At 44.5% G+C, this 72089-nt stretch overlaps 1 protein-coding gene and 1 long non-coding RNA gene across 2 annotated transcripts; both read left to right on the top strand.

The window, feature by feature from the left end:
• The first annotated feature begins 25290 nt into the window (after nt 1-25290).
• LOC120390817 (maestro heat-like repeat-containing protein family member 1) lies at nt 25291-27985 on the top strand. Its single transcript, XM_039513712.1, has 5 exons — nt 25291-25323; nt 26015-26098; nt 26761-26905; nt 27357-27397; nt 27721-27985. Exons 2-5 carry the CDS (start codon nt 26090-26092, stop codon nt 27901-27903), a joined length of 378 nt encoding a protein of 125 aa, XP_039369646.1. The 5' UTR covers nt 25291-25323; nt 26015-26089; the 3' UTR covers nt 27904-27985.
• Nucleotides 27986-36313: 8328 nt separating this feature from the next.
• LOC120390928 lies at nt 36314-37590 on the top strand. Its single transcript, XR_005591179.1, has 3 exons — nt 36314-36373; nt 36542-36637; nt 37532-37590. It is a non-coding gene; the product is annotated as an uncharacterized LOC120390928 (long non-coding RNA).
• Nucleotides 37591-72089: the final 34499 nt, after the last annotated feature.

The following is a 72089-nucleotide window of genomic DNA, read 5'->3' on the forward strand; positions in this document are numbered from 1 at the left end:
TTTCTCAGGGTTGGTGTGGAACTGAGGAACTGGAGTTGTGTTTGCATGGTTCGTTTTAACCAGAGTCTTTTGTTTTGTCCTTGGGTTTGACACATATGAGGTTTGGACTGCCCTGATGCTTCATCTGCACTCTTGTGCTGTTTTGCGTTGTTAAAGGTCTCAACGCAGATTTCTGTTTGGCGGTTCTGGTGGAGGTGTCCCTGTAGCTCTGACTACAGCATTGTCAGGAGAGCTGCACATGCCTGACTAGGGGGGAGGAACATATTCCAAAACTTAACTTTACCATCTTTCTCACCCACACCTATGTATTTACTTAAAATACAAAACCTCATACATTAACCAAACTCATAAACACAATATATTTACTGGGCTTCATCCATCCATTAGTCACTGATACTGGTGAAATTTTCTTTTCAGCTGTCTCTTTTCTTTTTCTTTTAACCTTGTTTACCCTCTGGTCTAAGAGTCTCTCATGTTTTGACTGTACTGTGGAGCAGACAATATTATTATTATTATTATTAATCACACATCACATGACTGTCTTGTAAACTTAAAAATAAAATATTCATTAGGGTGTTTTTCTATTTAAAAAGTCCTAGCTTTAAAATAAAATAATCCATTTCAGGCTGTACAACAAATAGGAGTTTGGAGTTTATTTCTACCACTTTAAAACAAAAAACAACAAACCCACAAACAGTTTTTTTAATACACCTCATTTTGCAAAATAAAAACCAAACTGCTTTTAAAATGAACTTTTAAAATCCAGTTTAAAACACATTTTTCACAGAAAAAAACCCCACTCTTAGTTTGAAATACACCATTACCATCAGTTTGCAGCCATATATTTAAAAAAAACCCGCCTGTTTCTCACTCTCTCTCTCTCTCTCTCTCACACTCACACACACACACAGAATCATAGAATCATAGAATTCAAGATCAGAAGGGACCATTATGATCATATATATACATACAGTTTTAAAATGGAGTTTGCAACAAAATACTTTTCAATAAACCCACATGCATTTAAAAGCCACTTGCAGAAAGTTACATTCTACTAGAGGATAAAGTGTTGCAGGCACATGCTTGTTCTGTTTCCCTCATGTGTGTTTGGGGCTTTGGATTAAAGAACAAGCAAAGATGTTAGTTAGTATTACCCCCAAATCCCTGTACAACCTGTGTAATACCTGAAGTTATTAAGCAAAACTACAGTTAAAATTGTTTTTACCTTGGCCTGGTGATGAAATACAGTTTAAAGTTACTAGTTCCATGCTAAACAGATCACACTGCAATAAACATAGGCACCATTATTTACTAAGATAGCATGGCCAACGAGTGATATTATATAATATATATTTTCAGAGTTAAAAACTGGGAGCATACCTCCTCTTGCAGCCCAGCAGCCATTCAAGAGAGTTTCCGTTGAAAAAGACAGTCTTCAAAATACCTGAAGTTTTTATAGCATCCTAACCCTTTGTTTCAAACAGACTTCCAAATAGTAGCTAGCAGGTTGATTTGATCGCTACAACTCTGAAATAATAGAGACTTAAGGACTTTAGGCCCTCTCCCTAGCATTCCCTTTTGTGAGCTGGGGTGGGGGAATTAAGCTGTCTGCACAACTGAGCTGCTTTTGCTACATTTTTTTTCTTTTAGTTAAAATAGGTTTTTCTGTCAGGCCTTCTTACAGTATTAAACAGTAAATCCCCAATCCTTAATGTAACTGCCCCATTCCCAAGTGGGGACCCTTTGCAGATATCAATAAATGTCTTTGAAGCTTGTTTTTTAAAACATGTTTCTTTCATGGTTAAAGTGTGGGGTGGGGGTTGAAATAAAATGGTTGCATCAGAACCATAATAAGCACCCAGAGCTTTTAAATGTTTGATTGTCTTTAGAGCAAATGCTTGTTCTAAAAGCATGGTGAAGGTTTGTGACCCCTTGAAACATTTCAGTTTTGGGTTAGACTCTTGCGTGTGGGTTTTTTTTTTCAGGTAAATATATTATTTTAAACTTTTAATGGCTTTGAATTGCTCGAAAGAGTGACCCAGAGAATTCAAACAACTCCTGGGGTATATTTGAACTGTCCAATAGAGTTCTTCCAACTCCTGGGTCCTTTAAACTGTCCACTCGAGTTCTGCCAATTCCTGGACATTTTAATTGTCCATTAGCGCTCTACCAACTCCAGGGGTTATATCTGAACTGTCCAATAACATCTGCGAATTCCTGAGGTTCTGTTTAATTTCATATTAATCAGAACTCACCCACCCACCTCCCTTACCATGGGTGCACACCAATCAAATTTATTCCTATGGCAACAAAGGTAAGTAATCACAGTTACCTTTGCTATTCAGTGGGGGTGTGGTTAAAACCATTCAGTTCAACAGGATGAGTCAACTCTGTTGTACTCAAACACATGTCTGAAGGATCCCTATTTGTTTTACTGCTGTAAGCAGAGTCAGGATGAGCTCTGCCCTGACAGCTGGTGGTGAGTTGTGGAAAAGAACTTCAGGGACTGATCTCGTTTACACAGGCACACCCACCCCACCTAGCATGAGCACACAGTAGCCCAAATGGTCACTTTGGCTGCTGCGGGATCCCCACTTTCTCTGTTATTGGGGCAGGAAGAATAAAGTGTTGTTATCCTGATTATGTGAATCAAGGACAGTGGAACTGTACTTGGCCTTTTATGATGGAAGGACTCACCATCAAATAAGTAGCACTCACTAGGCAAGGGACATGGGTTCCAAAACCCAGTGAACTGAGAGAGGTGGGGGGGAGGTATTTGTACCTGGTGGGGGTGGGCCTGCTTCTAAAGGCCTCAAACCCCAATTGCACTCCTGTCTTTCTCCATTGTCTAACATCAGAGGTAGTTTTGATTCTCTTAGGAGTCTAGTTACAGACTGTAGAGCTGAATTTACTTTGTGCCAGTGATGAACCAGCACTGAGGCCCCCCTACTACTTAACACAATAATCAGTGATTTTAGCTTGTAGTAGGAGGGGGCTTGAGCTGGTTTTGCATTGTGTTATTGGAATGGATCCTCTAGACACTGAGCCTGGCCCTTGTTGCTGCCAACTCTGATGGGCAGAAGGGTTACACTGTAAACACATGTTTAGGATTTTTTTCCCCTCCCACAACATACATTTCAGCTTTTTCCTGTAAATGAGTCTCTTTTACACAAAGACAAGAGCTAGGTTCTCACAAACCATTTTTTTTAATGTAAAAGACATACAGCTCCTTGAAAACAAACCAAGACGCTTCGTTAAAACTCTTAGCTCACTTAAGGGCCAGTGACCTTCTAATAGAAACACAGAAAGTCACAAACCCCTTTTCAATAGATTTTTTTTTAATTTACAGCTACCAACTTTTATATTGCCTGTTTCTCCCCCTCATCATTCTCTAACTTAATCCTTTTTGATTTCTTACAAATAGTCTTTTTCTTAAGCAGGGTTCTGTCACTTTTTGTGTGGACCAGATGGTCAATATAACCCTGTAATAGCATCTTCCAGTTTGGTCATTTTCTTTACAACATGGTCAGGGTCTCCACTGAATTGCATAACATTTATCAAGGTCACCCCTTGCGCTAAATGTTCTTGGGTTAGGCACAGACATTGCATAGCATCCCCTATGGCAATAATAGTGTTCAATAAGCTTTCCAAACACAGCTCAGCACACAGGCCCTGGAGCTTGCAGTTTATATTCATTGAAGTCCAAGTCACACAGTCATGGTGCCCTTGGGCTGGCGCATCTATGACACAGTCCTCATAATCGTCAAAAAGCTTTTCCCTAAGACAGTGATTAAGAACAGCATAAAGAGCAATACGTACAATAGTCCGCATAACTTTTTTACACTTATGACGTGGCACTTGCTCAGTGAGTTCCATCCCAAGCCTCCTCCTAAACTCCTCATAGCCAGCATCCTCAGAGACCTCTTCAACAATTTGTAGTGGTGTTGAGCAAAACCAAGGTGGGCCTGGTTCATATTTCCTGCATGATGCAATGCTGTCCAGGGCCTCTGGGTCCTCTAGAAAGGCATCGTCGAGCTGTTGAGAGATTTTCAGACAAGAAACAAGTGTAAGTTTCCACTGCTTGCTTTTAGATTTACACAACCCCAGGTTCCTAACCCTATTACACCCCATCATCGACCGTCACTTCTTAATCATTCATTTACCTGAGCGATATCTTTTCCATTCACCTTGTCCGCCGGTGACTCCCCAAAGCCATGATCGCCTTCCTCCTCCATGGTAGTGGACAGCGAGAGGCCACCATGCTCATCAGGGTGTCTCATGAGCGGTTGGGCTTCAGGTTTGGGTTTTGGCATATCCATCAATGGCTGGGTCAAAGGAATCCCCTTGGCTGCTCCCTCATTCTCTTAGGAATTGTTGCTGCTGTAGTGTATTCTCCACACAAGTCTAAAGGTCCTCGGTGCTAAAACAAAGTCCGAAGTTCTTACGGGGGTGGTAAAGGAATCCATGTTTCCTCTCAGCCTTTCCACAATTTCTAGAACACATCTTCTTGGTAAGAGATGTCCTCCTCTGCCCAGCACTGAGACTTGTGGGGTGATGGTGCTGCACTCTGATTGGCAGAGGGCATTGGGAGGAGTTCTTAGAGGGGTCACACGGCCTTCTTCTGGGTGGTTCACCTTGTCCCAGAACCTGTCCTGTTTTGGTCAAATCTCCTTTTGGGGAAGTCCTCTGCAGCTGAAACCCATTGCGACTGGCAGAGGGTGGTAGGAGGAGTTCTTAGAGTGGTCACACAAACCACTTCCGGACGGGTCACCCCACCCCAGAATTCCCCCCAGTTGGTCAAATCTCCTCTCGAGGTGGTCCCCAATAGCTGAAACCCCTCCTGATTGGTAGAAGGTGGTGGGAGGAGTTCTTAGAGGGGTCACACAAACCACTTCTGGACGGGTCACCTCGCCCCAGAATTCCCCCCAGTTGGTCAAATCTCCTCTCGGGGTGGTCCCCAGTGGCTTAAACCCATCCTGATTGGTAGAGGACAGTGGGAGGAGTTCTTAGAGGGGTCACATGATACACTTTGCTTCCAGTCATGTGTCTGCCTTGACTGTGGAAGTAATACCCCCATGGGGTGGGACTTCCAATGACAGGTGGGCAGGGTTTAGAGGGTCAAGGGGTGGGGTTAATCTTGGATTGACGGCAGGGCCCTTAGACTTCTCGCTCCAGCTATCCTGGTTGTGTTGTAATTAATAGAATTACAGACCTCCCCCCTCCCCGAAAAGTAACCCTAATCAATGATCCTACCCCAAAGTAATGGGCACATTTGGTAACAGCATACAAAAGGCCCTTTTCCTTCCTCATGAAAGTTTGTTCCCAGACATGTTGGTTAATGCTGCTGGGAGATTGCTTTAGGTGAAAAATTGCTGTAATAATTGATTTTAGTCCGTTCATGTAAAATTTAGAAGCATGTTATGTTGTGTTATGTTAAGCATCTAAGAAGCATGTTATGATGTTCATTTTATATGTTACCAGTTCTGTTTCTGTTATCCATTGCTTTAGGTGAAAAACTTCTGTAATAATTGATTTTAGTCTGTTAATGTAAAATTTAGAAGCATGTTATGTTATGTTAAGCATCTAAGAAGCATGTTAGGATTTTCATTTTATATATTACCAGTTCTGTTTCCATTCTCCATTGCTTTAGGTGAAAAACTGCTGTAATAATTGATTTTAGTTTGTTAATGTAAAATTTAGACTGTAAGAAGCATGTTATGATTTTCATTTTATATGTAACCAGTTCTGTTTCCATTATCCTGACTCAGTACCTCTTAAATCTTAATCTTTGATAATAAATTTAGGATTATTCCCCTATACATATGTCTCAGTGCTGTGAGGTTATAAAAGAGCTGATCCTGAGCTGTACCAATCAAGCTGTTTAGATTCTGTTACCCGGTAATTTCTGTGAGTGTCCTGTGACAGTAACCTGATGCTACTGGGGGACACTTTCAGAGGGGTTTGGGGGCTGTGGTGCAACTACTGTTACCGTGCAAGGCAGAGCAAGGGCTGGCAGAGCCCTGTGGAGATTGGTAGGCTGGCTAACAGACTGGTGGTGTTATGCTTGACTAGATATCAGCTCCCTGAGAAAATCTTCCTCTTGCCGGATGGGTAACAAAGTGACTCAGAGCCTGGGCACCCCAAGAAAGCTGCACACATACCCCTATAACCTGCTTTCTCTTCTCCAGGGGCCTCTTTATCTTAGCCAACCCTCAAATATGTTCAAACCATGTTCAAATATGTTAAGGACTGTTATAAAGAGGACCCTGATCAACTGTTCTCCATGTGCACTGGACGTAGGAGAAGTAGGAATCAGCTAAATCTGCAGCAAGGGAGATTCAGGTTAGATATTAGGAAAAACTTTCTAACTATAAAGATAGTTCAGTTCTAGAATAGGCTTCAAGGGGAGGTTGTGGAATCCCCATCATTGGAGGTTTTAAAGAATCCATTGGACAAAGCTGTTGGGGACGGTCTAAGTATAGTGCTGGACGGGATGATATTGCTAGGACCCTTCCAGCCCTTCATTTCTAGGATTCTCTGAACTGTGGAGTTTAACTGGTGAGCCCCTCGGTGAACTGCCCCATCAGCCTTCACCCAGCTCTAGTCCAATGTGAATTATTAACAAAATGAGCTGGTCCCTGATATGGAGAAGTCACAAGACCAGTGAGCACAGCAGGACATACCCTATCAGAGATACCCAATGACAGTTGTTCCCTTGTAGTGCAGTGGGGGAAGCTAGGGAATCCAATGGTTCCTCTTGGATAAAGTCTTGCAGTACACAAACAGGGCCTTGGCTTAGAAAAGCAGAGATGACTTCCCTCACACACTATTACAGGCACCTATCCTAAGTGTGTAAGTAAACAGACACAGTTCACAGATGCAGAAATAAGCTAGACAGGAGGGAGGATAACTCACCAGAACACAGTCCATTCCACTAACAACCCAGAATTCATCAGCAACACTGAATTCTCAGAAAAACAAAGAAGAGAATATGATTAAGAACCAGACCCCAGATCACTAACTACAGGGATAAGAGTATCAGAGGGGAAGCCGTGTTAATCTGGATCTGTAAAAGCAGCAAAGAGTCTTGTAGCACCTTATAGACTAACAGATGTTTTGGAGCATGAGCTTTCGTGGGTGAATACATGCATCTGACGAAGTGGGTATTCAAAAGCTCATGCTCCAAAAGCTCATGCTCCAAAACATCTGTTAGTCTATAAGGTGCCACAGGACTCTTTGCTGCTTTTACAGGGAATAGAGCTACCTCTGTGGGGATCCCAGAAATGTGGTTAGAAACCCCAGAGAGGCGTTGAGCTGAGCTCTTCTTCCATCTCTGCAGAGAAAGGGCAAGAGAGGAAGCCCCCACATCATGGTTACAGTGGACATGCAGGAAGCCCCAATTTCTCTGAAAGAAGAAATCAGGCCTCTGAGCAATTGAAACAGATACTTCAAACAGTTTAGCAGGAAATTCTTGCACAGTAAATACAAAATCTGGGGCTGGGTTATTTACATATGTGAGATACATGGCCAGCACCTGAAAAAGAAATGTGAGAAGTAATCAGTATTTGTCCAGTGCCCCTTAATACACATTAACAGAGTGGAGCATACTATGGAATAACAATATGAGAACATGGACCGGGAATAAGCTGCTGGATATGGTAGAGAAAGCAATCACCAAAACAGGAAACACTACAAGATTAGGGGAACCCATATTACTTAATAGAGTCACTTTTGAATTAGTGGAATGTGTCAATGCAGCAGGGGTCTCTACTGGGTTACCTAGGGAGGTAGTGGATCTCCTTCCTTAGAGGTTTTTAAGGTCAGGCTTGACAAAGCCCTGGCTGGGATGATTTAGTTGGGTTTGGTCCTGCTTTGAGCAGGGGGTTGGACTAGATGACCTCCTGAGGTCCCTTCCAACCCTGAGATTCTATGATTCTATGAAATTCTACAGTCCTTGCTCAGATCCTAAGAGGTACTTAGGCTCCTAGATCCCATTGGTTTCAGCAGAAGTTCGGAGTCTAATTACCTTTGAGGATCTGGGCCTCATACCCTACTCAGACAAAACTTTGACTAACTTTAATTCAACCTAGCACTGAGTTGGGTTAAGCCCAGTATTTTACTGTACATTGTACAGAAGCTTCTTGTTAGCAGGAGTTAATCTGCTGGCTATTTTTGCAGTAATGCATTTTCTGTATTTACCACCCTTGTTTTCTTGCATCCTCAGACATTTTGGGCCTTGTACATAATGTGTATAAATGGAATATTTATCATCCTCTCTGACTGTAATGTGTTGAAGTGATGGTGTCTTGTCAAACTGCAATCAATATGGATTGACCTGTTGATCCTCATTAGTGAGAGAAGTATATGAATTACAAGCCCAAGACCTGCTACGGGCAGTATCCCACTGCTCATTGCTGCAGCTCAACTTGCACTGCTGCAGAACAGTGTGTGTGTGTGTGTGTGTGTGTGTGTGTGTGTGTGCGCACAAGGCTTGTGTTGTTCAAACCTGGCCCCCTGTAAACACACTCAGAGTCAACCTATGATCCAGCTCTTGTAAAATGCAGCCAATTAACACCACAGTGACCATGGGTGTAAAGCTGTGGCCTCCTTTTGAGGGTCTACTGTTGCCCAAGATCTAAGTCAAGCTGAGGCAGTGTTCGGGTGATGATGTGCTAATTTCTGAGCTCCTTGATGCCTCACAGTGTTTGTCATGGCTTTGCCACACATAATGTTGTTCTGTTATTGATCTTAATTTGTTCTGTGGCATTACATGCATGAACACTCTTCCTATCACTGGTCCATGTGTAGTGGATTTATATGTGGATGCCTTGCCCTGATGTTAACAGCTGCAATGAACAAGCGTTATTACAATTACCCATGCTCCTACACAATGCTGCATTCTTGAAAGGCCGAAGTTTATGGAGCCAGGTGTAGATAGTGAGGAGTGCATAACATAAGGACAGAGACAGGCAAATTCTCTGTGCTGACCATGCCCTTAGCTTCTTACAGAATGGCTTCCTGTTTGTGCACTGACTCACCAACCTTATGAGAAGAGCTTAAAACTAAGTTCAGAGGGGGCAGGTCAAAAAGGCACCAGGTAAAAAAGTTGACCTTAATAGAGGACTAGATGTTTGGGGAAAAGCAGATGTGGAAAATTGTAGTAGAATTATAGGAGTAACAAAAGGGAAATCCATGGGGGTATCTGCTTAACATCTTAGCTGTCTATACACAAATGGAAGGAGTAATAATAATGAGGAATAAACAGTAAAATCTGGGAGTTTTAGTACATAAGTCATAACTGAGCTTAACTGGCATCACAGATACTTGATGGGCTAAATCTCATGACTAGAATATTGGTATAGAGGGTAAAGGTAATAATTGGAGATATACCAATCTCCTAGAACTGGAAAGGACCTTGAAAGGTCATGGAGTCCAGCCCCCTGCCTTCACTAGCAGGACCAATTGTTGCCCCAGATCCTTAAGTGGCTCCCTCAAGGATTGAACTCACAACCCTGGGGTTTAGCAGGCCAATGCTCAAACCACTGAGCTATTCCTCCCTCCCATTATAGCTTGGTCAGGAAGGACAGGCAGGAAAAAAAAAGAGAGGACATATTGCATTGTACACTTGTTCTGAGGTCCAGAAGGAGGTGAGAAGCAGACCAGTTGAAAGTCTCTGAGTAAAGATAAGAGGGAAAAAACAGGGGTGATGTCCTGGTAGGGGTCTATTACAGACCACCAAATCAGGAAGAGGAGGGAGATGAAGCATTTCTAGAACAAAACCCAGAAATATTCAAAACACAAATCCTGATGATAATAATGGGGGATTTTACCTACCTAGACAGCTGTTAAGAAAGAAATATGGCAAAAAACAAAATTATCCAGTAAGTTCCTGGAATGTACTGGGGACAATGCTTTGTTTCAGAAAATGGAGGTAGTAACCTGAGGGACAACCATTTTAGACTTGATTCTGACCAACAGGGAGGAGCTGGTTGTGAATGTGAAGGTGGAAGGTGATTTGGGTGAAAGTGATCATGAATGATAGATTTCATGATTCTAAGGAAAGGAAGGAGTGAGAATGACTGAAGAAGGACTACAAAAAGCACATTTCAATATACTCAGAGAATGGGTAGGTAGCCACCCATAAGGAAAATATCTAAGGCATAAAGGAGTTCAGGGAAGCTGGCAGTTTCTCATGGAGACAATATTAAAGGCACAACTGCCAATCCAAAGGAAAGATAGGAAGAATAGTAAGTTTTTTAATGACCTGAAAATCAAAAAGAAATCCTACAAAATGTGAAATGGACGACTTACTAAGGAGGAATAGAAAAGAATAGCATATACGTGTAAGGATAAAATCAGAAACGGTAAGGCACAAAATCAGTTATACATAGCAAGGGACAAATGTAATTGGAATTCTTTTTCCATATGGTTTACTGCAAAGTGTCTCATCACTCTGAATGCTTTAAAGGCAACATAACTTCCAAAATCAAGAGTTGGCTCTACATATGGCCCTACATATGACACCACACTGTATCAAACACAATAAACATTAATGTAGTTGATTTGTTTGGCAGGACATGGAAATTAAGTATACATTTCAATTCATTGTAAAATAATATAAAATCAATATTTGTAATACAGTTCAATAAGGTTTCATCCAAATTAAAAAGCAAAGGAAACCAACCAACCACACTCAAGGGTCACTGTGCATTCTCCAAGGCAGTTTCTTCTCTTTCTTTGTTTGGTGCTTTTATTTTATATAAATTCAACCAGGAGTAGATTTTTCAGGTAAAACCAATATTGGAAAGTGTGGTAAACAGAGAGGGACCAAACCAAAATTCAAAATGATGTTGAGAGAATGAGAAATTCTACACTGGAGCAAATGTAGCCTCCTATTGAACTGCTTACATGTATGGGCCCAGATATTGAAATGTATTTAGGTTCCTAAAAGCTACTGATTTCAGTGTGAGTTAGGAGCCTAAATACCTTTGAGGATCTTGTCCATGTAATTACAGCACATACCTGGTCAGCAGGAGATTATGTGTATGCTACAGTCACATTGATGTCATAATAGTGCTTGCATAATCTGAACTGGCTATCCTGGCCATGACAGACTGAGAGGCCAGCTGCCTATCAGTACAGGAGCTCTTTGGAGAAAGGACTGGAGGAAGTGTTGAAAAGACTAAAACATGAATAAATTTGTGACTGAGCAGGAGGTAACCGAGAGAGGTAAGGGTCAGCATTGTATTTTCTAGATCCAGTCTATATTCACACACACATTCAGAAAGCATAGGCATACAGATAGATTAGTTGTAATGTTCTCCATTTCTATGACCAGAACCTCAGCTGATGTAAACCAGTGTTGCTCTGTTGTCTTCCTTGTAGCTGTGTTGATTTACACCAGTTCAGGACTTGGCCTACAGCCTCTGGAGCTGGAAACTTTCCTGAGAATCTCAGTTTGTATTGAATGTTATGGGGAAGGTCTCCCTACTTTTGACCCAGGTGTTTTATGTTTATAATCATTTTGTGTCTTCTGCATCCATGGAGCCAAGATCTAGCTGTGGAATCCTCAGAGATGGGGGAAATTAGAACAAAAAATGCAGAGGGACTTCTCTTCTGGCTGTCTAAATGAAGCTCTGCTAATATCTTAAATGCAGGATAAGAAAGCATGGGGGTCACACTTCTTAGCAACACTAGTGCTCCTAATCCCACACTATCACTACTGCAGCTAGATGGGCAGTGTAGGTTACAGTTAGGATTCAGTTTGCATCTGGGTGTTAGAACTGAAGGATGCAATTTGCATAAAGGATGGGCAATCACCTAACCTCAAGCAGTCTTTCCAGGGAAGGGGAAATCTTGTCAGTTCCTCCTTCATGCTTTGGAATGCTGTTACCATGGAGACAGATACATATGGCATTTCAGATTTCTTGTTAAATATTAAGGCTCCTGGAGAATTTCTGCCCACAGCTAAGAGATACATGGGAGATAAAATCCTGATTTTTTTAATACATCAGCTATTTCATAGTTTCATAGAGTTTAAGGCCAGAAGGGACCATTAGATCATCTAGTCTGACTTCCTGGATTACACTAATCATTAAATTTCACCTAGTAGCCTTACACTGAACCCAAAAACTTGTTATCTGGGTGCTCAGGATTTTTGAAAATGAGGCCCTGACTAAGCAAAACTCTTAAAGCATGTGCTTAATTTTAGGTCTCTTTGTTGGCTTAGAGTTAAGCATGTGATTAGGATGCTGAATCAGGGTGTAGGTGCCTTAATATGGATTTAGGAGCTTAAGTTTGGGCAACCAGTTTTGAAAATTTGGGCCATAAAGTATTATTCTGTATGCTATCAAACCTCATCAATTGATAGTAAAGAGGGAAAGGAAGATTAGTTTACACGGGGATCTACTCAAAAGGAGCAAATTTTCTTCATTATGATTTCCCCCCAAACACATTGGGTCCTTCAGCACACAAACCTGGTCATCAGAAGGAAGGAAGAGGATTTACATGATTCCCAGGTCATCTTCTCCTCACAGTGTTTGGGCACCTGCAGAATCTTTACTAGATAGTGAATTAAAGAGGCCAGCACCAATTTGTACCATCAATGGTAACCAACTGAATCCTTTTATTTAATTTCAGGTGTTTATAATGAGGTTGTTTCCCTCCTGGCACATATGGCTGACCAAGATAAGAACAAAATTGCCCTCAGGATTGCCTCTATAGCTAAGACCAAGCTGGCTAGTGTTGTGAGAGTTCTGCTGGAGAAACTGCAACAGGATGAGGTAGGGCAGTTTCAGGAAATTAAATCTGCTTTCCATGTGTCCACACCAAATTCTGCCTGACTTCCTGGGGGAATGCATGGGGGTAATTCAGTATAGAACTTGGTCTGGTGCGCCATCAGTATTAATCTTTCTGTCCTCAGGCATGAACTCATCATGCAAAATGCTGTTATTACAGATCAGGATGATATAATGCTCTATAAAGAGAGCATTGTCCTTTTACACACAGTGGAGTACATGGGTTGTATATAGTAAAAGTACACTATAGGACTAGCAATAATCTTTTTCAATAATACTGTGCCCTTCTTTAGCATCTTCATCCAAAAATCTCAAAGCACTTACCTAATACTAGTGAATTAAGACTCACAGCACCCTTGTGAGAATGGTAAGCATGATCCCCATTTACAGATGATTTGTCACAGGGAATTAAGTTACTTGCTCAACACCACTTAGCAAGTTAGTAAAAGAATGTGAATAAAACCCAAGTGAACTGACTCCCTGCTCTTATTCCTAACCAACACTCCTTTCTTATGATGACATATTATTGAGATTATAGCACTGAAGGGACCTTATCTATATATTTTCTACTGGGAGAATTCTGCAACAAAAAAATAAAAATGATGTGCACAGTATTTTAACATTTCTGCAAATATACAATATAATTGCACCAGTTCAAATTATGTATTTCAAAATCCCTGTCAGCAAGTATGTCTGTATCAATACAGACAACAAAAAGGATTGAGGAAATGTTTTTTGACAAATAGATTCCTTACTATGCATATTAATACAGAACTCTGAGTAATAATTCATTTAAACTCACTACAGAACCATATTTCCGTCATCCCTCAGCTGCAGTGCAAAGGCTTGGTAGAGTCAGGGTAATGGAGGAGCTGAGGGAGAGGGAGGTAAATTGCTGGGAAGAAGCCTGGGTGTGAACTTGGAGGGTTGCTGGGTATGGGTGGGAAAAGTATGAAATGGTTTTTTTGGGAGGGGTGGGGAGGAATTGTTAGGGAGCTCCCCCCATGTAGACCCTGGCTGACTCCTAACCTCTCCCATTCAGTAAGGCACATCTGCCCCTGTCTTCATGTGTTCCTGCACCCCCATGGGTGCTTGCACCCACTGTTCATGTGTTCCTCCACCCCTGCTCAGACACCCACTCCTCCCATCCCCATGTGGCTCTGTGCCCCACCCAACCACCCTCTGTCCCTGTGTAGCTCTGCATCTCCTCCCCCATCACTGTGTGGCTCTGAACCTCCCTCCTGCCCTGTAACCCTGGGTCTCCACTCCCATTCAGCCCCTCCCCCAGTCTGTCCTCTCCCACTAGCCCTTATGAGCAGAACCCAACTGCTTGTCTTGGCCTCCTAGTACTTTAATTATTTGAATTACTTGATTAATTATGAATCTCTTTTGGTTTTAAAGAATAAAATTGTTGCCTAATCCAGAGCTACTTGTATTATGTAGTGCTTATGTATTCATAAATTATCAGTGACAATTTTCAATTAAACAAATCCTCCTGACATTTAAAAATTAATGGAAGGAGCTTCTCCCCAGTGGAGCTGTGTGTTCTGGTTGCAGTTTGCAGAAGCCTCCTTTTCAAGCAGCACCCCTGGAATGTTTAGCTAATCGAGAGATCTGATTGGCTCTGAACATTCCAAAGGGCTTTATGACCTTGGCATGCAGGTTACCTAGATTTAGAGACTCCCAGGAGACAGAGATGGTAAAGACCTATTGGATCATCCAGTCCATTTCCCTGCGAATGCAGAACCATTCCAAATGGCCATTTTCCACTGGTTTGGCTAAACTAATTTTAAAAGCCCCTAATGACTGAACTTCCACTATTTTCCTAGGAAGACTATGTCATAACCTTATAGACCTGTCTCACAGGTGAGGCATTTTTCCTGTTGTTAAAGTCTAAACTGTATGTCTTTTTTTTAGTTTAATCCCATTACTCCTACTTTTACCTAAATGTATTATACTAAAAAATTCCTCTCCCTCCTTGATGTTCAAACGCTTCACATAGTTGTATGGTATTATCATGTCTCCCTCATAGCCATCCTTTGGCCGCATCTGCCGTAGACAGTTCTTTCAGTCTGCCTTCAGAAGTAGAGGTCTGCTCGGGCCCAGTTTTGAAGCCCAACCTGAACTGGCCCCAAGCCCACTCACCTCACCTTGAGAGGGTTGAATCATTTTCCATCCTGGTCCCAACCCTTCCCCTCAAACCGGATATTGCCACCGCATCCTGCTCGTGGAGCCGGTGCAGCGGCAACAATGTTCAGCAATGGCTTCATCCTCTGACGCTGCCCTCTGTTGTGCCGATCCCATGGGCTAAAGGAGGAAAGCCGACCTGACCTGAGCCCAAGAGAGTCAGTTGTTTTCTCATCCAACCTGAGCCTGATGCCTGTAGTCAGGTCCCATAGGATTTGGGTCAGGTTGCAGGGCTCTATTCAGAAGTCAATTCTGCCACCCCGTGCATTCTTTTTTGCTCTCCCACGAATTACTTCCAATTTGTTGATCTCTCTGGGAATGTGGTGCTAGAAAATGCAATAATCCAGATACAGTCACACCTTAGATGAACAGAGGAACTGTCGTCTTCCTGCTTTGTGCCATGATCCCTGTGTGGAAAAGACCCAACCCACATGGCTCTTTGTGATAGCCATCACCCCTTGCATAGACACAGTGACTTGCTTTTTCACTGTCACCCCCAGGGCACTTGTTGCTTCCCACTTTTCTCCTCCCATTATGTCAGTTACCTCCTTTCCAGATGTGCTAGTTTGCAGGTTTCTGAAAAGACTCTTGTTCTTCGCTCAGGTTTTTAATTTCTCTGTGTCCCTCTTTATTTTTTTCTGTCCCAGCTGATACTAAACTCCCCCATATTTAGTATCATCTGTGAATTTCTACACTGATGGGCCTCATAAAAGACACCTTTGAGTGTGCGACTGTCAATGAAGATCTAACTGCTGAGCTAATTTCCCCTAGGAGCTGTTGAGGACTTACTGCGGGAGTTGGGTATTTTGTAATTACACATTTACCAATTCTGTCTGGAGTGGCTAGAGCAAGGGCAAGGGGCTCCTTTTTATTGTTTGTTTTCAATAAATAAAACTCAAGAAGGGGGCAGTGAAGGAGGCTTCTTCTGGCTTTTTTTCTCTGCATGAAGATTAAAATATGTCAATTGTTCAGCTGCTTCTGAAGTGCTGCTAATGTGGTGATTGTGGAGGGCATGGCATGTTTGACACCAGTTAAGCCAAGGGATTAGTTGTGTGAGCATGCTGGCTGAGGGTCAGTGTGGCCTAGTGGATAGGACTCTGGATAATGACTCAGGAGACATGGATTCTCTTCCTGGCCATGGACCTGCTCTGTTCTGATAAGACTTGGCCTAATCATTTCATGTTTGGATTGGAAGCTCTTTAGGGCAGGGGCTTATTTGTCAAATTACTGTGTGGTCATCAAGAAAAACTTTTCCCAATTGTTTGTTCTCTTTTCTGGTTTGTCCTCAGCAAAACAAAATAGACATTTACTATATCCTGGAGAATGTGTTAGAGCAGGACACCGGGGGCCTAGAGAGAAGGCTAGTGAACAAAATTATAAGCCTAGCCTCAGAGCAGATGAGAGAGACTCGGGTAAGTTAGTTCTCCTGAGCTACTAATCAAAGGATCCAAAGCTTTAACTAATTAAAACTCTCTTTTTTTGTGGGGGGGGGGGGGCAAAGTAAACTATATACTGAAATGAAAATGTATTCTTCTGTTAGAGGCCCACACCTTCCTCCAGACCAAAGCCCAGGTCCTAGACAGCACTTGTGCACATGCATAAGATGGGAAAACTCACATGTGAAAGTTACACATGTGCTTAAGTGCTTTGCAGGATCATAACCCGAGACACATGATATCAGACACAGAGACAGGCCTATGGTTTCTTAATGAGCACATCTTTTCCAAAGTCTGCTAGGGATTTCATTTTTTATACTGATGTTATGTGGGAGGTACTCTGATAATATAGCGATAAGTGCAGCATAAAGCCCTAAGACAGACAGAATCTGAGCTATCTCCAAAAGCAGCAGCATTGGATTTAGAATCTAGTTTGGCAGCAGGAAAACTCATGGAAAAATCCCTCTCTTGTTCCAAAGGAAGTCAGCCTCCTTTTGGGGGACAGTTTATTCCAGGAAAGCTCTCTGAATATCGTTGAAGCTGCCCAGTCTGTCTCTTACTACCTCCTTAGGGAAGGGCGGGGCAAAATATCATGTGACTATGGTGACCAATCATCCACCACAAGGAGCTACTAGTGAATAGTCTAACCAAGCAGCTTGCAAGCAACTCAAAGGCTGAAGATTGTTTTGATTCAATGAATATTTATAAGTAATGACTCTATCCACAGAAAGTTGGGTGGGTTCATTCACAACTTATGCACAGAAATTAGGACTTGACTCATCTAAACAACTCTGGCTAGTGCAGCCGGCTTCAGTCACCTCAGTCTCTCTCGCTCTCTCTCTTTTTTTTTTTTTTTAGCAAGTAACAAATGAACTTAAAGTGGCAGCTAGTAACACCTTAGTGGCGCTGGCACGCTGCTATTTCAATGATGTGATGTCTGAGCTGCGGTGTCATCTGAACCTGCCGGAAGAGTTTATTTTAGTTACACTGGGCAACCTGCCATCAGCCTATGGTATGGTAACTTCCATCTTTTGTTTCAAAGTTATTGTCTTTCATTTAAGGACAGGGGATTACTCTCTCTACCTAAAAATATTACAGCTAAACAGAGCTCTGCTTGAGTGTGTGCATGGAGAGACACAGGATTCACTGCTCTTGCTAGTTCTGGCTTCCAGATCATGAGCTATCCAGACAGAGGTGCAAGCTGTAACTTCTGCCCCTGACTGAAGTTCCTTAAGGATGGGAATGAGTGGAAGATCAGGTCCAGTGGAGCTCTTCTTCACCCCACTTCCGACCCGGCCCCAGTGCGCTCTCCCCTTATGCTGGGAGTGAGTTGGGCATCAGGCACAGCTGTGCACTGGTGGAGGATTCCCCTCTTCAGGGTGAATCCCCCACTGGCTATCAATGGCTGCTGTAAAGCCATCCTGCTCTGCTTACACAGTGCAAAATGGCCCAGGAGCCCATAGCATCCTGCCCCACAGTGTTTCTAAGTGTGTTCTAAGAAGGCGGAGAGCAGCCGATTATCTGTCTTCCTTCTCTTCTGGCCTTTCTCTGCAGCACTTAAGTGTATCCGTTTTGTGAGAATGACCCTGTATGATATGGACTGCATGCTGGAGTTAGTCAACGACAGCAGGATGAGACAAGCATTTTGTGGTGGTAAGTGCCAGAACTTGCTATAGGTGCCCAAAATGGATACTTAGGGGGTTTGGGTACAATTGAAGTGACTGACCAAGTTTGCAAACAGGCCCTGCACTGTGCTCCCTGCCCTGGGTTGCACCAGGTGCTGTGTTCCTTAGCTCCCATGGCACTCAGTGAAGTTGAGAGTGCTCTGTACTTTGCAGGAGGCACTGAGCATTTGTAAGTTCAGGCCCTTTATGACTCATGGATATAATTTAAAATAAACAGACACAAAGGCTGAAGCTGCCCATCTGCCAGCAGTCTCCTGGGGGAGGAGGTGAAGGGAGCAGATTTCAATACTGTACATTTAAAAATCCCATTTCCAACTTCTTCACCCATTCTCTCCCCTTAGTTTCTTTATCATCATCTCCTTTCACCCTCTTTCTCTGTCTTCTCTTCCTCTCCACTTCTCTCTTCCTTTGCTTTTCAGGTGATGCTCAGTAAGGGGTTAATCCTGTGCCTTTGAGGTAAATGGGAATTTTGCCATCAACTTAATAGAGAACAGGATTGGGCCCTAATTCTTCTTAGAAAGGACACTAGATACACCCACCTTTAGGGCAAAGTGCTCCCCACTACGTTCAAATCCCAGTAAAGCCAATGGCAGTTAGGGGCACTGAACATCTTTCAGACAAACTGTAACTCAGGATGAAATCATACAGTGTTAGGGTTAAATAAACAATAACTGCAGAGGACACGAGTCATTTACAGGAGAGCTTGCTGAAATATTTTGATTTTTAATTATATTTTCCATAATTTTCCCCCCAAATTTGATGAAAAACAAACCTGAAAAATGTCCATGACAATTTTGATCAGGAAGTGTGCGTCCAGTGTTTTGGAGCATCTAAAGAGGTGACTGAATTTTTCAGACATTTGAAAAATAGAAATGATTTTACACTTTGCAATTTTGAAAGAAAAAAACAACTATCCGTAAAGATTTTTAATTTAATTTAAACTGCTTTTTCAACCAGCTCTAATTAAGAGGTAACAAGGAAGGGAGAAAAGATTTGTCTTCAAATGATGGTAATTGAAATAAGATTGAGAGAACTGCAAATTAAAAAGCCTTTTGAGAAACAAGACACGAGCTTTAGCTCACGAAAGCTCATGCTTAAATAAATTTGTTAGTCTTTAAGGTGCCACAAGTACTCCTGTTTTTTTTGCGGATACAGACTAACACGGCTGCTACTCTGAAACAAGACACGGAATGTGGGGGAAGAGGAATAGCTCAAAATTGATGTTGGATTTCAGCGTCTATTCCTGAACTAAGCAGTAGCTGCCATGGAATTGTAGTAAACTTTAGGCCTGGGTGTGTTCACTGATAAAGCAACTTCTCCTTGTTACCAATATGTCCTTTTCACATTGCCTGTCTTCTCTCCTTCCATGCAGTTCTGGAAAAATGGTCAAGAGCAGTAAATTTCTATTTCACTAACTGGGAAAAGTGCTCATTCCGCAGAATGGATGCATCACAATTCTGCGATCCAATTCTTCCTATTTATGCTCATGTGACCAGCAACTGGCTGACCTGTGAGGAGCCGGAGGTGAGAATTGCTGGCTTTCTAAACCTTTAGCAGAAATTGTAACATTAAATTCTATGTGTCTGGCACTCATTGTGATGATGAGGTCCTTTTGGATGGAACAGAGTGTCATGTAAAACATCTAAAATCCAAACATTTATAATGTCACCACAACGTGGAAATTCTGTCTGTACGCAGTGTACATGGATTCTAGTTTTATGCATCTAACGTGCAGATGAACGCGGGATAGTGGGCTAAATTAATTCCTCCATTCAGCCCCAGTGGAGTTCCAGCAGGGATGAGTTGGCCTAGAATGCATACTAATCTGGGGAATATTTTACCTGGTATAGTTGTGAGGTGCATTAGGATATAATCCTGAAAACCAACCCTACGAGTCCTGGTTCTTACCAGGAAATATTGATAGGCCCATTCCTACAGTGGAACAAGGGAAGGTGCACTCATTGGAAGTAGAAAAGGTGTGCTCATTGAATGATATTGAATGAATTAATAGGAACATAAATTCTGTGTCTCATCTATGCAGCTCAAGCAGGCTATCATCAAAGCCCTTGGTCCCATGATGAGCCTCCTGCTACACAAAGAGGAGTATCAAGATCAGCTATTTAAACCGATCTCATGGCTCCTTGAGCAATATAAGGAGAACACTGATGTTTTTCACATCACCAAGGTGAGGTACCGCTCCTTAAGGTAACTGTCTATGTGTCTGCATATATGAACTGCATGAGGAATTTGCTGCCAGTGGGGTTTCCTGGTTGAGACAGTGACTTGTTAGAAAATAAATATCCACACAAGCTCTGGGTTTGTACATGTGGTGAGCCAGGCAACAAGATCTGTAGGTAAATGCCTCTTATGAAAAGCATCCTCTGTTTCCTGGGGAGGATAAGGAGCTAGAAAACAAAACACCTACCCCCCCACTCCAAAAAGATCCTTCCTCCTTGAGATTTCCCAGTACATCCTGTCAACTCTGCGTCTCTGTTTTAGTTCATAAGCTCCTCAGAGCAGGGGCTGCCATATGTTGTCTCTGGTCAGTACCAAGACAACTGTCATTGGTTGAAAATTAATGCTAAGGAGGCTTGAGAGTTATTGCTTTGGATTATGGAACTAGATGGATCTAAAAGCATTGCCTGTCTATTTCATCTCCCATTCTGTGCAGTGCTGTTGTAGCCATGCTGGTCCCAAGATATTAGAGCGCCAAGGTGGGTGAGATAATCTAATTAAAGATATTGTCTCACTCCCCTTGTCTCTCTATTTCATCGACCCTGAGTACCACATGAGCAAGAAGTAAGGGGCCATATTCTGTCTTCAGTGGGGCTACACAGTTATAGCTGTCTCGTGAGTTCATTTACAACTTCTTGGTAGTGATATTTACTCACCATCTCTGTTGGTTGAAGCTTTCTGGTACAGAGTATGTGGTCACTTTTGGGGTTGAAATACCCATGATTTGGAGGGAACCAATGCATCATGGACTTGTTTGATAGCATCAGGGCACTACAGAACTGCTTCAATATAGTAAAATCTGTAGATGGCATCAGAGACATTCTGGAAGCTTGAAGCAGCAAAGGAGAAAAGTGTTTAGATGCCGGAAGGAATTCGATTTTCACCTTTTTTATCAATAACCTGGCAGAGGACATAAAAACATCTCTGATAAAGTTGGCAGATGAGATTAAAAACTGGGAAGTGGTAAAAAATGGAGAGGACAGATTCAGAGAGATCTAGATCACTTGGTAAACTGGGTGCAAACAAAGGTGCATTTAAATATGGCTGAATGTAAATGTGAGCATCTAGGCGCAAAGAATTTAGGCCATACATACATGATGGGGGATGCTGTCCTGGGAAGCAGTGACTCTGAAAAAGATTGTGGGGATCATGATGAATAATCAGCTGAACACGAACTCAAGCTGTGTCCAAAAAAGCTGAAAAGCATAAAAAGGGGAATCTCAAGGAGGAGTTCAGTGGTTGTTTTACTTCTAAATCTGGCACTTGTGTGACTACTGTTGGAATACTGTGTCCAGTTCTAGTGCCCACAACTCAAAAAGGATGTTGATAAATTGGAGAGGAGATTGAGAGAAGAGCCACAGTGATTAAAGGATTAGAAAACATGCCTTACAGTGGTAGAATCAAGGAACTCAATCTATTTAGTTTAACAAACAGAAAGTAAAAGGGTGTGTGATGGGGTTTACCTACCCCACATTGGTTCAGCAGGGGTTAATCCTACTTTGTGGGCCGAGGAGGCCATGGCCCCTCATCTCTGCTGGGCATGCTTCAGCTGGAACCAGGATATAAAAGAGAACCACTCAGCTCAGTCTGGGATGGCTGCCGAAGGGAGCAGAGGTGCATTGCAGGCTCCTGCAGAGAGACTGCCAGTGCTCCAGGATTCAGAGGCCAGCCGTACTGTGGCTGCAACCAACGACCCCCAGCCACCCAATGCCAGAGATGGAGGAGAGACCACAGAATCCCTGAGTGAGAAGAAGCCTAGGTAGACTAAGCACTGATCCAGCCGAGGCACTGGGTTTTGACTTGGCATGTTTTGGAAGGATCCCCGCTGATTTGGTGGCAGATACCTCTGCAGCAAGACAGGGCCCTGTGCTGGGACCTTTGGAATAGGTAGGAGCCAGTGGAGAAGGGCTGGTCACTAGGCAACACTTCCCTGCCACAAAAGGTGGTTCTAATGACTTTGGGCACTAGGCCGCACTGCCATACCTAGAAGGGGAGCGCTAGTGACTCAGGCTGTTGGGCCGTGAACCCTCACCGAAGGGCTGCTGCGCTGATCCCAACCATTAGGCTATGCTGCCCTAGGAGCCAGGACTGCTGCGGTGGCTAGGGAGACTAGGCCAGCTGGGCCGCCCAAGATCTACTTCAGTTTCTCCACAACCTGGTACCACCTGACGGGGTGGTCCTATCCTGTGACAGGGTGACTTCATGACAGTCTATAATATCTTACATGAGGGAATCATGTTTTATAACGGGCTCTTCAGTCTAGCAGAGAAAGGTGTAACTTGATCCAATGGCTAGAAACTGAAGCAAGACACATTCAGACTGGAAATGTGGTGTCCATTTTTAATGGCGAGATAATTAACCATTAGAACCATTTACCAAGGGCCGAGGCAGATTCTCCCTCACTGATAGTTTTTAAATCGAGATTGGGATATTTTTCTAAAAGCTCTGCTCTGGGAATTATTCTGGGCAAGGTCTGTGGCCTGTGTTATACCGGAGGTCAGACAAGATGATGGCAATAATCTGTTCCGGCCTTGGAATCCACGAATCCCCTGAATCTGCTTCAGTCACTACATATTGCTCCTGTGTGTGCCACCATCTGACTTTCACCCTCTCTTGCAGAGTCTGAGCCAGCTCTTGGAGGTCTCGGGTGAATATAAGATCCCTCTCCCTAACGGGAAGTTTCAAGCCATCTGCAGTGCTCTGCACAACCAGGTGAGGGGTGGTTTTGCTTGGATCCCTTGAGCTTAGGCACAGCAGATCTGAAGCATATTAACAATCAAAATATATGGAATGATAGTGCAGAGCCTGGGGACCACCTCATGCCTTATTGATTTCTGCAGGCTCAAGAGTAAGCAGGTAGAGGTCTCATTTTCTTAGCTAATATCCAGCTCAGTTTGTAAAGCAATTTTACCATAAGCCGATTATCAGGGGGAGTCAGAGTTGTACAGTAAACACTGTGGCTGTGTCTTGATTCGATGAGCTCTGCTGCTCAAAACACTTTAGCTTCTCTCATCTAATGTATTGGACATTGTGTTTGATTCTTGCTGTGCGTTCAGTACCATCCACCTGGGGTTCAGACCTCTAGTTGGACAAGTAGGAAGTGGAAGCTTAGAAATTAATTAAACATTTTCTTTTCAATTGCTTCTGATTAGTTTTTCTTTGACCATTTCGCTTCTTCCCACAGCTCTGTTCTCAAGCTAAGCCGCTCAGCATGGAAAATCACACAGAGCTGGTCTATTGTATAGTTCAGCTAGGTAAGGGGAAGAGACTCTGAGTTACACAGTGGTTTCCTTGTAACTTCCTTTGTAAGGTATGGTAAGAATAAGAGTTCTGTCATCAGTGAGGACGTGATTTCTTGCCTTGCAGCCCGTTCTTCTCCTGATGATCTGATAGCCTTTCTGCACTCTCAGCTGAAGATTGAGAATGAGGCTGTTCGTGTGGCATCTCTGAATCTGCTCAGAGCTATTGTTGGTGCTGACTGTAAGTAACACAGGAGCAACTGTGCCAGCTGCCCTCTTGGCCGACATGCTGAGGGTTGAGTTGGGGACGTCCAGGGCAGGGCTGGCTTTAGGAAGTGCGGGGCCTGATTTGTGGGGCTTGTACTCACCGGGCGGTGCCCTGAGACTTTGTCTGCACTTTGGCAGCGGGTCCTTCACTCGCTCAGAGTCTTCAGTGGAACTTCAGCAGCAGGTCCTTCACGTGCCGCCGAAGACCCAAAGCGAGTGAAGGACCCGCCGCTGAAGTGCCACCGAAGACCCAGAGTGCTGCCGGGTGAGTAAAAATTTAAAAGGCCACTGGGCGCGGGGTCCTGTTATGTGTGGGGCCCTCTCAGGCACGGAGCCTGATTCGGGAGAATCAGGGGAATCGGCCTAAAGCCAGCCCTGATCCAGAGCTAAAAGCATGAGCTACTATAGATTGAGCTAAAGAACCAAGGTTTTGTAGGCATGTCAGGGCTGTAACAGACTCATCGCCTCTGCAAATGGGACACAGAATCTCTATAACACACAGTCACCAGTGGTCTGGATATCCACTAAGGGATCAAATGCTGCTCTAAGTTACCCCCCTATGGCCACCTAGAAATCAACAGGTTCAACTAAGTGCTGAATGTAGCCCAAGATATTTTTCAACTTCAGATACAGAAGTTGACTTGGGGCTAATGCACATTAACAATAATCAAAAATAAAATAATACCCCGACTCGATAATCATCAGTATTAGGCACTATAGACTAGATTCTGTGTTGTTATACTGTGTAAACACAGATTGACCTCAGTCTATCTAATTCTTTTATACTATTTCCATCATGGCAGTATGATGGCACTATTTATAGAACTGGAATTACTTTAGATTTACACTAGTGTAACCGAGACCAGAGTCTGGTCCTATGTTTTCCCATTGATTCTGTGTATGAGAGAAGCTTGGGACTATTCTTAAATAGGGCCTTTTGAAATCCAGGATTCATTCCAATGTGGAAAGTGAGTGTGTGGAACAAAGAAGTACTGTACACCTCTCCTTATCTTTCAGTGCCCGAGACAAGACTGAAAAAGTTGCTGATTGTGAAGGCAGTGAAATCCACTTTCAGTGATCAGAATGCTATGGTAAGATTGTGTGTGGAGCAGTGAAATATTTCAATTTTTTTCAATGATATGGGATGAATGGACATCTGGGTGGAGCTTTCATTCAGATCCAGAGGAGAGACTGCAGACTAGAGAAGGCATGTCATTCTCCTGCCTGTGTTAAATGGATCCATGTTTATAAGCCAAGGAGATCAAATCAAAAGCATAAGGACTCTCATATCCTATCTCCTATCTCAGGCAGAAGGGATAACAATAACTCATGTGTGACATCTCTACCCTTTCAGGTGAGGAAGGCAGTTCTTCATTTCATCCGGAGGCTGCTCAGCTCAGAAAGTGTGGAGAACTGTGCAGCATGGGATATGGTAGCACATGTTTTCAGGGAGTTCAGTGTGTCCACCAGCAAACTGGTAAGGATTGGATCCATGATCTGTATTAACATAAACAGTTCAACTTTACAGTAAGTGGTTGAAGATCTTAGCTCTGCCTGGCCCCTTTTCTACAAAGTTGGAGCTTGTGGCAATACTCTCCAAGGGCCTTTTTTTCACACACACGCACCCCCCCCCCCATCTTAAGGAAGGCTGCTTGTTCTCCTCGGGCCAGGTTTGCTCTCCTTTACACTGAAATCAGTAGAGTCAATCAATATTTACTTCGGAGTAAGTAAGAGTAGAATTAGGCCTGTTGATAGAATCACACTCACTACACACGAAATGACCAAGCTGGTTGGGGCATCAAAACAAATAGAGTGGATCCCCCTGGTTCTGCATAGTCTGAATGCTTTTCCTCTGAGATAAAAAGATGAAACAGTTTTTCAAATGTAAAGAAAATTAACCCTGTTGGAAACTCTTTTGTGTTCAGTGAATCATTCCCTTCACTTTAGGGTTTTCCTAAGCCTGGGATCTGACCCACCAGTTAGGAGTTTCCGTTATTCTCTTCCCTTCAGATGTTTGTGCACTTCCAGTGCAATATAAAAGCAGGCATAGGTCAATGTTCAAGATGGCTTTGTAAGAGAAGGACACTGATTCTCTAGCCAGTGTCTTGCTACTAGCTAATAAGTTCTATAGAGCTGTCTCACAGCAGGGTACAACATTTCTCACCCAGGCTATTCCGGAAGAAAACACTATCCAAACCCTGTGCACTGACATCCTGCAATGTCTGGACACCTCAGTCACTGGAATGACCCAAGTAAGTGACCTGCTGCTACTGCTTTTTGAAATAGGGACGTTCTTCCTTACTTTCCTTGTACCTCCCCACAAGGAAGCTTTTTGCACAGTCAGCATAATGGAGGAACAGCATGTCAAATCCATGTCAGGGATGTGACCCCTTCCTCATGGAGTAAGTGGTTCACATTAGAGAAAAGATAGAAAGCAACTGAACTGGAAGGAATCATGTTGCAGAGATCTTCTCTTCATTCTTTCCACTGTCTGAGTGCAACTGCCCCTTAGGTCCCCCATGAATACTTCTGACATTTAGATTTGGTGATCCTGGATTTGAACAAATGCTGGGGCTGGGACTGTGCCTTATATAGGTCTGTAAAGTTCTGGGTGAGTTGATGGTGCCATCTAAATAGCTCCATAATGCTCTAATGCAGGGAAAGAGGATTCATCTCTGGGTGAGAGCCAAATTGCTCACCAAAGAAGGCAGAGTATTTAAAAGACAGAGTGAGGGGGCATTGGACAGGTGGAGTGAGATGATGGGGAGAGAGAGAGATGAGGTGATAGGTAAGGGAAGGGTCAGAGATGAATAAAAGGAGAAGCTACATGAGAGGGAGGGATTCCGACAGCAGGATACTGGAGGTGGGGGGATGGAAATAGCTGCGTACTGAACAGTCTTGCTCTTCTCTGCAGGTGTTATGGCCAAGGCTTCTCGAATATGTGGTGCCAGTTCAGTACACTGGTACTTTGAAGCCTCTCTGCAGATGCCTTAGGGAGCTGGCTGAGAAAAAGCAGCAGGAAGGAGAAGAAGCTGCTTGCCTCAACTACGGTGGACCAGGTTTATAACAGAAACTTTCATTTATTCTCTCCAGGCACACTACGCAATGAACAGGTTCAGTCTGCTCCAGTTCTCTCCTCTGCAATGAGAAGGCTAAAATGAGGAATGGTCTTGTGATTACAACATGGCCATGGGAGGGAGCTAGGAAATGTGGGTTCTGTTCCCAGCTTGCCACCAAAATTCTGATGTGACCTTGGGGAAATCACCTGATCTTTCTCTCTCAGCTTCCCCACTTGTGAAATGAAGGAGTAATTAATGCCAACCTCATAGAGGTGCTGTGAGACGGAATTCATTCATGTCTGTAAAGCATTTTGAGAAGCTCAGACTGAAAGCACTATGGAAATGCAAATTATGATCAGTTGCATTCAACATTGGTGGACATGTTGGAAATGACTAGGTGAATAACTCTGAAAGTCTGGCAGAATTAATGATATTCTCTTTCTTTCCCTAGTGAAACTCCCTACACCCCAGGGGCTGCTGGCACGACTCCTGGTGAGTAGACCATGAGACTAGGTTTTCTGCGGAATGTGAAGTGGGACAGTTAACTATAAAAATGGGTTTTCTAGCTAGATGCTTGTAGACAGGCTGAGGAATGTGTATGATTGGATGTCTCTGTCTCTGCCCTCTCCTGAGACACACTGTTCTGCATCCTCATACTAGCTAGAATGCTTTCTTCTTCAGGAAGGTACTGCAGTAGAATCAACAACTCTATTGTATGGTCTCCACAGTGAGAGAGTCTGAACTATTCCCTCCTTCAGGAACACACTGGTATTGTGCTGACCAAACTTAGCCTGTTCTTTCTCTCTCATTGACAGGTAGTGGCCTCGTCCCCTTATGCAGGAGAAGGACACGGATGTGCTGCCTTGCAGTTACTACAGGCCCTGCACCAAAATATCCATGCAGCAGTGGGTGAGATGTGGGTAGTAAAGATCCCATCTCTGCTGCAGTACATTGAAGGTAAAGTGCTAGTTAGGAGGAGTGCGGTCCATGGAGCATAGAAGGGAAGCCAGAAAATGCAGCTTCGTATTGACACGTGTTGTGCCATTCCTGTTGCAATATGTGGGAACAGTGGGGAATTGAAATTGGGCTTCTAGGCCCTCACTTTTCCTTCATCTGGATAACTGTGAACCACTGGGGTAAATCTAGAGTTAAACCACTGAAGCCAATTCAATCCGGGCAGAATCAGGCCCGGAAGGTTTCAGCTGAATGGAAATTTTACAGCAGTTCCCCCCACACCTTTGCTAGGTTAATGTTTGGGAAGGTGAATTACGCATGAAGCTGGAGGTTAGTGAAATATTTTGGGGTTCCATATATAGTCTGATTTTGCAAACTGAATGTTTCTGAAAATTAAACCCCATGTTTACTTTCAAGGGTGATTCAATTAAAAAACCCAGAGTTTTCCTTTCTTTAAGGTAACCTGAGCCATAAAAGCTAGGTTGGCCAAGTGGGTGCCCTATGTAGAATCTAGGTATTGTGGGCCTAATAATGTCTTTCAGCAATTTTACGGTGGTATGAATCTATTGACCTCCTCAGTCAGTGTAGGCTGCGTCTACACTATGGGGTTATGCCAGCAGAGCTCCAATGACATGGCTGTGCCATTGTAGTCTCTGTGGAGTATGACAGACCCTACGTGGAGCACAAACCCAATAGGTTTCTGATGAAGGTCGGACCCCACAATGTTCAAGTGGGTTTGATAGTCAAAAAAAGATTTAAAAAATGAGCTGTATCTTCCTAGTTGTTGTTGCTGTACAGAGTCCCCAGTACTGCCTTGTGCCGACATTAAAGAAGGGTAGGTTAGAGCTGGACATTCAGAAACAGGGCCAGATTCTCAGCTGATGTAAATCAGTATAATTCCATTGACTTCAGTGAAGCTACACCGATTTACATCAAGTTAGGATCAAGTCCAGACTCTCTTATTATGCAGGAAAAGTTTATATTCACATTAAACCCAGTCTTCTGATGTGCTGAACCGTTTTCTGAGATGCTAAGTACCCTCAGCTCCCATTAAAGTCAAAAGGAATTGGGAGTGCTCAGCATCTCACTCCTGGTGGGTTGACTGACCCTGAATAAAAATGCCAGCAGGGTACATAATATGATACTTTCTGTTGGTCCAGCAAAGAACGTTGGCGTAGGTCCCATTTAGCTTTGAAAGCCCAGGTATGTTACAGCTTGGCAGAGCAGGGGTTTTTGAAGGACTGATTGCAAAGGAGATTCCTGGGACGAGTCTTCTTGCTAACCTAGCTGACATCATGTTTTGCCTCCTGCTTCATAGGAAACACAGAGAATTCCCTGGACCACGCGCGGTGGGAGCACATGCTGCTTCAGGTACAAGATGGCTTTCAGCTGTATTGTCATAGCCCTCCCTCCCCCCTCCAAATGTATCAGCTGGGGAAAATATTAATGATAAACTATTCATTATAAGCAGAGCTGGTCAAACCATTTCATTTTGTTCAGTGAAAACTGGCCTTTTTTATTTTCATGGGACATTTTCTATTTTTTTTTTTTCACAAAACAAAACCCAACCCAACCGGAAAATGTTCAGTTGAAACTGAAGTTGATTTTTTGGGGTTTTTTCATTTGCTTTCCTGTTTGTCTCCTTCCCCCTGCCCCCCTAACCCCCCCTCCGGCTTTTTCAGTCACAAAGTGGAAGAGGGGAGGAAAGGCCTGGGAACGAGGGATAAAGGGAAGGAAAGGGGGAAAACAAAGAACTGAATAATGGTCATTTTTGATTTTGAAAAGCAAAATATTTTTGTTTCTTTCACTTTTCATGTGTGTGTTGAAAAATCAAGAAAACAAAAAAAATTCCACTTGTTTTGTGAAATGGACTTACCATTGTTCAACCAGTTATAAATAACTCTGCGTTACCACTGGGAACAACACACAACTTAACCAGAAAACCAGCATGCTCATGGTGCTAATGCACCACTGGGGGACATCGAAAGGATTCTTTTTTTCTCTTTGCCACTCAAAAGAAAATTTGCTGTGAGAAACCCCAAAAGGAAAAGAGACAAGACAGGGTTTGGTGACTGTATCTCAGGGAGAAGCCTTTCTGCTCAGAAAGAGCTCTTTGCAGCCTCGTGTAAATCCAGACAAGGAACATTTTGGTGGCAAGTGCTGAAAATGAACGCCCCAGAAGGTTTGCAGTTCCATTTGGGGTTGGATTACACTCTAGAGTTCCCCATTCCAGATCCAGCCTCCTTTGAAATTCTTTGGGCTAAAAAATCAACTAAGATTAGGTTTTCTTGTGAGGTTTCTGATATTTCCTGGCTGCTGTTCAAAATTCGGGCCTGAAACAGCAAAGTGCTGAGAGTTACTAACCTCTGGCTGACTTCAATGGGAGTTGAGGGTGTGACCCTGGGTCCTTTGGGTGCCAACTGGCTGAGGCCACAGGATTCCCTGGATCTGATCTCTATATAATCAAAGGGTGTCATGTAAAGCCTTTACTGGATACCCGTGCCACACGGCTCATCATAATCATTGCACAGTGACTGGATGGATAATATATAAGGTGTTATGGTTCCATACTGAAATTGATGCTTTTAAGGTCTGAGTTGGGGCTGGTCACCAGAAAATGATAAACAAGTTTCTTTCAGGCAGCAGATGCTTATCTGCCTGAATGGCTGTATGTAGATTGAGTAATTATTCACAGTGGATGCTAATCAATAGAGGAAAATTCTAATCAAGTGATTGTGAAGTCTCCAGAGGACATTTGATACAAGAAAAACAAACAAACAATAGGGGGTACCCTGCTTACAAATGAAGAGAATGGATGCTTGGAACCCTATCTGGAGGTCCAGAGGTATCTGGCACCAGGTATCCTTCACCTATTGGACGAACTGCCAGCTGGCTTTTCTTATGAATGGAGGATGACCTTTGGTCTGGGTGTTTCATGCTGGGAGAAAGATTTGGGGGAGCTATCCTTTGTGAGACAGGGGAATGTTTGGTTATCTAAGTTTAAGCTCTAGAAGTGTGTTATGATTTTATTTTTACGTAACCATTTGTTTACATTTATTTTACTTGCTGCTTCTCAACTCTCTGATCTTTGTCAATTGAACTCTGCTTGTTTTCACTATAAATGTATCTAAGTGTGTGAAATGGAGCGGTGACGCTGAGGTGAAACTGGTAAGGTGGTGTGTAGCAAACCTATGAATTCTGTGAGTGTCCAGTGGAACAGGGGCTGGACATTGTGGGGCTGCAGAGAGGGCTCGGCGGTTGGACCGTACCGATTGCTTATCTGTAGAAGGATAGTGGAACCTGAATGGCGTGAGAAGGGCGTGCTTGTATTTCCTGTGGCTGGCAGAGCACAGAGAAGTCTTCCTCCATGCTAAGGGCAGGTGGTAGTGAGGTACCTCACAACCCTGGAGACCCTCAGGAGGTGGCATAAAGGGTCCATAGCACTTCAGAGAAGGTGCCTGGTCCTTCGTAGTCCAGGGCCCTTTGTTCAAAGTTTACTAGGCCCATCCTCCATCCACTATAAAATCACTCCTCAATGGTCAGATTTCTTGGCTCCATCTCATTCTCCAATTCACTGTCCATCTGGGTTTGGGGACTGAGAGGAGTCATCAGACAAAGGTTAAAGAACAACAGCAGAAGAAGTCTGGGTTGTCGATGTTTATAGTTCTCAATAGGGAAATAACCTTCCCATGACACCTGAATATTGGAAAGTTTACAAGAGAGAACAAGGAAGGGAAAAAACCACCAAACAAATAAACAAACAACCCCCACAACAACCCCCAAATTCTTGCAATTAACTATCTGCTTTAACTCTTCTTTTACACTCAGTTCCTAAGAACATCTCTGGCGATGATAGACGACAGTGCCTGGAGCAGCCAGATAAGCCTTGAGTTGAACCAGCAGATGGCCAGCTATACCAGCCCCTCCCGTGAGAAGGTTTGTTCTCTGTTAAGGCTTAGTTTCTAGTTAATTTCCCTTGAAATTCTGATTGGGGGGCTGCATAAGGCTTCTCTCAAGGCTTCATTACTTTATATTTTATTCTCCATATAAAATTTGTTTTTACTTGTTCCCTACTCTCTTGCCCCCCTGCCCTTCCAATATTTGCTTGGACAGGCTGCTTGTCTGTGCTGCATTGTTGGTTCTCTGGCTGGGCTAGATGATGGGATGTTTCTGCAGTATGGGTGCTTGGACTTGGCTATCTTGTTCTTTCCTGAGTGTTGCTGAGCTGGGTCTGTACTGACTGGCACGTTCTGTTACTGTATCTCAGTGCCGGTCTCTTTCTTTCAGAGTTTCCTGTATAAGGCGCTAGGAACGTCCTTAGCAGTTTGTCAGGACCTGGGCCACGTTAAATCCCAGCTTCATAAATTTTTGACAGCAACAGATTATATGGAAGCCCCTGAGAGACAGGTGAGGACTCTGTCCTTCTCTCCACTTTACCAAGTAATCTCTGAATGCTCCCTGTGGGGCTCAGCTCTGAGCTGGCCTGGGACAGATGCCATTTCGCTTCATATCCTCTTCATTGCTGTTTCACTCAGCCCCCGCTGCCCATGGGTCTGACGCCTGACTGGCGCTTTACACCACTTCAGCTGAAAGGAAGGGACTCGTGGGTTAGATCCTAACCAGTATTTTTCTTGGGTGACAGAGAGTCATTTCCATCCTCGCATTCTGTGCTGAGAGCCACTTGGACCTCACCCTGAACGCACTTCAGGAGTTTGGGGCTGCAATGAGCAAGGTGAAGATTTCTGGGTTCATCAGCCGCCTGAAGGTAAAGGAGCCAGGGGCTTCTCTCCAACTTCCCCTCCCTCTAAAGCAGGGGCAGCAGCCCCGGGGTAGTGTCTGCTCTGCTCAGTTCGCATTGTTCTACATGATGCCTGCAGTTAAGCAGAGTGGAGCACAATCTGGAGCTGCGGTTCTCTCAAATGATTTTTATCATCTGATGTCTCATGGCTTGAGCGCCCCTCCCATGCACGATGTGTGGGAACTACCTCAGTGGCTTGCATGGAAAAGCATTTAAGGTATTTTTAGCGTTTTTTTTTTAAAATCCCAGTTATTAGCTGGAAATGAAGAGGGGTTGCAAGCAACATGTGCCAACCAACCTGCTTTAGGTAGACCACCAGTGGGCTACGGATTACAATTATGGAACCTGTGATTTAGAGCAGTGGTTCTCAACCTGTCCAGATTAGTGTGCCCCTTTCAGGAGTCTGATTTGTCTTGTGTACCCCAAATTTCACCTCACTTAAAAACTACTTACAAAATCAGGTATAAAATTATTAAAAAGTGTCATAGCACATTATTATTGAAAATTGCTTATTTTCTCATTTTTACCATATAATTATAAAATAAATCAACTGGAATATAAATATTGTACTTGCATTCTTTGTAGTCTGCTGTAAAACTAGGCAAATATCTAGATGAGTTGATAAACCCCCTGGAAGACCTCTGCAGACCCTCAGGGGTACACAAGTAGCCCTGGTTGAAAACCACTGATCTAGAGGCTAGAGCAGGAGACTAGGCCTCTGGGCTTCCACTGCTGGCTCTGCCATTTACTCACTGTGCAGCCTTAGGCAAGACATTTAGCGCCTGATCTTGTACCTACCAGTGTCAATGACTAAGCTCCCGTGTACTTCACTGCTGTAGGTTCAGCATTTTAGGCTCTGTGTGTCAGAGTTACCTAGTGGGAATGATGGAGATACTAATATCTCCACACCTCACAGTTATTATATTGCTTAAATACTTTTTGCAAGTGGTTTGAGATCTTTGGCTGAAAAGAGCTTTGCAAGTGCAAGCTGCTATTGCTGCTGTGAGGAATTCCTCGGTCAGCAGCAGATCAGAATTCCAAAGCAAAAGGAATCAGAAGAACTTTCTGATTGACTAGGACTACTACCATGGGAGAAGAGGCAAGACTCGCAGCACCCTGATGCTGACCTACAGCAGCGTGGCTGTCCATGCTCCAAAAGACCAGCTTCTCTCCCGGGTAGAGGCAGACATCACGGGGAACATCCTTCTCCATTACAGAGCCAGTTGTCAGGTAAGAGCTTTTGCATGATAAGTGTCACATAACTCAAATTTAAGACTGTAATGGACGGAGTGTGAGCTGTCACATGTTGTATCATTTTTGTTGCTCTTCTTTGTATTTTCTCTAGGTTTTTCTATATTCTTCTGAAATTCTGTAGACCCCAGCTACACAGTAATTCAGATGCAGTGACACTCAGGCTATTCAGAATAACACTCTAACTCCCCTCATATGGATGTGTATCTAGCTCTATCTTTTGCTACCCAAGAGAGACTAGTGCTAGCCTGTATGTAGTTGATTTGCTGTCATGCTGTTTCTTGGACTCACTACTTCCCTTACCTCTTATCTGTCTTCTTGTTTGTCTTTGTGCTCCGTTATTTCTGTTCCCCAGGTGCCTGACTGCTGGTCCTGACTCTCATCTCAGTGCCACCTCTTCACGTCACTTTGCCATTCAGTTCTGCCTTGTCTAACTGAGACTCCCACTTAGGCATTGCCAAAAACAGTTGAACCAAACTGAGATCTTCCAGTAGTTCACAAATGCAAATATTACGGAGGATGGCCCCTGATATTGACCTCTGGAAAACACCCCCTCTGGATACCTTTCCTGCCTTTTGGAAGATTTAACAATAGTGATTTCTCTCTGCTCTATAGTCACCAGCCAGGACATTTTGAGGTTGTGTGTTATGTGGGACTATCTACATTGCTAATAGCTGTTTTGCATTTTGTTTTTCAGGTGCTGGGCATCACTGTTGCGAACAAGGTACATTCTAAATAATCTGCCCTCTGCTTTTGCGTTTTCTATACACAAGTTGCTTGTTTAAATTGCACGAAGCTTGGTTTCCTTGCTACATCAAGCAGGAGTCCTGGCTGCTCTGGTGTAAGTGGACCTGGATTTATTTGATGAACCTGGGTTTTCTCTTCTTCTGAGGTGGGTGTAGAGCCAGAGTCCACTACCTTCTGGGGTCTGGGGACACCTCTCTCCTTCCCTGAGGCTAGATTTAATTCCTGATCTTTATCGTCTGGACTCTGGTTCTTTTCTCTCAGTTTCTCATCTACATACTCTTGTTTCTCCTTCTGGATTATGTAGGACATGAACCTAAAATTAACCCTCATCCACAATGTCATGGAGATTAGCTGTGCCATCTTGGAGACCAGAGACTCCCAGGAGTTCAAATTCTCATACAAACTGGAGCTCCTTGGCTACATGCTGGTGAGTGATTAGGAGCTTTGAGGACTGAAGTACAGGAGAGTTTGTTGTAATGTATTGAGACTGGTTTTCCAGGGAGATGATATTTTATCCATTGGCTGTGACTGTACTACTGCAGTCTCATGAGCAACCTGCATGGCACCCAGAATGCTGGGTCCACTCTGAGCTTGGCAGGGATGCTGACATATTGTGGGCTGTAACTGGAAGGAATGGCTTGTGTCTTGTGAGTTCTCTTTCTGTCCTCTGTATAGCCTGCAGATGGCCCTACGGTCCATTGCTGAGGCAGAGAGCCTGCTGGGCACGGCGTCTGTTTATTCCAGGTCTGGCATATGGCCCTGTTTCAGGGTGTGAGAGGAAGGCCTCTCTGCCTTTCAAATCCATTTCCCATTTTTGATGTCCCTCTTCATGCATTTCAGGACTTCATTAAACAGGAACCACTGGATTCCCTGGCATCTCCAGTTCGCTACAAGGCAATTCTTGCCATTGGACATCTGAGGTAGGCTATTTTCTGCCATATTTCCTGGCACTGTGATGCCTTCTTATTTGTTAATTCATGAGTGTCAGCTTGGGAGCAGTTTAATGCCTGCAGGGTTTGGCTCACCAGGAGGGGGCAAGTGGGGCAATTTTCCCTAGGCCCCCACGAGAGTTTTTTTTCAGGGCCCCTAGAGCGGGGTCCTTCACTCCGGGGGCCCTGGAAACTCTCACGGGGCCCAGGCCCCCGGAGCTTCTTCTGCTCCGGGTCTTCGGCAGCAATTCGCCCTGACTCCTCTGGCCGTGGCCGTGTGGCTCCCATGCTGCTCACAGCAGGACTTTAATTCTTAAGGATTTGAATGTGTCCATTTGGGGGTTTGTGCTTGAAAGACACAAGATTGGAGGTTGGTGGGGCATGCAGTACAATGGAGCAGAGGTTCAGATGGGGAGGGAGGTGTCTGGCTAGCTGGCAGGGGGAAGGAAGCTTGTGGGTTTCTCTAAAAAGGAGACTTGATGTTTTAGCTTTACTTCTAGATGAGCCAATACTTAAGAGAGGTGCAAAGTGAAGGGTTGTTCGCATTTGGGGTTCTAGATTGGGACAATCTCTAGTCATTGGACCCATTTCTTTCACTTGGAGGTGGTACTGAGTCTAATGCATGACTTTTCTCTCTATCTTTCTTCTGCCAGCAAACTCAAACCATCTCTGACCATGGAGGAAAACCGTGAACTCCTTGATCAGTGCTTCAAAAGTTTATTTCCCCTTCCTCCCTTGGAGAAGATGAAAGAGGAATGCGAGACAGCAAAGGATGCTCTGCATATACAAGTACGTGACGACAATTCTCCTCTGGCACCATCCACTGTATTTCTGCCCAGCAGACACTGGGTGATGGCAGTCACACATGGCCTCCCTGGCAAGTTTATGGTTAGCTTTCCCCGGCCCCCACACACAAATGATCTGTACTGAGCCTCACTCCTTCTCTTCCGGTTTCAGTCAATCTACGTGAGGTCCTTTGAAGCCCTTTGCAAGCTAATGGAGACATTGCTGGAGGAAGCACCAACCGCAGACTGGTTCCAGGAAATGTTTGAAGTGAGTAGACCATTGAACCATGGTGGAGATTGTTTCTTGTGTTACAGCAGGGAAGAGTCAGAGATTTAGGGGGTCAAGCTTCAGTTGTGGAGGAATTTTCCACAACGGAGTGAATTTTAGGGAGAGAGCACCAAATTCTTCCTGGAATAAGCGGGCATGTGCCCCATTGAAATCCACGGAAGCTGTGCCATTTTATGCCAGGGCTGGATTGGCACCAAGTTCTTATAGTGTTGTTGACACTACTTGGAGTGGCAAGAAAATCACCACTGCAGTAGCCAAATCCAAGAGAACCAGTTGAAACTGATCACTTCTTCTAAGAGGAATTCATGAATATTGAGTTAAGCCCTGTGTATGGAAACTCATTCAGAACAAACTTGCTGTTCCTCAGACATGAACAGAATATCGTGAAGAGCTGAGGGGTGGGGAGTTTGATGCATCTTCAGTATAAAAGTGAAGTTATAAAAGGAGCTCGGCTGGGGGAACTTCTCTGCTCTTATTCAAATTAATAAAAAGAAATGCTCCTCTCTGTCATTTTGCCACTCAATGTGGGAGAAGTTGCCCAGGAAACAGACCACAGCAGCAGACATCAAACAGCATGCAATGTGCTAGACAGCTCCCATCAGACAGTCTACAGCAGACATCACATACACGGGCCCAGATTAATCTCTTGTGTAACTCCTTTGGCTTCAATCGAGCTACAGTACACCAGAGGTGAATCTGGTCCCTGGGACTTGTCTAATGGAAGAGCCCCTTAGATATAGGTGTAATTCCTTTGCTACATGGAGGTCAGATGCTTTGGAGAGGGATTTTAGTGACAATTAAACCTGTTTAAGAGGAACTTTTGGGAGGGATTTTCTGGTACTAACTCTGTCCATTCCCCTGCTCTACCAACAGCTCCTAAGGACATGGTTCAGTTCAGAGAAGGAGTGGGAGAGAGAGAGGGCCTTGCAGGCCAGCACCCAGCTGCTGACTGTCTATCAAGAGACAGTTCATAGCACAGTGAGTATAGCCGTACTCTTCCTTGAGCTGACTTCCCTGCTTACATCAGAACTGACACTCAACGCAAATGCATGAAAAACTCTTCCAGGACAGCAGCTGGGATCTCAAGGTGACGAACATCCCTCTGCTTCCGTAAGAGAGAGGTTTACACAACAGTGCTGTGACCACACTGCGGGCAGACTGCAAGAAGTAGAGGGAGACAACCCCCAAACTGATGGCTTATTCTATCATTAGATTCACCAAGTCAACAACAAAAGAGCTTCCACCCTAGTTAACAAGATGCCAAACATGGTCCCCTTTTGGCATTCCAGACCTTGGCTCCCATCTAAACGTCCACATCTTGGAAGAGGGGGGAGGGGTAGCTCAGTGGTTTGAGCATTGGCCTGCTAAACCCCAGGTTGTGAGTTCAATACTTGAGGGTGCCATTTAGGGAACTGGGGTAAAAATATGTCTGGGGATTGGTCCTACTTTGAGCCAGGGGTTGGATTAGATGACCTCCTGAGGTCCTTTCCAACCCTGACATTCTATGTCTAATAGAGTGAGGGGTTACTGGAAACCTGATTTGCCATATGTGGGGTTCACTGATCATAAAGGAGCAGATGCTTATCCCCAGGTCAATGTGAATCTCAGGTCTTCCCCAAATATCACACTGTCAGCCAATCCTTAATAACTAAATCTAAGATTTATTGTTAAAAGAAAGAAGAGAGTTACAAATGGTTAAAAGATCAATATCCAGACAAGTGACTTTCAATGTTCATAGTTCAGGATCACAACAGTGATGGAATAAACTGCTGGTTTGTAAAAGTCTCTCTGGAATCATCCCAACAGATCAGAATCCAAAGGCAGCTTAGATGTAAAGTCTGTTAGTTTTTCCAGGCATTTTCCAGGTTCTTCCAAATGATTATTTGGAAGATCTCTGTCCTATGGCTTACACTGTCCCTGTTCAACGTTTAAGCAGACTAGAGATGATAGGATCAGGCCCGAGCCTTCTCGTGTAGAGCTATTCTACCAGGCTGACAAGCCTACCTCACAGAAATTGTCACAGAAGGCCCTTCCCCCAATGCAGATGGCCTCTTGTACTTTGCTTTGAAGATAATCTTCTATTTCCTGTGCATACACAGTAAACTAGTTACATTCATTCACATAAGGTAATTAGCCATTCTTCCATTATAACACAGAAAGTTAAGCTGAAGATAATGTAGAAATGATTGGTTTCCTGAAGTGTCTTACATCTTTGATTTTAAGGTTAACTGAACACCTTGCACACATAATTAAGGCAATTAAGCCATGAAAGGAATTAGCATCCACAAGCTAATTTAGTTACATTGTGAAACTTCTAACCAGGTATAGATAATCACAGACAAGTACACTTAGCATCTCTTGTTCATTTTTGAATGAGTTGATGATTGCTAGTCTAATACATCTCTTTGAAATTCACATGCAAGTGAACTGTCTTGATACAGTAGAAGTGCCTCTTGTTAAGTTATTATGGGTCATACACAGGTTGACTGGTCTGCCAGTGTCACAAAAATGCATTCTTGGTTCTTATGCTCCCAGGATGCTAAAGCTGAATTTCTATGCAATCAGCTAAGAACATAAACCATAACAGTGGCTATCCTGGATCCCCCAGAAGAATGGTTCATCTACCCAGTATCCTGTCTTCTGACAGTGGTGGGTGCCAGATGCATCAGAGGGAATGAACAGAACAAGGCAATTGTCAAGTGAACCATCCCCTGTTGGACAGTCCCAGCCCCAGCATCTGGCAGTCAGAGGTTTAGAGACATCCAGATCATGGGGTTGCATCCCTGACCATGTTAGCTAATAGCCAGAGATGGACCTATCCTCCGTGAACTCATCTAATTTTTTTTTGAACCCAGTTATACTTTTGGCCTTCACAACATCTCCCTGGCAATGAGTTCCACAGGTTGACTGCATTGTGTGAAAAAATGCTTCCTTTTTTTGTTTTAAACCTGCTGCCTATTAATTTCATTGGGTGACCCCTTGTTCCTGTGATATGTGAAGGGCTAAATAACACTTCCTTATTGACTTTCTCTACACCAGTCATGATTTGATAGATCTCTACCATAGTCCCTCTTAGTCGTCTCTTTTCCTAGCTGAAAAGTCCCTGTCTTTTTAATCTCTCCTTGTACGAGAAGTTGTCCCATACGCCTAATAATTTTTGTTACTCTTCTCTGTATTTCTTCCCGTTCTAACATATCTTTTGTGAGATGAGATGAGCAAAACTGCACTCAGTATTCAAGGTGTGGGGGTCCTGTAGATTTCTATAGTGGCATAATCATATTTACTGCCTTATTATCGATCCCCTTCCTAATGGTTCCTAACATGTTGTTAGCGTTTTTGACGGCAGGTGGAGCAGATGCTTTCAGAGAACTGTACACAATGACTCTGAGGTCTCTTCTTTGAGTGATAACAGCTAATTTAGACCCCATCTGTTTGTATGTACAATTGGGATTATATTTTCCAATGTGCGTTACCCAGGTCAGAACAGGAATCAGGGGCACAATGTTACCAGACGTGCCCGTTACTTTGGGGAGGCTCATTAATTAGGGTTACTCTTCTGTGCGGGGGAGGGGCGGTTCTGTAATTCTATTACTGTGTTGCTTATGTCACTTGTGTGTTCTACTCCTTCCTTCTACAAGACCCCTCCCAATGGAGCTCTCCTGCAGGACTAGGTTCCCCAGGGCTAATAACTAGAACTAGATGAACATGCGCACACACTAGCACAGCAAGTCAATCAGCTGATCCCCTCATAGGTCCCTGTGTTCAGTGGGCTGGGTTAAGCAGCACTGTCAAGCTGGTACCCTTATGCGCCCCTGGTCTCAACAGGCTGGGTTCAGCAGCACTTTCAGCTGCTCCCTGCCCCCACTTATGTGCCGCAAGTTTAACACATTCCTATCACACTTTCACATTACAATTGTACTGGTAGTAACCCACTTGATGAGCAAACCCCACAGTATTTTGGGGCACTACAGGGATCTTTAGCTTAGGTACAAGAAGCGTCACTGCAGAGTAAATGGGGGAAGCTAAAAACACAAAAGAGTAAAATTCAGAGAGAGAGAGAGAGAGAGAAGCAACCAGCTGACCCATAACAGTTATTGATTGAATCATAGTGATAACCACACCAGGAGGGCTAAACAAACATAACAGCTACATTTTAAAGGTTAATACCTGAGGTAGGAAAGAAAACAGAGAGAGAGAGAGATGGATCTCACCCACTCCATGAGGCTTGAACTGGTCGGGGTTCCCAGGTGATGGTGGTAGCTCAGGGTCCTGAGTGCTGGAGACAGGCAGAGCCCCCAGCACGATCAGTCAGGAGATGGAATCCCAGTGGAAATGATGCAGAGTTTGGGTCTATACATCAGAACCCTTACCTGGGCATACGTAGGGGTTTTGTAGAGAAAATACAATGGTTCAAGGGAGAACACTAGATTTGTTTATGGGTAAACTGATGGCTCAAGGGTTTTCTTTAGGCTAGACAATAGGAGCTGATCACTCTTGGCTATGGGTGTTGTTTTCTTCCAGGGAGCTCACAAGGCAACTAGGCTGCTTCAGTATTTTGGGATATGAGTCAAAGATTTATTACTTGAATTGGTCTGATAATTGCTGAGCTGGGTGTGTGCACGCATAGGTTCATTAGCATCTGGAGCAGGGATTCCCATGATTCAGTGCGTCCCTGCTTTCTGGTCCCAGAGTTCAGTGCAGTTCTCTGTTCTTCATTCTTTATGCTATACCCTATACCTTCTTTAATGCAGTTGAAGCTAGGGGAGTTGTCTCTGATCTTCATTCTGTATGCAAATGGAGATGTCTTAATCTTGTCACCCTTGTCAGGAGGCCTCTAGGTGTGTCTCCCCAAACCCTTCATTGTTCTCTGCAAGCCTTTTCTCTGATCGGTTTTGGTTCAAACAGAGATGGGGGTTGGGGGTGTCCTTCATGAGTCACACAAGCTAGATACTGTGCCCTGGTCCGCCCAAAACACAGAGCTGACTGGTATCAACAATAAAGATGGCAAGTGAAGTCTAGTACTGCTGGAGAACGTTCATTCTTCATTCTTTTTTAATTAGACTCAGGAAACTTTTCATCAGTTTGGATCTCTGATTGGAGCAATAGCACCATACAGCTGTGATTCACTGGCCACATCTCGTCAGTGGGTGGTTGACTGTATCAGCTGCCTTCTCTGTATACAAGGTGAGGAGACCATTAGCAGGTATAAGTAATTCTTCACCTTCTTTCACTGTTGTATTGTCCATTTTCTGCCTGTCTAGTTCTTTCTGTCCTGTCTGTTGGCACTTAGATAACAGAGTTGTGGGCATCTTGTAAATAGCTCATTAGAAGAGAAGATTATGATGTGTAAAGAGTCTAGCACACTTCTGGGAACTGTACAAATAATAAATGGTCTGCACCAGGTAGATAACTGCTCAGTTCCTTAGGGCTTCTCTACACAGGGACACTGAGGAGAGTTAATCCAAATGAACTAAAGGTGTAAATTTTAAGGTGGCATTAAACACGTGTGGATGCTCTGATTCTGAATTAAAATGGCCCTTCTTAATTTTAGTGAATTACATGAATTAAACTAACCTGAAATAAGGCCCCTTTAATTCTAAATAAGTGTATCCCCAGAGGTGTTTAATGAAGTTTAACTAATGCAGTTTGAAAATGAATTTGGATTAGCTTTCTTGACTATCTCCATGTAGACAAGCCCTTGGTACTAACCATTTTCCTTCTCTTTACCCTGCCACTGGCTGTATTGGAGGGGTTTCCTGGAATAATTCTTTAAACAAAAAGTTCTTGCAGCAGCCCTCTGTCATGAGCAGTCAAAGCTATTGGAGTAAGTGTAGGCCATTTTCCCCTTTGTGAAAGAGTGGGACGGGGTAGGCAACCTATGGCACGGGGGCCGAAGGCGGCACTCAAGCTGATTTTCAGTGGCACTCACACTGCCCAGGTCCCAGTCTGGAGGGCTCTGCATTTTAATTTAATTTTAAATGAAGCTTCTTAAACATTTTAAAAGCCTTATTTACTTTACATACAACAAGAGTTTAGTTATATATTATAGACTTATTGAAAGAGACCTTCTCAAAACGTTAAAATGTCTTACTGGCACGCGAAACCTTAAATTAGAGTGAATAACTGAAGACTCGGCACAGCACTTCTGAAAGGTTGCCGACCCCTGGAGTAGGATGTTCTTTTCACCTAATGGTTAGATGTAAAGGGATAAAGCTTGGTTGTCATTTAAGGCCATTTCCAATTAGGGCGACCAGAGAGCAAATGTGAAACACTGGAACAGGGGGTGGGGGGTAATATGAGTCTATATAAGAAAAAGACCCCAAAATTGGGACTGTCCCTATAAAATCGGGACATCTGGTCACCCTATTTCTAATTATTATTAATCAGTCCTAAAAACCAGTGTTGGTGATTCAGAAACAGAATAAGGGACTCCAGTCTTTGACTGTACAACATAGAAATCCCAGCATTGTTTAGAAGTGACGGATGAGCCTGGGTTTCGTGCCGAAGGTTTTGTCCAGCCCCATCTCTTTTACAATGAGAGTTTGGTGGAGGGATTCACCTCTACATTGGAACCTCACAGCTACCTGCATGAGTTGTACTTGAATATGAGATTAGATGTAAATAGTGAGAGCAGAGATGCTACTGAAACTAGACATACCCAGAAAGCTGCTCCAAGCTGAATACGGTGCTTGTTCAATCCTGTATCAGTCACAAGAACATACCACTACTGTTAACTTTCAGACATTTAGGGTGTAATCCCAACTCCATTATAGTCAACAGGAGTTTTGCCATTGACTTTGATGGGGCCAGGATTTTACACTATGCTGATAACAGCCTAGCACATGGATCCTTCTGTATGAATGTCCATGCAGTAGAGGTTCAGTTTCATTAGTCATTACAGTACTTTTTCTCCTTTTCTCCACTCCAGGCCAGCCCATGAACCTGGGGTCAGCGGAGGAGGAGCTGAGATGTCTCTGTGACGAACTAACAACAGCTCCAGACCCTGAGGCTTTGTTTCAGGCATCTTCCAAAATGGCCAGGGTAACTGACTCAAAAAACTTGTGCGGATGTTCTAGTGACCAGGCACCCTTCATCTTACATTTACGCTTTCATGATGCCTTTCCGTACTTGGAGCAAGCGTTGGGCGCGGGGCATTCATTGCTAGTAACCAGCAAGATGCTTTTCATAATGTGTTCTATGAATGCCATGTAAATCCAGATTCCACAGAATGTTGCACGCCCATGAAAATGCACACGCAGATGCACACACATGTACCTATCCAGCCATCCATGAGAAAAAACTGTTAGTGGAACATCAAGCTGAGAACCCATCCAGTCTTCATTCTGTCACCTTGTGGGTTTGCCTTAGCCTATATTTGTGTGCATGCCTCTCTTGACTTAATTGTATATGTTGTAAAAAGATGCAGTGTATCTAAGAGAATACAAACTGGAAACTTACCTCCTGCATCTCCAGTACAATGTTGTGCTAACTGTGCAACAGAGGCTTTGCCTCAAACCTGATATCATTAGTGTAGAATACAAAAATGTAGTATATAGACTATGGAGAGAATTTTAATCCCAAATGGCTAGCTGGACATGAGGCTAATTAACAAATTGTTAATTAATCAGAGGGGTAGCCGTGTTAGTCTGGATCTGTAAAAGCAGCAGAGTGTCCTGTGGCACCTTATAGACTAACAGACATATTGGAGCATGAGCTTTTGTGAGTGAATACCCACTTCGTCGGATGCAATTTGCTGATGAATAGATCTTTTTCCATAGAGAGATTAGGCCTCCATTTTTACAAGTGCTGGAGCCAAACATCATTGCAGTCTCTCCTGTTTTTGCTTTGTTCCCAGGTTGTTAGTGAGTACTTTTCCCCAGAACAGGCCACAGACTTTATTGAGGCCACAGTGGAAGGTATGCTGTCTGCCAGCCCCACCTGTGCCACGGTAGCTGGACTGTGGATAAAGATCATCCTAAAGGAGTGTGGAGATGCCATGCTGGACCAGGTAAAACAGGAAACTGGAGAGGTTTTCTGCCTAAACTCTAGGCTTTTAGTTCTTTGCCCTCATGTGTAATGAACAAAAATCTTGCTGTTTCTCCCCCTTGGACATAGAGTCGATTCCATCTCTGTTCCCACCCTAAACTAGGCAATGGCAGAATCAATAGCAATAGACAGAGAGAATCCAAGGGAAAAGGAAGATGGTAGGTTATTTATTTGTCTGGCTTGTTGCCACAGTATTCAGCCAAGAAAGGCTTGAAAAAACAGACTCTGGGGAAAAGACAAGAAGACAGAATGACTGGCACTTGCAGGCATCCAGTTCTTAGGAGGCCTATGGCTAAGGACTACCTGGAGAAAAATAGCCCTGTAGTCATTCCCTGTGAGTCTGGAGCCTGGGCTCTGAGACCCACCCTCTTGCCAGGTTTCAGAGCCTGGGCTGCAGCCCGAGCAGGAACAGCTACACTTTTAGCCACATAGTGCAAGCCCCTCAGGCCCAGGTTGACCTGAGCTCTGAAACTCACTGCTGTGGGATTTTTTTGGTGTGTAGACGTACCCTTTAAGAATAGAAGAAGGGAGGGAGAAAACTATAGTGTCTTTGGGATCCACTATTTATATGCCTTATTCTGGAGCCCAGTGTGTTAGGGCTAGATGAAAGGAGCACTCCACAAATCGTCTATCAAGGCTGGTGAAAGGCCTCAGGACAGGGAACCCTCGAAGCAGAACTGCCACGTTTGCACAGTGTTTTGAAGATGTGAAGGGCTAGGAATGAATATGAGAGGTCGTCACCTGTTCATAGTCCCAGGCATTTGCACACTGTGTTTAAAGCACTTGCATATTTTGTGCTTGTGGTTGTTTATGAACTGTGCATCCTTCGAGGTAAATGGTCGCATTTGGCTGCTTAAATCACACCTGCAAAATCTGGGCAAGCAAAGCCTTCTTTTGTGCATGTCAGCTGGTTTATTTAATGCATAGCTGGGCACCACCACATTAAATTACCTGGTATGTACAGGGAAACCCCGCTTAGGGGCGGCTCCAGGCCCCAGCACGCCAAGCACTTGATTGGGGCGGCATACCACAGGGGGCGCTCTGCCAGTCGCCTGCGGGAGGTCCACCGGAGCCACGGGACCGGCAACTGGCAGAGCGCCCCCCGCTGCGTGCCACCGTGCTTGGGGCGGCGAAATGGCTAGAGCCGCCCCTGACCCTGCTATAATGCACCCCGCAATAACGCGAATTCGGGTATAACACGATTGTAAGGTGGCTCCGGCCGCCCCAGGCCAAAAAAAAAAAAAAAGTGGCTGGAGCGCCATGGAAGCACAAACTAAATAAATAAATAAAGCGGCTGGAGTGCTGCGGAAGCGCAAAAGAGAAAAAAAAACAAAGAGAGAGAGAGGCTTTGTGAAGGGAGAGAGGCTGGAGTGCCCCAGAAGGACAAATAAAAAGCAAAAAATGGAATGTGCCTTCCCCCACTGCCTCTTCCCACCTGCCCCCACTTACCCTTTTGGTGAGAAGAGCCACTCTCTCCCCGGCTGCTCCTCTCTCTTCCTCTGCCCCTTGCACATCTCCCCTGCTCTCCCCAAGTGTTTCCCTCTCTCACTGCATGGCTGAGAGCCCCTGCTGTTGGAGCTCCACCCTTTCAGTTACTGCTGTGGGCAGTTCACAAATGAAAGCAGTTTTCTGCCCAAGAGAAATCGACCGGCTTGAAACTGACCAGCTTGAAATGGTAGACCCCGCTATACTGTGACCCCGCATTTAGCACGATCCAATTTTTTGGACCCCGATCATCGTGTTATAGCGGGGTTTCGCTGTATGTGTGTGTGTCAGTGTTAATTTTTACAGCCAAGTGTGGGCAATTGTTGTGGGTTAAAGTTACACAGACATATTTGAACATTTGTTTCTTGAGGAGTTTCTAAAAAAGCAGCAAATGTCTAAATAAAGGTTTTGATTCTGTAGAATGAATGGAGAGAAAGAAAAAGGGACATTTCTTTCTGGTTTTGTTCCTTCCAGGTGCCAGCTATTCTGGATATAATATATAGCCACATGGCTACTATCCAGGAGGGCAGCTTGAGGCAATTCCTGCTGGAGGCAGTGTCTATTCTAGCTCACCATCACCTAGAGGCAGTGATCTCCAGCCTACTCAGCAACCTGCCGATGGACAGGTATATACCGCTACCTATTGCATTCATCTTGGTAAAACATGGATCCCACCGCTTTACTGGGAGATGTAGGGCTTTATTTAAGCAGCAGACATTTTGGGATAATTCCTGATGGTTAATAGCCTGGGTCTTTCTCCAGGAAGGTCCAAGAGCATATTAAGGTGGGGTGTGGAGAGAAATTAAGTGTCATTCTGTTTCCATTAATTCATAACTGCTTTGACATCCTAAAGACCTAACTTTACTGGTATAACTGGAGTGTATTGTTGGAAACATCTACTTCTCTAGCAGGGCTGGCTCCAGGGCTTTTGCTGCCCCAAGCAGCTGCTTGCTGGGCTGGTGCCTGGAACCGGCCTGACACCTGAATTGACCTCACTTTGGAAATTAGTAGTGGCTGTTGGTTTCCTGGTAGCATGACAGCTTCAAGTCCAATCCCTGGCTGATTACAAAGAATAGGGCCAATATTGTCATCAGACCGCCGCTTGGTATCGGTGAGGGTGTGGCTGCTAGAATAGAGTTGCCGTCCTTGGGACTTAAAACTGGACTGGAAGCAGATCCATCATTTCATTTAAAGATCCCTAACTGAGTTATCAGTTATCAGTGTTGGAATCTAAGACCATAAGAACGGCCATAGTGGGTCAGTCCAAAGGTCCATCTAGCCCAGTATCCTGTCTTCCGACAGTGGCCAGTGCCACATGCCCCAGAGGGAATGAACAGAGCAGGTAACTGTCAAGTGACCCATCCCCTGTTGCCCAGTCCCAGCTTCTGGCAAACAGAGTGTAGGGACACCATTTGTGAAGGGAACCTAGGATGGCCATGAATATTCGTTCTCATAATTGTATGTCCAGTTAGTAGGAATGTGGCTTTTCTTTCATCAACTTGCCTTCCAAACCCTGGATCTTTGGGAGCCACATGCTCATGAGTCCATATTTACTGGGAAGTGGGAAAACAGGAACTGAGGTTGGCGCTCTGTGTCCTGTCGTTCTGAAGTCTAGTATTAATGGTTAGGCTGCAGTAAGACTAGGTCACTTAACCTAGTTCTGTAACTGGAAACTCAATATTTAAACACGGGTGGCGTTAAAGGAGGACAGTACTCCTAACTTTCTCATCATAGGCAAGGAGAACATTTGGTCTTTACTTAAATAGGACGCATTCAATCTGAGCCACAAAAGAGTCCAGGGGTCACATGTAACTTCTATTAAATTGCAGTGACACCACTGAGCTGTGGAGATCTCTGGGGGGAGACCCCTTGCTTGCCACTCAAGTCCTACAGGTCCTAATAGAAAAAATAAAGACTTCAACAAGCCAAGAAGGAAGCGTCACCTCAGAGACTGAAACTGACAGGCATTTGGCAGCTGCTGAACCTCTCTCAGTAAGTTAGATGACAGACACGCCTTTCAGGCTTTCCTCTGCCCTGTGACAATCCTGCTGCTGGAAAGCTAGAAGTGTGGTAGAATATTGCTGTGTGGGCACTTCTCCTCTGATGTACTGTTTCCCTGAGGCCAGCTCTGCTGTCTGTGGAACAAATACGGCAGGTTTAGAGTACGTGGCTGATTTACTTCATAATATCTGGCAATTAGAAAGTCTTTGAACCAGATTTCTCACAGTGCTTTGCAAATATTCCTTAGGACTCACAACATGCCTTGGTAGGTCATACACATTTTTATAGATGTGGGAAACTGAGCCACGAGTTAAGGGAGTTGCTCGCAGTCATTCAAGTTACTGGCAGAAGTGAGAATTCAGTACAGCAGATATCAGAAGGGGAGAGAGGGTGGGAGGAGATCTCATTTTTTACCATGCTCTCCTTTCAGGCAACATGTGCCATCTTTGAGGTGGTGTCATCACTGCAGTCAAGCGAAGCTGTGCAGGAGCTGCTCCCAGAGCTGTTTCCTGTTCTCCTGCAGCAGGTCAGCCGAACCTTAGGACAAAAGATGCCTTTGCCAGTGATAAGAAGCCGGAGCCTATTCCGAAAAGACCGACAACATACTGAGGGCAACCCTTGCTGGTAATTAGAAGGAAGGCAGAGAAACAAAGAGAATTCCAATAGAGTTGTGTGACACTCCCCAGGAATTTCCAGGGTTATGAGGCACCTGACCATCGCCTGCCCTTAGAGTGAGGAAGTCTTGTCTGTGTCTGCTGTGGGTCAGTTCCCTAAAATGACCAGGCTCTGGCAAAACAAGCACTGCCATCCAGGCCTCCTCAGACCCCAGTCTCTTTGTACAGGTTAATGATAGGCACACACCAACCCCCGAGTCTTCTGACCATTCCGTATAGTGTCCAGACCTTTATCCACTGAACACTCACAGAATTACCAGGCCTGCTGTTCCCAATGGAACAGTACACACCAGTTTATTACTTCTACTTTAGACTCTATACTTTATTACTTAGGGATGGTGTGAAGGCCAAAACAAGAGCAGAGATGATCAAAGAACAGAGATTCCAGTGATAGTGAGTAAGAATGCAAGCCAAAAATGGTTACATGTATAATGAAATCATAACATGCTCCTAGAGACTAAACTTAACCAACAGGTTAACCTCCTGTCTAAAGATGTTTCTCACTCAACGTTCTCAACCAAGCCTGATAGCGACCCCGCTGTCTGTCTCGCTGTCCATCTACTTCCTAAGTGAAAGATGCCAGGGTGTCTTCTTTGTCGCCCAAATATACTAGAGCAAACCTTTGAGGTGTACCCCAAAATTGGGTCCCCACCCCCTGCCTACTTCCTGTTACTTTTCTTTCTTTGAAGTTCTCACAGTCCTTCTGAACTGAATGTGAACCCTACATGCTTAATTTACATGTAAACAAACAGATGGAGAAACATTTCTTGCCTGAAAGAAAACCATTTTTTCACCTTTCCTGATGACTAGTCCCTAGACAGATCATAAGAATGTAATTTTCAATGCATAGACATGGCTCTTTACACTGCATCTGTAGATGTGTTTCACAATGATATTGGTGACATGAGCATTTATTTGAGACTCATATGGCAATCTTTTAGTGAACTAGAATGTACATACCACACCCCTCGGCACCCACTCTGTGCCCCTCACCAGTTAACACTAAGAGATTCCTGAGTCATCAGTGGACTTCAGATCTGGTAGCCCATTAATGTACATTTCCCACCAATCTCACAACAGTTTCTATTATTGTTGTGTTTCTTTACTCCATGCCAACAAGGTGCTCAAATTACAGACTTCCTGGTTTTATAATGTCTCTGACTTTTCCTAGGAAACCAGGATCTAAACTCTGTTCACGGATGGGCAGCGAGTATAAAATAAACATAAGGAAGTACAACTTCACACAACACATGGTCAACCTGTGGAACTCATTGCCAAGGGATGGTGTGAAGGCCAAAAGTATAACTGGGTTTAAAAAAAGAATTAGATAAGTTCATGGAGGACAGGTCCATCAGCGGCTATTAGGCAAGATGGTCAGGGATGCAACCCCACGCTCTGGGTGTCCTTAGGCCTCTGACCACCAGAAGCTGAGACTGGACAACAGAGATTGGATCACTTCATGATTGCCCTGTTCTGTTAATTTCTTCTGAAGAAGCTGGCATTGACCACTGTTGGAAGACAGTATACTGGACTAGATGAACCATTGGACTGACTCAGTAAGGCTGATCTTATGCGGTGGCCACAGTGAGTCAGGTTTTCAAGCATGGGTGCCTAAGTTTTGTCCACAAAACTTGAATTTGTTCCGATGGATGGGTACCTAGCTATGTGAATTCTGGTGCTGCAGACACAAGTGTATATTCTGCTCATGCTGTTGGCCTATGCGCAGGCCCATTTTAGATACCTCTATGTGACGGGGTGGTATGCTGTGCCCCAGCCTCTTCCATGAACACAGACTGCTCTGAGTCTCTCCAAAGTGTTCTAGGGATGCCTGCTCCTGAGATCCTGGTGGTAAGGGCTCTGACTGTTTGACCCTAATGGATGGTCTTAAGTCACCTTTACTCTTGACTTTTGTTTCTTTCTCCTCCCTCTTGTCTCTCAGGGGACTTCTCCATCCTCACCTTCTCTGTGGCTTGTACTTTTGTGTCTAGGTTCCTCCAGCCCCTTTACATATATTTCCTCTTTACCTGGCCCTGCAGGTTTTACTTCCACCCTCCTGGGCCTCCACACATGCCTTGGTGTCCCTGTCAGAAAGGGATCCCAGTCCATGCCCAGGAGAAGGCAGTGGGGCAATCCATCCACTACCCCTACATGTTTCTGCCTAAACTTCCCCTTGATTTCCAGAGTCACCTCTGCCATTGGGCAAAATGTATTGTCCCCATGTACATATTCAGTTTTGATCCTACCTCTGGGATAACCTATACTCAGGTATGCTCAGGGAAACTCTGAAGAAACTTCCAGAATCATGCAGTCTATGATCTCCCCCCCCACCCAGTTTGAGTGCCTGGCCTTACCAGTGAGTGGCGCAATCTTTCAATTTCTATCCAAATGCACAGAGGCATAATCCCTCAATCCATCTTTCAACTCTCCATTTCTGGCAGTACTTTTCTGTGCACAGGCCCCACCTCGTCCAGCATGGCTGCCTTAATCATGTCTTAATCTCTTGCCCGCTAATCACTAAGAGCCATATATGTGCTTCCCCAGTTAAATGGGGTGTCAGTCGAAAGGCCCACATTGTTCTGTCCCTATGAGGTCTCACTGCTGCTCCTTTAAGAGTAACCAAAACCAGATCAGGGTTGTTCGCAGGTCCCATTTTACAGAGTCTGATCTCCTGTGCCTGGTTTCCATTTCCTGTCACAGGACTCGCCAGACTTTGGGGGAGTTGTTGCCAGACCTGGGCTTGCTCCCGTATAAATTCCTGAAGGCTCTTTTGCTGTTAAACCTACCAGGCAAGCAAAGGCTGTTTTTTCTGCCTGGTGGGATTGTTGGAAGGTCTGTGGGGTCTTCTACACCAGCAGTTCTCAACCGGGCCAGTTTTAGGGGGTCTGCCAAGCAGGGCTGGCAGTAGACTAGCTGGGGCTTAGGGCAGAAAGCTGAAGCTCTGAGCCCAGCACCTGCACTAAAGCCCTGAGCCGCTGCACCCTGTGGAGTTAAAATCCAGAGCCAGGAGCCCCAAACTGATGCCTGGCAGTGCAGAGGGCTGGGACTGGGCCATGGAGTATTTATAGCTTGTTGAGGTGAGAGGCGGCTCAGAAACAGAAAGGTTGAGAACCCCTGTTCTATACTTCTCTTTGCTGCTTCACCACTCATTTCAGTGTGTTCCCTCCATCACCCAGACTGCCAAACCTCTACCCCGGCTTCTCCAGCAGGCTCTCCATTTGCATAGATAACAGGGAAATCCCTGATGAGCCCCCTGCTGTGACAGAGAGGGGTGTTGCAACCCCACATCTTCTACAAACGCAGACCACATTGGGACTTTCTTGCTTGTAAACACCAACGTGTAGTCTATCTAATCCCCCTACCAATACATAGCACCTTTTTATCTTGTATCTCAACTTTCTAAACTCTTCTCCAAAATGGGGGGTAAGCTGTTTCCACTCAGAGAGCTCACTTTGTCAGGCTCTCCCAGCTTTTTGTCTTGCTGTCTGGTCACCCAAAGAGAAACAGAAAGTGTGAAAAATCAGGACAGGGAGTTGGGAGTAATAGGCACCTGTATAAGATGAAGCCCCAAATATCGGGATATCTGGTCACCCAAGTTTCTTTCTCTGTCTGTTCCCCTCAAAGGGCTCCTGCCCATGTCCTTTTATACAGTTTCCCTGTTAATGGAATGATTGGTTCCTTGACTCACTAGCCCCAATCTGACCTCGTAATCAGCTACACCTCTGTCCAATTAGGCTTTCTGTAAGGAACTGAATTAGTACTAATAGTGACCAGAGTGCTGACTCAAGTGCAAACCCTCAGCACTCTGTCACATCATATCTGGAGATACGACCCCAAAATATCCACTAGTGATCACCACACTCTATGCCCCCAGTTTTTGGGTCCTGATCATGTATCTTTTCTATATCCTTGTACTCTGCTAGTGCCCATACTCCTTGCAGAAAGTGAAAAATGACTGCAAAATTTTCTCCCTAGCAAAACTAGTTATATGAGATGTATGAGATAGAAACTTACCTCCTGGCATCAAGTCCTTCCAGGGACACTGGTATCCAGGATATTGCCAATGGATGAACTGTCAATGAACAGCAGACCTGACAAGTAACCTGGGCTTCCTGACTCTGTTCAGGCTGCACCTTCCTACCGATTGCTGCAGTTCTGTGCCTCTCTTTCCCCAGGTTTTCTGTCCAAGCGTTAGAATCTGTGCTTTTCAAAGTTGGGAATGAGAAACTGGTGAGACTGCTTGGGAAGCAGAAAGCATGGATTCTGCTTGAAAACCCCCAGACTCACCATGAGGGAGTGTGTCTGCTGGTGAGGTAAGAGATCTTGGAGGCATCATTTTATCCTTGGGAATCAGTAGCAAATAGAGAGGCTGAGAGGGAACCTCCAGTTTATAGCTTTGTGGGGGGCGCCCTGGGTGGAAACACACATCTCTCACCCATAGATATCAGAGCTGTCTGCTCAGAGCAGCTGAGTTTTTGAAGTGTGCAATCGACCCCATAAGCGGTTTCTTTTGCCTTCCAGTGTTCTGCTAAGATCTGGACTAATAACACCTGAGATCATACAGCGCCTCCTCCCCTGGGTGAATTCCCCAATGGAAAACTTCCGAGTCACCAGCACAGCTTTCCTTGCCCAGGTAAGACACAGGGCTCCGAAGAGCAGTTTCACCATTAGACAATTGTCTGTTTGCCTTTCTTTTAGGGAGTTGTACAGTTCAGTTCATAGGAGTAACTGTCATTTTAGATAGTAGACTGGGTCCCCCTTTATATGGAAACCTGACAAGGAGCTTCATTCTACCTTTCGGAGTCATTCTCTCTCTGATATTTGTATTGCTGCCATTGCCTATACTAGCTACACAACCACAGGCGCTGGATGAGAGAGATACAGACAGAGTTTGAAGTACTGGACCTCTTCTGCCAAGTCCTAGTGCTGATACTAACCAACAGCTCCTGATTTTGGTTTCGCTCAGCAGATCTTCGGAATGAACCTAGTGTCCTAATACTATAAAACAAGCAACATACAAATACATTCACAACTATCGTAGGTTCTCATGACTGTAGTATCTGAGTACCTCAAAACTCATTAATGTATGTATGTGTCCCCACAACACTCCTGGGAGGTAGGGAAGCACTTTTATTCCTATTTTACAGGCAGGGAGCTGATGCAGAAGGGCTAAGTGATTTGCCCAAGGTCACCCAGGAAGTCTTTGAGGGAGCAGGAAATTGAAGCTGGGTCTCCCAAGTCCTAGGCTAGTGTGATAACTGCTGGACCATCCTCCCTTTCTACAGCCCTCCTCTAACATCTGCATCATATTTCCCACTTACGCTAAGTAACTATCTTAGGGGCTCATCTGGTTCTAAGAAAAACAATCGATCTGTGCCTGGGATGGGCTGTTCCTGGGCTTTGAGGCTCCTTACAAGAGGCCTCATGGTCCTACTGCCCCCTGCCCCAGGAAAAGAGCCACAAATCTGGGGCTGTCTATAGAGGCCTCATGAAGCAGCCAATCAGAGCCCATCAAGCTCAGCTAAAAGATGCTGCAGGGCCTTAGCAGGTCAGTTCCTGCCAGGAACTGGAGGGGCAAGAAAGGGTGCTGCTCTCTGGCTGCAGAAATTCAGGGGATTGCCAGAGTTTGATTCTGGCAGCATTTGCTTAAGTTGGGTTTGCAGGAAGAGAGTCCTTAAGAACTTGAACCTTGAGGTGAGGGTGAAGCTAAAAGTGGCCGGTAGGAAGAAGCAACAATGAACTGAAATCAAGCGGTACCTAGCTACTGTTTACAGGGTCCATGGTTTGGAAGCCAGAGTTATGGGCAGGCCCTGGTTCCCCTACCACTTACAGTGGCATAAGCCCCAGGAAGGGGACAATGCTTACGGAGAGTTGAACAAAGGGCAGAATTTCAAGGATCCAGAGTTGGGGCTGGAGACCCTAGTGAGAGCAATGGGACTGTTCTTGACTAGCCCAGAAGGGGTTTATTTGGCCTTTGGGACTTAGCCAGAGGCCTGAACCACAGAAGACTCACTGAGGTCGGCTAGCAGCGTGTACCAGGGGTGAGAAAGGACTGTGGTTCCAGACCTAGCCACTAAGAGGCTCTCAAAAGGTGAGTGGATCCCTATTATAGTGCCCAAAAGGAAAGCTCCATGTTTTTAAGACATTTCTCATTTGTGTGGAATGATAAAATTACCTGTTATGTGCCAAGTATCAGAGGGGTAGCCATATCAGTCTGTATCTACAAGATTGTGGCTGTAGGAGGACTCCTTGTTTTTCGTGTATTCCATGTCTGCTCAAATTCTATTCCCAATCTTAATGATCATATTGGGTCTAATGGACATGTTGATTTTATTTCAGCTAATGAGTGATCCCATGCTCAGGGAGAAGAAGTTGCTTAAGATTGTCTTACGCATCTTGGAACAAAGGTCACAGGATAGAAACAGCATTGTCCGTCAGATGGCTGTAAGAGGCCTGGGAAATATAGTCGATGGGGCGCCTCAGAAGGTATGAGAGATTACTGAATAGGATGCAACATAAGTAGAGAAACCAAGGGAAATAATTGTTCTGAGTTTACAGAGGCTGCACACAGTGCACTAGGCCAAATTCTGCTCTCTCCCATACCCTAGTAACCTCTTTGCAGTCAATACAGAGCAAGCTGGATCCTTTGGTAAACTGGGCATAAGCAAACAATGTGCACTTTAATATGACCATATGTAAATGTATACATCTAGGAACAAAAAATGCAGGCCATACTTACAGGATGGGAAACTTTATACCAGGAAGCAATGACGCTGAAAAAAACACTTGAGTCATGGCAGATAATCGGTTGAACGTAAGCTCCCAATGCGAAGTTGTGGCCAAATGGGCTGAAATGATCATTGAAGGCATAAACAGAGGAATCTTGAAGAAAAGTAAAGAAGTTATTTTCCCTCTGAATATGGCACTCATGTGAGCGCTGCTGGAATACTGTGTCCAGATCAGGTGTCCACAATTCAAGAAGGATGCTGATAAATTAGAGAGGATTCAGAGAAGAGTCACAAGAATTATCAAAGGATTGGAAAATATACCTTTAGTGATAGACTCAAGGAGCTCAATCTATTTAGCTTTACGAAGAGAAGGTTAAGGAGTGACTTGAGGGCAGTCTATAACTACTCACATGGGGAATAAATTTTGATAATGGGTTCTTCACATTAGCAAACAATGGTATAACAAGATTCAATGGGGAAAAAGGAAGCTAGATTAATTCAGACTGGGAATAAGACATTTTTAATGGTAATTTTAATTAACCATTGGAACAATTTACCAAAGGTTGTGGTGGATTTTTGGTCACTAGCAATTTTAAAATCAAGATTGGATGTTTTTCTAAAAGAGATACTCTAGTTCAGAGACTATTTCGGAGAAGTTCTATGTTATGCAGGAGGTCGGACCGGATAATCACAATGGTCCCTTTTGGCCTCGGAATCTAAGTAACAAGAAATCTAATAATAGGATTACACAGGTGTATTATGGCACCAAGTTTGGCTCATTGTAGCTAGCACCTGGTCTGAAATATAGCTATAGGTCTCTGGGGTGAGAGGGTTGATGAAATTCCAACAGCTTCATAACTGCTAAAGAAAACTTTTATTATGAGTGTGATCAGCGATAAGTGTTCTTTAATGTAATATATTTGTACAGGTGAAAAAGCACAAGAAGTTTCTTCTGGACATACTGATCAAGGCCTTAAATGACACTTCCAGTTCTGAAGTGATTGGCGAGAGCATGAAAGCACTGGCCAAAGTCCTGAAGGAGCTGAAAGAGAAGGACATTGGTTCTTCCTTCAAAGACCTCACCCAACAGATCCGGACCTACTTTGACAATGTATGTGAACAGAAATCTCCAAATCCAGTTCAACCGATCTTGATTAGACTCGATTTACGATGTGTGATGTGGACTCCCTGGGCATTGCTCATGTCAGAGTGCAGAGATGTTAGGCCCCAGGGAAGGGAGGTGTTTTACGGAGGAGGAGAACATTAGGAGGATGGGGATGACATCCTTGCTCCAACAGTCTCACCCTTCTGTTCTTCTTGATTGCCACTGAGAACCTCAAAGAAAGTCTGAATACTAGATTAGGTAGCTAGATAACCATGAAAAGGGGGTTACAGAGTGCAATAGAGAGTGTTGTGCCTGCTCTATACCATTTTTATGTGAGAGGGTTGGAATGATAATTCTGTATTGCAGAGAATTTTGAGATTTCAAATTTTGGGTTTGTTCCTATTTGTGGGAACCCCTCTCCCCAAACTACAAAACTCCTTGTCAAACAGAATTACTATTCTCAACCTAGCTCTGTTGGAAGCCTTAGCCCAGGGCAGTCTTCACTCAGACTATCCTGGGAACCCAGGAAACTCTGGGAGCTAGAGGTGCCAGGGAGTTGCAAATTTGAAAGCCCGGACTCCCAGGGTCATAGAATCATAGGGTTGGAAGGTCATCTAGTTCAACCCCCTGCTCAAAGCAGGACCAATCTCCAGATTTTTACCCCAGTTCCCCAAATGGCCCCCTCAGGGATTGAACTCACAGGGGGAATAAATTTTGATAATGGGTTCTTCACATTAGCAAACAATGGTATAACTAGCAGGCCAATGCTCAAGCCACTGAGCTATCCCTCCCCCCGAAGCTGGGGGCATGGAAGCCTATGATCCCAGTCAGCCTGCTAGATTGGCTGCCAAGGAGCTGGATGGGTGCACTGGCAAGACACCAGGCAGGTTTCTAAGGACCCCTGCCTGGCTTCCGGAGTAATTTCATCAAAATTGAACTGTCTCTAAAATATTTTCATGAATCAGCAAATTCGAACAAAGAATTGGTTAATTAAAGTTTTTCCGACTAGCTGTAGTTGGAATTACTCTACTTTAGCGTAGAAGAGACGGCTGTATGAGGTGCGTGATGGGATTGTCCCTTACTTACCAACTTGTGGGGCTTTCTTGGCTGTAGGAGGATGATGCTCTTCGCTCAATGGCCTTTGTCCTATTTGGCATCTTGGCTCAGTTAACAAAGAAAAAATGGAAGGCCTATTTTGCCGAGCAGGTTCGAAAGAGCTGGGTCACACTTCTGCTGCATCTGCAAGACCCAAGCCCCAAGGTTTCAATGGTAAGACCAACAGTAACTTATTTACTAAGCCAAAGGAATCTTCCTCCCAATGCCAGGGGAGCTCTGCTATTCCTGCCTGTTATGGAGGCCCAAATTCTCCCCTCAGTTCATTGCCCTCCTGCTGAGTCACTTCCAGCCAGGTTGGTCCATGGCTGCCTCACCAGAATCCAGGATAGGTCATGGGTCTGACCCCTACAGGTCTCTGTTCCTGTCTGTCTCTGCACCCCAGGCCCCTGCCTCCCCAGAACAGAGGAGAGACCACAGCTGTGCCCGGTGAAGCAGCTTTCATCGGTATATCTGTTCCCAAAAGACATTGATGCTACCTCCAGGTTTCAGTGGAACCTCTCCCCTCTATTCCTGCATGTTTCTGCCAATTACATCCAGATGAATCCCTTTTTGTCCTGGAATAGATGAGCAGTCACACAGATGATTTCCCTTTGATTGAACATAGCACTCGGTAGGGAACAATTCAATGGTGTGACGCTCTTTTTCAGGAATGCAGAGCTACATTTCACCTCTGTTTCCCATTTTTGGGACTGAAGAGACTCCAACATGTGATCAATAAGCACCTTGGTGGCACAGATGAGCTGAAGCCTGAAGAGCTCCAGGTGGACATTTGCAGACACCTTGTGAGTGAGCTGTTGAACCGTATGAGATTATTGACTGGAGTGGCTTGTGGTGGTGTAGAGGGGGGACGTTTGATGGATAATGTAAATAACTGTAAGGGTGGGATATATGAGGGAGAGTGATGGGAAATGTAAATCTGCCCCAGATTCCCATTTTTCCCACTTCTACCCAGCCACCTGTTCTTTCCCTTATTTACCTGTGGTTCATAAAAGCATGTGCTGGCAGTCAAAGGGCACTTCTAGCCAGAGAGAGCTCATGTGTCCCTGATTTCCTCTAGGCCAAAGAGAATGCAGAGCTGCTGGAGAACTTGTACAGCACCACCATCACGTACTTCAGTTGCAGCTGGGAAGAGATCCGGGCAGTTGCCGCCAACTTAGCTGGTGAGAGATGATGCCCAGTGTCCCTTTTGATATTCCCATTGAGGGAGTCAGAAAAAATTCCCACTGTGCAGCACTGAGCTGCCATTAATCTCTCTGTGCCGCAGCTTCCCAGCCATAGATAGAGATGTTAATGTCCCTACCTCTCCAGGATGGTGGTCGGAGGAATTCATTAGTTGCTATAAAGGGCTTCGGGATTGTTGCAGGGGAAGCACGGTGCAGTCATTTCGCAGCAGCGGCTGGGACACCGTCACGTAGGGCATGGTGACACTTTGAGCTGGGGGTATAATTTCCAGCTTGATGAGACACACCCGCACTAGCCCTGTGTGCTAAAAATAGAGAGTAGCTGCGATGGCAGGAGCAGCAGGAGGTTTAACCACCCCAAGTATGATCCCATCCAAACCCCAAAGTCCATTCTCACAGTGGCTGCTCCTCCCACTGCTTGTGCTGCCTTAGCTACATTCTAATGCCAGCACTGTCGGAGCTAGTGTGGGCCCGTCCCATTGAACTGGGAGTGATACCCCTAGCTCAAAGTGCAGACCTACCCAGTGCTGTTCAGTGCTCCTCACTGTGACTTCATCACTGGGAGGCAAGCAGCCCACCTCCCCATGGCGCCTGCTGTTTCACCTTCCTGGCCACAGCACCTTGTCAAGGAAGCATTAGGGTCCTCCTCTTTGACCCAGTGCCCTCTTCTCCCTAGCACACCCATGTGAGACAGGCAGGCATTGTGGCTCACCTATCAGTCACCTTGTGAGATCCCTGCTTAGAACTCACTTATTCCTGGCCTCAGTCCTTTGCTCAGACCACTAGACCAAGACACTATCTTAGTATGTCTCCAATAACTGACTGCAGTGGCAAGAGGAGCACAGACTGTTTCAAGCAAATGGGTTTTATGTAAACATTCTTTTTAAAAAATGTCTCTCTCATTCTCTTCAGTGTGGACTCTAAACTGCTCTAGCATCCTCTTGCCCACAGCTCACCCTTAGGCCCACAGTAGGAGACCCCAAAGACCTGTCTAGGGGCTGCTAATATCACTTTGCACTCAACAAGGGAAGGTGGTGGTGGTGGTGGTGGTGGTGTTGTTGTTTATTTGACATTGTGTATTTAGGCATCATCCTGGAACACACAGACACTCAGCGTATGAAATGGCTGGACCTGAAACATCTGCTGATGTGTAAGTAATAAATACAGCTGAAGTCCTGCTCATTAGTGAGTTGTTAAAAAGGAATTTAGCTGACAAGCAGCAGTAACCGATACCACTGGTGCAAAGTGCATCAGCCAGACATCAAAGGACAAATTCACTCTTGCCCCGTAGAAAGTCAACCTTAATTTCCCCTGAAGGAGGAAGCTGCAGAAGGTGTGATATGAGTCAGTGCATCTCCTGGTTGTCCTGGCAATGCCCCCTCCCCAGCCAGTGCTATCCACACTTTGGGCTTTATTGGCTCTCTGTGGACTCCCCAAGTGAGAAGTAGCCACTTTCTGCTACCCCAAATTTCCCACCAGCAATTTTCCTTCCAGTAGGTGCCCTCTATCATGTGCAAACCAGCTTGGACCTGGCCTGTGTTAAATTCCAGGTTTAGTTGAGCTCAGGCAGTGGCTCCTGAATAGAGCTGGAAAATAACTGAAAAGTGGAAGCTATTGAAACAATGGACCTTTTTCCATTTGCAGCAGAGTGGATGACTTTCTGGTAGAGTCAGGGTCTCCCCACAGTTGGGAGCATGGAAGGGACCCAATGGGGGACCCTAAAGCTTTGTTTGTATTGGAGAGCTGCTGTAGTGTGGTATTCAGAAGTAATAAGTCTCGAGCTAGTTCAGGCACAGGTGACTATATGAAAAGTGCAGCCTATTCATCTCTCATGTATTTTCCACCCCAATAGAAGGACTGAGCCCAGTTTCACATTTTTCCATGGGATCATTCTGCTCAGGTACTTCAAGGTTCTGTGATCACGCTTAGCTGTGATTTGACAGTCTGTTCACTAACGTGATGCCCTCTGTAATTTCAGCTCTCCAGGTCCTAGAGAAAGACCCAAGTCCCACTGTCCAGCTGGTGGCAACTGAAATCCTAAGTGACATCTATTCTGGTGGAGTGCTTGAGGAATGAAGCAGAACGAAGACAAACAGAACAAGGCGCTCCAGTGGTATAAGGGCCCTACCATCAATCAAATGTTAACCCCACCTCTTGACCCCGGCAGCAAGATGTGTTATGTGACCCCTCTAAGAACTCCTCCCACTTTCCTCTACCAATCAGGATGGGTTTCGCCCCAATAGGAATGCCCCGAGAGAAGACTTGACCAATCAGGGGGAGTTCCGGGGCAGGTGACCTGTCTTTTGTGTGACCCCTCTAAGAACTCCTCCTGCCGCCATCTACCGATCAGGGTGGGTTTCAGCCACTGGGGATCACTCCAAGAGGAGATTTGTCCAACTGGGGGGAATTCTGGGGTGGGGTGACCCATCCGGAAGTGCTTCATGTGACCCCTCTAGGAACTCTTCTCACCACCCTTTACCAATTGCGATGGGTTTCAGCTGCAGAGGACTGCCCCAAGAGGAGAGTTGACCAAAACAGGGTAGGTTCTCGGAAGGGGTGAACCTCCCAGAAGAGGGTCGTGTGACCCCTCTAAGAACTCCTTCCAATGCCCTCTGCCAATCAGAGTGCAGCACATCACCTCATAAGTCCCAGCGCTGGGCAGAGGAGGCCATCTCTTACCAAGAAGATGTGTTTTATGAATTGTGGAAAGGCTGAGAGGAGACATGGACTCCTTTACCACCCCCCAGAGAACTTCAGACTTTGTTTTAGCCCCGAGGACCTTTGGGCTTGTATGGATAAAGCGCTATAGCAGTTACAGTTCCGAGGAGGGCCCTTTGACTCGACCAATAATAGATACCTCAGGACCCAACCCCAAACCCTTGTGAAGAACCCCGATGAGTGTGACGACCCCCCCCCCCAAAGTTGGAAGATGATCATGGCTTGGGGGAGTCACTGGTGGACAAGGTGAAAGGGAAAGACGTTGCTCAGGTAAATGAATGATTAAGAAGCGATGGTCAATCATGGGGGTATAATGGGGTTAGGAATCGACTTGGTATTTCATAAATCTAAGAACAAGCAGGGGGTTGCTTACACTGTTTTTTGTCTGAAAATCTCTCAACAGCTTGACGATGCCTTTCAAGAGGCCTTTGAGAACTTACACATCGGTAGCCCTGTCGTGCATCAGCTGTTTTTGCTCCTGTCTGAGATGCAGCTCTCAAGAGGAAAATCCAGAAAAGAACAAAATAGAAGAATGAACCAGCTCAGAGTCCTTCGTTTTAGGGGTCATGGCGTCCATTTTTACAGGTGGCTGTCAAAGGTTGTGTTAAACCAGGCAATTAATTAAACTTATTTAAATGTGTCCCTATGACTGTATCCCCCTCCATATTTGTGTTAGTAAAAGACGGTACCAAGAACAGTCCTGTCTCCACAGACAGCTCTGTTAATGAAAATATATTACATCCCCAGGGAAGTTGGGAGCTTTGGTGGGGGAATCCTCTTTTTCGAGTGGCCAAAAAGCATAATAAAACTTGAAATAGAAGACAGGTAACAGCTTGGCTTTCAGATCGGATGCTTTCACTTTACACAAACTGGTTCAAATACGTTTTAAAAGAAACAGGAGCCTTTGAAAAAGGTTATGAACAGACGTTTACTGATGAGCTATTTATAGTGGATGAAGCCTTAACCAGGAGCCAGAGACCTGTATACTGATTAAAAGATTACGAGGGTGAGACAGTTACTGGATCTTTTTACCCTGAAGAATTACAAAAAGTAAACCCCAAACAAGACAGGATTTACAGGATTGAAAAAGTTCTAGCGGATAAAGGAAAAGGGAGAAAAAAGCAGCTACTGGTGAAATGGTTCGGGGGAGCGATAAGTTTAACAGCTGGGTGGAAGCTTCTCAACTCTGTGACATTTAGACAGGAACAAAACAAACAAACAAACAAAAAGATTGCTCCTGCAAAGACAGAGAGAGAGAAAAATGAGCGACAGCAGGTTTTACATTACTTTGCCCAGCAATGCCAGCACTGCAGTTTTTCCTCAGAACACCAGCTTGAACTTTACAATACTGCTAATTAAGCCCTAGGATCTCCGGAGTGCCTTGGAGGTAGGTTTGTGGAAATACAATACCCGCACAGCCAGAACACTATCAACGAAGACACCCCTTTTGAAATCACCTTTGGAGATATGGCATGGAGTTTTATCCTACGACAAGGTTATTACTCGTCCATACCCGAATTATTGGATCATATGAACAGTACTGTGGCTCGTCATCCCACACCGCCTGAGGTGGTCATGAACTACGACCCTAGGGGTAGAAAAGTTAGTCTTAAATCCGCCGATTTTACTTGTATGATTTCTATCAGCGGGGAGCTAGCTAACATTCTAGGTTTGGGCCTGAAGCACAGCATCCAAAAATTCCCCTTCTCAGCAGACATCACAGGGCTTTTAATTTCTTGTGTCTGTTCACAGATATTGTAGAACACGAATTTGTGGGGGACTTTTCTGTTCCCCTGTTACACTGTGTCCCTGTCCAAGGAAGGAACAAGTTTGTCACCATCACCTACGATAAACCTCATTACGTTCCTGTCAGAAAACACCACATCAATACCATTACCATTGAAATAAAGACAGATCAGAACAGACACGTCTTATTTTGCGTTGGCGAGGTGATCATCAAGGTGCACCTGTTTCCCTGGAAAGAGCGAGGTTTCTAAACAGCAAAACATTATGGTGATCCTAAAAAACTACAGCGACCCCACCATCTACAGGAACTATTACAAAGCCCAAGTGGGATATGCCCTTCCTGGATGTACGGGGCTGGCGTGGGTGGAATATTCCGTAACCAAGCCTCTGCAACCAGACTTCGAGGCAGAACACTGCGTGAGAGAATACATGAATCTGGTACAGACAGCTGGTAAACACGTGAAAGATCGTTCTCTGTTAATCAACCATGAGGAGTTTGCATGGGGTTACACCTTGTTTGCCTTGTTTCCTCCCGACCAGGAATGCGCCAATCACTGTTCCCTGTTTAAAACCGGGAACCTGAGAGCAGAAATACATTTTGGGACGGCTTTAACCGTCACCATCAATATGATCGTGTATGGGGTTTTTGACAACATCATAGAGATAAATCAGAGGAGAAATGTTCTGCTTGACTCTATGTGAACATGGACACCGTGCAGCTTTCAAGTGTCTCATCAACGACCCCTTACACAAAAAAGAATTCCCTTATGATTGGCTCCCTGGCAGCAAGCTGTCTCAGAGACCCTTAGGTTTGGTGGTCAATATGCATCCACTTAACCAACCTGGTGAACACTGGCTCACCTTGTATCTGGCGAAGTGTAACCATGGAGAGTTTTTTGACTCACATGGGCACCCCTCCCCCGAATAGCGTGTTGTTTCCTAAAAGCATTATGAAATTTTTAAACAAAAATGCCACACACAATGTGTTCCACAATAGACAATTACAAGACCCCCAGTCTGTCGCCTGCAGCTATCACTGTGTGTTTTTCTTACATCATCGTAGCAAGGGTTTAATCTTTTGACTTAGTGCAAAACGACCGGATGGTGATGAATTTTGTAAAAACTAAATTTAAATTTTTGGGCATATCTAGGCTTGCTTAAAACATGTTTCAACAAGCCCAGACATGTTTATCTTGCAATGATTTTTATAGCCATGTTATCCAATACTCTCAGGCATAACAGACAATGTTCGTTTGGCATTCTCCAACACATTTTTTATAAAGTAACTTTTCCCACAGTTGCTAGGCCCCGCAAGAATTGCAGAAAAGGGGTGTTTCCACCTCGGATCCATTTTTAAAGCCATAGGGCAGGGTTTTAAACCCTTCTCCTAGGACCTTCTTGGTGGAAATGACTTCTCTTAAGGGTTTTTGTCTTTATTTGCCACTGATTTTTGTTCCTTATGATAGAGGGCTGCTGCACCTCTATCTTTTTGGACGTGTTTTCTCACAGGCCCGTGCAATAGTCCAGAACTAGATCTTTCAAACTGTCCAAGTTGATCTTTTCACAATTTGCTACGTTCAGGGTAATACCTTTGACTTTCATGCAGGCCTTTCTTTCCGGCAGCTTATACCCGTATGTTTTCGGGCCTGACGACACAAACTCGGTGATGTGTTGCTCTGGCGGGATCTTGCCTAAATAATCCCGCAGAGGAGGATTCCAGTCACCCTCCCTTTTCACAAATTTCACCAAGTCAGTGTCATGGTACAGGCACCGCTCTTGCAACCTGTCTAGCAGGTTGTTTAGTTCTATGTGGGCATAAGTAGTGGTGAAACAGGCTATGAAAACACTGGTATTTCCAGAGAAAGAGTACTGGTCTTTTGGGTCTTTCCAAGACACTCATGCTGTTTCACCGTCGATAATCTTGCAGGATGAAACCTTATAGTTGGGGGAAAACAGGTACTGAAAGAGTTTGTCAGGGTCTGTCACACTGCTGGTATTGGGTAGGTTTGTGGAGCAGATGCTGCTATTATTATTATTATTATTATAAATCACATGAAACTGTCTTGTAAACTTAAAAATAAAATATTCATTAGGGTATTTTTCTACTTAAAAAGTCATAGCTTTAAAACAAAATAATCCACTTCAGGCTGTATAACAAACAGGAGTTTTGAGTTTGTTTCTACCATTTTAAAACAACAAACAACAAACCCACAAACTTTTTAAAATACACCTCATTTTGCAAAATAAAAACCAAACTGCTTTTAAAATCAACTTTTAAAATCCAGTTTAAAACACATTTTGCACACTAAAAAATGTCTTTTAAACTTTTAGTTTAAACTGTTAGTTTGAAACACACCATTACCATCAGTTTGCAGCCATATAGTTAAAAAAAATAATCCCACCTATGTTTTACAGAGAGAGAGTTTAAAATACAGTTTGCAACAAAATAGTTTTCAATAAACCCACACACATTTAAAAGCCAATTGCAGAAAGTTACCTTCTACTACAGGATAAAGTGTTGCAGGCACATGCTTGTTCTGTCCCCCTCAATGTGTGTTTGGGCCTTTGGATTAAAGAACAAGCAAAACTTTTAGTTAGTATTAGCCCCAAATCCCTATACAACCTGTGTAGTACCTGAAGTTATTAAGCAAAACTACAGTTAAAATGTTTTTTACCTTGGCCTGGTGATGAAATGCAATTTAAAGTTACTAGTTCCATGCTAAACAGATCACACTGCAATAAACATAGGCACCATTTGTCATAAACAGTTAGTTAAGGGTTAAGGTTTTGTTTTCGACCTGTAAAGGGTTAACAAGCAGTACCTGTGGACACCTGACCAGAGGACCAATCAGGGACAAGATACTTTCAAATCCCTGTGGAGGGAAGTTTTTTTTCCTGTTCTTTGTTTTTTTGGAGAGTCTCTCTTGGGAGTTGAGGGAGTCCAGACATCTTAATCAAGTCCTCCCAGGTTTCTGCAATAAATTCTTCTATTCAAGCTAGTGAGTATTAGCAAGGAACTAGTATTCTTATACTTTTATTTCTGTATTTGCAATTCTGTGTTTTGCTATAGAATTTCTTTAATTCTTTACTGTTATTGCTTTTGCTGAGAAAGAAAGGAGGGGGAATTCTCTCCAGAGATTGATAAGTTTAGACCCTGTGTATTGTTCCATCTTGGTTACAGAGACAGTTACTTTCTTTTTAGTCTTTAATAAATTCTTTTCTTTGGACTTGGTTAATTCCTTCTCTTGTGGAGATTCAAGGGAAGGGGAGGGAGGGAAGAGTGAGTTCCTCCTGAGGTTGATTCACAGAATTGAATCAGTGTGAATCTCTCCAGAGTGGCTAGGAGAGAGGGAGGGGGGAAGTGGGCTGCTTCCCTGTGTGTAGAGATTCAGGGAGATTGAATCTGTGTTCCCCAGGGGAAGTTTGGGGAAGGACTGTGTCCCAATAAACGTACCTTATTGGGTGGTGGCAGCTTTTACCAGATCTAAACTAGGATTTTAGTTTAGGAAAGTCCATGCAGGTCCCCATATTGGAACCCAACAGTTCCAAGTGGGGGTGAGACCTATGACACCATTATTTACTAAGACAGCATGGCCAACGAGTGATATTATATAATATATATTTTCAGAGTTTAAAACAGGGAGCATACCTCCTCTTGCAGCCTAGCAGCCATTCAAGAGTTTCTGTTGAAAAAAAGTCTCCAAAATACTTGAGGTTTTCATACCATCATAACCCTTTGTTTCAAAAGGACTTCAAAATAGTAGCTAGCAGGTTGATTTGATCGTTACAGCTCTGAAATACTAGAGACTTAAGGACTTTAGGCCCCTTCCTAACATTCCCTTTTGTGAGCGGGGGTGGGGGAATTAAGCTGGCTGCACAACTGAGCTGCTTTTTGGCTCCATTTTTTATTTTAGTTAAAATCCATTTTTCTGTAGGGCCTTCTTACAGTATTAAACAGTAGATCCCCAATCCTTAATGTAACTGTCCCATTCCCAAGTGGGGACTTTTGGCAGATATCAATACATCTCTTTGGGGCTTGTTTTTTTAAACATGTTTCTTTCATGCATAAAGTTTGGGGTGGGGGTTGAAATAAAATGGTTGTATCACAGCCATAATAAGCCCCCCAGAGCTTTTAAATGTTTGATTGTCTTTAGAGCAAATGCTTGTTCTAAAGCATGGTGCAGGTTTGTGACCCCTTGAAACATTTCAGTTTTGGATTAGACCCTTGTGTGTGTGTGGGGGGGGGGGGGGTTGGTTGTTTGTTGTAAATATATTAATGTAAACTTTTAATGGCTTTGAATTGCTAGAAAGAGTGACCCATAGCATTCAAACAACTCCCGGGTCATATTTAAACTGTCCAATAGAGTTCTGCTAACTCCAGGATCCTTTATACTGTCCAATAGCACTCTATCAACTCCAGGGGTTATAATTAAACTGTCCAATAGCATCTGCGAATTCCTGAGGTTTTATTTCATTTCATATTAATCAGAACTCACCCACCCACTTCCCTTACTGTCGGTGCACACCAATCAAATTTATCCCTATGGCAACAAGGATAAGTAATCACAGTTACCTTCACTATTCAGTGGGGGTGTGGTTAAAACCATTCAGTTCAACAGGATGAGTCAATTCTATTGTACTCAAACACATGTCTGAACCATCTCTGTTTGTTTTACTGTTGTAAGCAGAGTCAGGATGAGATCTATCCTGACATTTAGTGGTGAGTTGTGCAAAAGAACATCGGGGTTGATCTCGTTTGCACAGGCACACCCACCCCGCCTAGCATGAGCCCACAGTAGCCCAAATGGTCACTTTGGCTGCTGTGAGATCCCCAGTTTCTCTGTTATTGAGGCAGGAAGAATAAAGTGTTGTTATCCTGATTATGTGAATCAAGGACAGTGGAACTGTACTTGGCCTTTTATGACGGAGGGACTCGCCATCAACTAAGTAGCACTCGCTAGGCAAGGGACATGGGTTCCAAAACTCAGCAAATTGAGAGAGGCTGGGGACAGGTATTTGTACCTGGTGGGCCCTAGACACTAATTCTATCTCTTCTTCCTGTCTCCACTGTGAAATGTTAGTGCTAATTTTGATTCCATGAAGTCTGATTACAGCCTGCAAAGCTGAATTCACTTTGGGCTAATGGTGAACCAGCACTGAGTCCTCCCTACTACTTAACACAGTAAGTGGTGATTTTAGCTTGTAGTAGGGGAGCCTCAGTGCCCCACTGGCTGAGGGCTTGAGCCAGTTTTGCATTGTGTGATTGGAATGGAGTTCCTAGCAACTGAACGCAGCTCTTGTTGCTGCCAACTCTGATGGGCAGAATGGTTACACTGTAAACACATTTTTAGGATTTTTCTCCTCCCACAACATACATTTCAGCTTTTTGCTGTAAATGGGTCTTTTTTACACAAAAACACAAAAGGTAGATTCTCACAAACCATTTTTTTAAATTTAAAAGACATACAGCTTCTTGAAACCAAACCAAGAAGCTCCATTAAAACTTTTAGCTCGCTTAAGGGCCAGAGACCTTCTAACAGAAATGCAGATAGTCACAAAGCCCTTTTCAATAGTTGTTTTTAAATTTACATATTTAAATTTACAAATTTACATATAAAGTTGAAGTCTAAATCACACAGTCATGGTGCCGTTGGGCTGGGGCATCTATGACATAGCCCTCACAATCTTCAAAAAGCTTTTCCCTAAGGGCAGGTCTACACTAAGGGCGGGGGTCGAACTAGGGTACGCAAGTTCAGCTACGTGAATAGCGTAGCTGAATTCGAAGTACCCTAGTTCGAACTACTCACCCGTCCAGACGCCGCGGAATCAAAGTCCGCGGCTCCAAGGTCGACTCCGCCACCGCCTTTTGCAGTGGTGGAGTACCGGAGTCGACCGCGGCGCTTTCGGAGTTTGAACTATCGCGTCCAGATTAGACGCGATAGTTCGAACTCCGAGAAGTCGAACTCACTGCGTCGACCCGGCTGGTAAGTGTAGACTAGCCCTAAGAGTGATTAAGAACAGCATAAATAGCAATGCATACAATAGTCCACATAAATTTTTACGCTCACAATGTGGCACGGGCTCAGCGAGTTCCATGCAAAACCTTCTCCTAAACTCCTTATAACCTTCATCCTCGAAGTCCTCTTCAACAATTTTTAGCGGCGTTCAGAAAAATCAAGGCGGGCCCAGTTCATCTTTGCTGCTTGATGCAACGTTGTCCAGGGCCTCCAGGTCCTCTACAAAGACATCATCGAGTTGTCGTCTCAGATAAGAAACAAGTGTAAGTTCTCACTGCTTGTTTTTTAGATTTACACAACCCCAGGTTCCTAACCTCATTACACCTCATCATCAACTGTCACTTCTTAATCATTCATTTATCTGAGTGACATCTTTTCCGTTCAGCTTGTCCGCCGGTAACTCCCCCAAGCAATGATCGCCTTCCTCCTCCAGGGTGGTGGACGACGAGAGGCCACCATGCTCATTGGTGTGTCTCATGAATGGTTGGGCTTTGGGTTCAGGTTCTGGTGTATCCATCAATGGCTGGGCCAAAGGAATCCCCTCGGCTGTTCCCTCATCCTCTTCGGAACTGTTGCTGCTGTATCACTTTCTCCACACAAATCCAAAGGTCCGCGGGGCTAAAACAAAGTCTGAAGTTCTCAGCGGGGTGGTAAAGGAGTCCACGTTTCCTCTCAGCCTTTCCACAATTTCTGAAATATGTCTTCTGGTAAGAGATCGCCTCCTCTGTCCAGCTCTGGGACTTGTGGGGTGATGGTGCTGCACTCTGATTGGCAGAGGGCATTGGGAGGAGTTCTTAGAGGGGTCACCCAACCCTCTTCTGGGTGGTCACCCCATCCCGGAACCTGCCCTGTTTTGGTCAAATCTCCTTTCAGGGCAGTCCTCTGCAGCCGAAACCCATCGCGACTGGTAGAGGGTGGTGGGACGAGTTCCTAGAGGGGTCACATGAACCACTTCTGGATGGTCACCCAGCCCCAGAATTCCCCCCAATAGGTCTAATCTCCTCTCAGGGTGGTCTCTAGTGGCTGAAGCCCCTCCCGATTGGTAGAAGGCAGTGGGAGGAGTTCTTAGAGGGGTCACACAAACCCCAGAACTCCCCCTGGTTGGTTAAATCTTCTCTCGGGGTGTTCCTATCGGGGCAAAACTTATCCTGATTGGTATAGTGGAAGGAGTCACATGACACACTTTGCTTCCGGTCATGTGTCCGCCTTGACCCCAGAAGTAATACCCCCATGGGGTGGGGCTTCTGATGACTGGTGGACAGGGCTTATTCGGTCAAAGGGTGGGGTTATGTTTTGATTGACAGTAGGGCCCTTATACTCCTCGCTCCCGCTACCCAAAAATGGAACAAGACAGAGGCAACTATAATACTGGGCAGTAATCGCCGTTGTTCTACTGCTCAGATGCTGTAAGTGAGAGAAGGATCAGGCCCTGTAAAGTAGCCTGGGTTGATTTTTATTACTCAAGCGTTTTTATTACACATCAGGACATCTAGTCATTCTGATGGACATGCAGCCTCTGGACAAGCTCAGTGATAAGCATGTACATTATACTGCTTGTTCAGGGGTCATTACTATAGTAACAGCCAGGTACTGGCCCAGATCCTCAAATACACCTAAGCTCCAGACTCTGGGTTGTTCTAAATTACGCTGTCTTGTAACAGCCATTGCTGCACTGGAGATAGCTGTAGCACAACGCACACTGTGTGTGCCATCTTCTGTTCCCAGCTCACACCCCATATACTTGGGTGGGAAGCTAGGAGTTGGTGACATACAGCCAGCTACACTGGCTGTGAACTCTCTATGCTGGTTCTCTGGGTGTTAGGGATTTGCACATGCTGGGGAATTCCTAGCTGCCTCTTAGGGCAGCTTTATGGCTACTTTGCCCTGCTCCACTGCAACATAGGGCAGCAAAAGGGTGACTTTACAACTAACCCCACCCCTATTGATGCACCTACCTGTGGTTGTTAGGAGTCTGAGTTCAGGTATCCGGGTTTGGAAAACCCACTCACCTGGCATAAAGTTGTCTAATGGCAACCAAAGGCCAAATATGCCTTTAAACATCAGTCCCCTTGTTTTTCAAATATCTATTTGAAACACCACAAAGCTGACAGAGATTTAAGTGCCCTAATCAGCACCTCTGCAGGTGGCTATTTAGGCATCTACCTGCAGATTTTAGTGCTTAACTTTAGTCACCCAAGGCCTTTGTATTTGTCTTGCCCAAGCCTGTGAGTTGCTTAGTGTTCTCAAACTCCCACTGATGTTATTGGGAGATAAGGATGCTCTGCCCTTCAGAGAAGGTGCTCAGCACATATAACTCATCCTCCAAAGTTAGCTACTATGATCCTTCACCTCATATCAGAAGGTCACTGAATGGTCAGGTTTCTAGGCTCCATCACCACCTCATTCTCCAGTTTACTGTCCCCTTGGGTGCAGGGCTTGTGAGGATTCACCAGGCAGCAGTTAGCAGAGGAGGGCGAAACTCAGCGGGAGTCTGAGATGTTATTGCTTATAGTTCTCAATGGGGAGACAATGTTCCTGTAACAATTAACTATTGTAAGAAAATCAATAGAGACCCCTGTTGAATTAACACATTCTGCTAATTCAGAAGCGACTATAT

This window comes from Mauremys reevesii, linkage group 25 (genome assembly GCF_016161935.1).
Source record: "Mauremys reevesii isolate NIE-2019 linkage group 25, ASM1616193v1, whole genome shotgun sequence".
Classification (NCBI taxonomy): Eukaryota; Metazoa; Chordata; order Testudines; family Geoemydidae; genus Mauremys; species Mauremys reevesii.

Excerpts from the sequence above, each read along its gene's own strand:
- LOC120390817 (XM_039513712.1), top strand. Across the intron at positions 26,906-27,356 it reads CCTCAACTACGGTGGACCAG|TGAAACTCCCTACACCCCAG; the intron begins GTTTATAACAGA and ends TTCTTTCCCTAG. Across the intron at positions 27,398-27,720 it reads GGCTGCTGGCACGACTCCTG|GTAGTGGCCTCGTCCCCTTA; the intron begins GTGAGTAGACCA and ends TCTCATTGACAG.